Here is a 70,499-nt window from a genome sequence, read left to right as displayed (position 1 = left end):
TGAAGCAGGTCTGCAGGTGTCTATCTTTCTCTCCTCCTCTCTGTTTTCCCCTCCTCTCTCCATTTCTCTCTGTCCTATCCAACAACGATGACATCAACAACAACAGCAATGATAACTACAACAAAAATAAAAAAACAACAAGGGTAACAAAAGGGAAAATAAATATAAAAAAAGGGGGGAATTGAGAAGGAAGGGGGTATGGAGAGGGAAAGAGGAGTGACACCTACAGCATTGTTGCACTGACTGTGAAGTTTCACTCCTCCAGGTAGGGACTGAGGGATTGAATCCAGGCTCTTTGTGTATGATAGTAAGTACGGTATAGCAGGTACACCACTGTCCAGCCCCCTGAGTCACCTTTGACAGGTGTTACTATTTTAGCCATTGTCCATTATAGAGTCCTTACCACCTAATTACTTGAAGAACCTTTGTTGTTGCTGCTTATTTGTTTTTCTTCAAGCTGGATAAATAAGTTACCTGTAAAGATAGTCAATATAGAGCAGGGTAGATAGTATAAAGGTTATGCAAAGTGACTCTCATGCCTGATGCTTGGAAGTTCCAGGTTCAACCCCTCATACTACCATAAACCAGAGCTGAGCAATGCTGGGGGCAGGTGAGAAAAAGAAAAAAAGATAGTCAATATAAATTTTCATTGACCTAATAATTTGGAAAGGATATATTTATAACCACTTGGAAGGTCCTCTAGAGTGGTTTTTCCAGGAGTATATACCAGGTGTAACCTAGTCCAACACCATCTGAATTGGCAGATGTATAATACACTGGACCCGTGTGCCCCTTACTTACAGTAACATTACACTGAGACTTATCATAATACACATACCACAGGGAAAAGAATGTCAGTGTAGTTTCCTCTTGGTGGAGACAGATTCTGGTGATGAGACTAACTCGAATACAAAGAACAGCTGTGTTGTGGTTAAAAAGGTGGTGTAGCGGATGAGGTATTGGACTCTCAAGTATGAGGTTCTGAATTTGATGCCCAGCATCACATGAGTCAGAGTGATAATTTGGTTCTCAATCTCTCTCTTTTTAAAAAATATCTTTTACTTTACTTTTTTTTTTTTTCCTCCTCCAAGGTTATTGCTGGGCTTGGTGCCTGCACCATGAATCCACCACTCCTGGAGGCCATTTTTTCCCCCTTTTGTTGCCATTGTTGTAGCTTCGTTGTGGTTATTATTATTGCCCTTGTTGACGCAATTCGTTGTTGGATAGGACAGAGAGAAATGGAGAGAGGAGGGGAAGACAGAGAAGGGGAAAGACAGACACCTGCAGACCTGCTTCACCGCCTGTGAAGCGACTTCCTTGCAGGCGGGAAGTGGGGGGTGGGGGGTGGGGCTCTAACCGGGATTGGGGGGGGGCTCTAACCGGGATGCTTCCTCCAGTCGGTGCACCATGTGCGCTTAACCCTCTGCGCTACCCCCCTGACTCCCTATATACTTTATTAAAACGCTTAACCCTATGCGCTACCGCCCGACTCCCTATATACTTTATTAAACACAGTCTCTTTGGTTTGAGTCATTTTCTCTCTTTTTACTTTTTGTTTATTATTTATTTATTACCAGAGCACTGTTCAGTTCTGGCTTACGCGTTCTGGCTTACTATTTTGCAGAAACATTATGCTGTCTCCCCAGCCCAAAGTCTGTACTTTAAAAACAAGAATCTTGGGGGTTGGGTGGTAGCGCAGCTGGTTAAGCGCACGTGGCAAAAAGCGCAAGGACCTGCTAAAGATCCGGGTTTGAACCCCCGGCTCCTCACCTGCAGGGAAGTCACTACATAGGCGGTGAAGCAGGTCTGCAGGTGTCTTTCTCTCCCCCCCGGCATCCCCATTTTCCCCTCCTCTCTCCATTTCTCTCTGTTCTATCCAACAACAATGACATCATCAACAATAATAATAACCACAACAAGGCTACAACAACAAGGATAACAAAAGGGGAAAAAAATGGCCTCCAGGAGCAGTGGATTCAGACTGCAGGCACTGAGCCTCAGCAATAACCCTGAAGAAAAAAATAAAATAAAATAAAAAAGAAAAGAAAAACAAGAATCTCAAATCAGGGAGTCAGCAAAAAACTTTCATGCCTGAGGCTCTAAGGTCCTCTGTTCAATCTCTAGAACTATCATAAACTAGAAATGAGCAGTGCTCTGGAAAAACCAAACCAAGGGTGGGGGTATAGCATAATGGTTATGCAAAGAGACTTTCATGCCTGAGGCAGTGCTCTGGAAAAAAAACTCTTGGGGTGTTGGAAAAAATGGGCTGAAACATGCAGAAGAATGAAACTGAGGGAGCTGGTGGTAGTGCAGCGGGTTAAGCGCAAGTGGCGCAAAGCGTTAATGGACCAGCACAACGATACCGATACCGGTTCAAGCCCCCTGGCTCCCCACCTGCAGGGGAGTTGCTTCACAGGTGGTGAAGCAGGTCTGCAGGTGTCTGTCTTCCTCTACCCCTCTCTGTCTTCCTCTCCTCTCTCTATTTCTCTCTGTCCTATCCAACAACAATGACATCAAGAACAACAACAGTAACTACAACAATAAAATGAGGGCAACAAAAGGGAATAAATAAATAAAAATAATATACTAAAAAGAATGAAACTGAACCACTATATTTCACCAAATACAAAAGTAAATTCCAAGTGGATCAAGGACTTGGATGTTAGACCACAAACTAGCAGATACTTAGAGGGAAAATATTGGCAGAACTCTTTTCTGCATAAATTTTAAAGACATCTTCAATGAAAAGAATCCAATTGCAAAAAAGACTAAGGCAAGCATAAACCTATGGGACTACATCAAATTAAAAAGCTTCTGCACAGCTAAATAAACCACTACCCAAAGAGACCCCCTCACAGAATGGGAGAAGATCTTTACATGCCATACATCAGACAAGAGGCTAATAACCAGAATATATAAAGAACTTGCCAAATTCAACAAGAAAACAAATAACCCCATCCAAAAATGGGGAGATGACATGGACAGAATATTCACCACAGAAGAGATCAAAAAGGCTAAGAAACACATGAAAAAATGCTCCAAGTCTTTGTCAGAGAAATGCAAATAAAGATAACAATAAGATACCACTTCACACCTGTGAGAGTGTCATACATCAGAAAAGGTAACAGCTGCAAATGCTGGAGAGGGTGTGGGGTCAAAGGAACCCTCCTGCACTGCTGGTGAGAATGTCAATTGGTCCAACCTCTGTGGAGAACAGTCTGGAGAACTCTCAGAAGGCTAGAAATGGACCTACCCTATGATCCTGCAATTCCTCTCCTGGGAATATTCCTAAGGAACCCAACACACCCATCCAAAAAGATCAGTATACATATAGCACAATTTGTAACAGCCAATACCTGGAAGCAATCCAGGTGTCCAGATGAGTGGCTGAGCAAGTTGTGGTCTATATATGGAATACTGCTCAGCTATAAAAAATGGTGACTTCACCATTTTCAGCTGATCTTGAATGGACCTTGAAAAATTCATGTTAAGTGAAATAAGTCAGAAACAGAAGGCTGAATATAGGATAATCTCACTCTCAGGCAGAAGTTGAAATACAAGATCAGAAGATAAAACACAAGTAGAACCTGAACTGGAATTGGCATATTGCACCAAAGTAAAAGACTCCGGGGTGGGTGGGTGGGGAGAATACAGGTCCAAGAAGGATGGCAGAGGACCTAGTGGAAGTTGTATTGTTATATGGAAAACTAAGAAATGGTATCCATGTACAAACTATTGTATTTACTGTCGAATGTAAAACATTAACTTCCCAATAAAGAAATTAAAATAAATAAATAAATAAGTGAAGGGGTGTCAGGCGGTAGCGCAGTGGGTTAAGCAGATGAAGCACACATGGTGTGAAGCACAAGGACTGGCATAAGGCTCCCAGTTTGAGCCGTGTCGCTTCACAGGCGGCGAAGTAGGTCTGCAGGTATCTATCTTTCTCTCCCCCTCTCTGTCTTCCCCTCCTCTCTCCATTTCTCTCTGTCCTATCCAACAATGACGGCATTAACAACAACAACAACAACCTCTTGGGGAGTGGAAATCCTCAGACATATTTGGAAAAAACAGACACAGATGTTATGCCAGGTTTTGTACTGACATGGTGGGGCTAGAAGAATGACCTGGAACTGGTCAGTTCTGCTTAGGATGCTCTGGAGTTTGCAAAGTCCCCATTTACATGGACTGGGGAGCAAAGGAATTCCACATGCATAGGAGAGCTGAAGCTCCAGTTACTGAGATGCAGGACCGTTGTGGAGAAAGTGTGAGAGCTGTTGGTTCTTTCATCTTTCTGCCATCAGCTGTGGCACCTGGCAGATACTGGACACCAGGACTTGTAGACAAAGACATGGTAACCCTAGGAGCTGCTTGGCCTCTCTGTCCAGTCTCGTCTCCTCAGACTTGGAGGCCTCTGTTTTCTTTAGGGGGCCCTGTGTGGAAGTGTCTTTTGTCTCCCTGGCATCAGGAATACCATCACATGCCTGCTGGTTAGGTGATCCAGGCGCCTTAGTCTCTGAGGGAGTGGTGCTAATGTTCCACAGGCTGTGGACAAAGAGGCGGGCGGGGGGGGGGGGTTATTACTCAGATTTCTCTTTTGCTTTAGATTTAAGTTCAACTTAAGGACCCCATCACAGCCTTCCAGGACCGTCTCTCACAATAGTTCTGAGAAGGCTACAGGCATGGTGGTGGTGCACCCACTAGAGTGCACACACTACTTACTAGGCTAGACCAAAGCTCCCAGGTTCATTGCCCCCCCCCCCCGCCCCACTTCCTTTCAATGTGTGTTTACTGATTTAGTGGATACTCACTGCCAGACTAATTTGGAGGTTACCCCTGAAACAATGGTTATTTTTGTCTGGGAGGCCTCTTCAAGTAACTCATAGTGGTTAGGTGGAATAGTTCACTTGGATAGTGTGTTGCTTTGCCATTTGAGCCACTTGGGTTTGAGCCCAGCTCCCACCATATTGAAGGAAGCTTCAGTGTTGAGGTCTTCCTTACTCTTTCTCTCTCTGCAGAAAGATATAGAGACATATGAAAGAAATTTAAGAGCAACAAGAACATAAAAGGGGGGAGACAAACTTGGACTGTGCTTGGTGTATTGCACCAAAGTAAAGGACTCAGGGGAAGGTGGGGGCGTCTGGGGTCTTGGGGGTCTTGGTACATGATTATGGAAAAAAACCTAAGTGGGGGGGGCAGGGTAACATTTTGTAGATACCTAAATGGGGAAATGAGAAATTTTTTAAAATTATTTTTTAATTAAAAAAATATTATTATTTTTTATTTATTGGATAGACACAGCCAGAAGTCAAGAGAGAAGTGGGTGACAGAGAGGGAGAGAGACAGAGAAACACTTGTATCCCTGCTTCACCACTTGCAAAGCTTTCCTCCTGCAGGTGAGGACTAAGGGCTCAAACCCGGGTCCTTGCGCATTGTAAGGTTCACTCAACCAGGCACACCACCACCCGCCCCCAGAAATTTTACCCCACGTGTCAATAACCTCACTGTAAGCCACTAACCCCTCAGTAAAATTATTTTTATTTTAATTTTAAAAATATTTTTATATTTATTTCCTTTTGTTGCACTTGTTTTTTTGTATTTATTTATTTTCCCTTTTGTTGCCCTTGTTTTTCATTGCTGTAGTTATTATTGTTGTCGTTAGATAGGACAGAGAAATGGAGAGAGGAGGGGAAGACAGAGGGAGAGAGAAAGACAGACACCTGCAGACCTGCTTCACCGCCTGTGAAGCGACTCCCTTGCAGGTGGGGAGCCGGGGGCTCGAACCGGCATCCTCATGCCGATCCTTGCGCTTTGCGCCACCTGCGCTTAACCCGCTGCGCTACTCCCAGTAAAATTATTTTAAAAATAGGAAGAAAGAAACCTCTGGTAGCAGATAAGGGTTATGAGTACCAGATTATGTTATAAAAAGGTTCAGGACGGGAGTTCTGCAAAGAGACTCTCGTGCCTGAGGCTCCTGAGTCCCACGTTCAATGCCCCCCCCCCCAACACCACCATCATAAGTCAGAGCTGAGCAGTGCTCTAGTGAAAAATAAAGTCAAATAAAAAAAAAAAAAAGGTTCAAATCCTTGCTCTGAAATTGAGCCCTTCTGAACTTAGTTCCCTCACATACAGAGGAGGAAATGGCAAACAGACACTCGGGCAATCGCGTTAGGTTCACAGGACACCAATGCTCGCAAGGTGATCTCAGCAGGGCGTGACTGCTAGGCTCACCACCGTGCGTCCTCCCAGCCGAGCCCCTCTTCGGCTCAGAAAAGTGAGTTTCAGCCCCTCCCAGTCACCCCGCCCCTCGCTGCTAGTTTCTGGGCATGTCGGGCCCGGAGTCTTTTAACTTGGCTTAGGACAGCTTCTGCCTGAAGGACCCTTGCAGGCCTCAAGTCCCAGGGTCCCGCTTTGTCGACAGCCCGCTTTCCAAGGTAAAGGAAAGAAGAGCCGCCCCACCGCACCCGCCTCCTCTAAGTCTTGCAAAGCCCCACCAACGCTTTGTGCATCCCCTCCCGTTTCTCCCCTCCCCACGCTCCCTCCATCTCCCGTCAGGCGATCTCGGCGGCCAGCCCCGCTGGCTCTGTGACGCCATGGGGCCCGGGGTCCTCAGTGCCGGCGCCTGCTCCTATAAAGGCCACCAGCCGCTGCGCGCCACTGTAGTAGCCTTGTTCTTCGTCTTTCTCTTCAAGTTCTCTTGACGCCGCTCCGTTTTTGTCCTCCTCCGGCCGGCAGGCTCCTGGAGACCCAACACCGTGAGTAGAGCTACGGGTCGAGCTGAAAGGGCGTTGGCCCGTGGGCTGGGTGATGGGAGGCCGCCCCGTTGCGGCTCAGGCCTGCCCGAAAAGTAGGAGGCACTCGGGCCTGGCCTTCCCTCAGGCCCGGCGGGACCCGTTGCCGACCAGTTCTGTGGGAGTCGCGGCCGGACTCGCGTTTCCCCCGCTGCTCCGGGTTAGGTCGCTGCGGGCCGCGCGTCCTCTCGACGCCCCATGGAGGCCGGGACAGGGGGAGGAGCGAGCCGAGCCTCGGAGCTGGGCCGCGGGTGCGCGGGGTGAGCGTCCTCTCCCGCAGGGCTGGGAGACCAGGCCCAGGCTGGGCCCGGGGCGTTCCTGGGTGTTGGGCCTGGGCGTCCGGGGACCCGCGGCGTCCGTGACGGGGTCGTCGGGGAGGTCTGGGGGGTCCGGGGCTCCCGTGGCCGGGGGCGTCCGGGGGTTGGTGTGGAGGTGGGCGGGGGCCGTGTTTGTTGTGGCGGCGGCGGCGACGACGCTGAGGGGAAGTTGGCTTCTGGGCTCTCGCCCTCGCCCGCACCTGGCGGCGGCCCCCGGGCTCCGTGAACCCTCAGGGCCTGAGTCTTTGCCGCCGGCCCCTCGTGCAGTAATACGTCTCTCGTCATGTCGTCTTCACTTGTGGTGGCTGTGACACAGATGCCCTGACTCCATGCAGGCTTGAGGCATCTGATTTTTTTTTTAAAGAGATAAGATGGTCGCTTGCTTGGATTCACTCCAAGGGGACACTTGGCGGGGGAGGGTCGTGAGGTGTCATCAGAGCTTAACAATAGGTTTTATCGGTGTCACAGAGCAGCGCAGACGCCTCCACCTCTGCAAAAAGGGATCGGGATGTCTGGTCCCTTTTAATTCACACGCTTGTGACCTTTTGTGACCGATAGAACCCCGGTCTGTGACAGCCAGGGAGGGAAGTTTTAAGTACGTTCAGGACCCCTAAGCAATTTATAGGCGCAGAAGCCGAATGAAATTTGGCTTAATATCCAAAGAGCAGGAGCCTAAGGAATGTCTTGAAAGTACGTCCAGTCAAAACTTTGGATCCATTAAAAAAATCATTATCTGAAGCTTGTAGTTAATTGCAGTCGTATAACGCTAAAAAACGGTTCTTTTGACTATTCAGTCTAGGATTACAGTCATCGAATTACAGATTAACCGATTGCCTTCCTGCTATTTAATAAGAACTCAACTCACAGAAGAGTAACCTAATACAGGAATTTGGCTATGACTAAGCAGAGATCTTGTTTTTTTTTTTTTTTTTTTTTTTACCAGAGCACTGCTCAGCTCTGGTTTATGGTGGTGTGGGGAATTGAATCTGGGACTTTGGAGCCTCAGGCATGAGAAACTCTTTGCATAACCATTATGCTATCTCCAAACCCCTCCCCGTTTTTTTTTTTAAATCTTTTTCCCTTTTTTCCTTGTTTATTGGTGTTATTGTTATTATTACTGTCATTGTTGTTGGATAGGACAGAGAAAAATCGAGAGAAGGGGAAGACAGAGAGGGGGAGAGAGAGAGACAATCAGCTTCTCCAGACTTGTACTGTTATTCCACAGTAGGATGGAATAAAAAAGCACATAGCCCACCTGCAGGGGGAAGCTTCACAAGTAGTGAAGCAGGGCTGCAGGTACCTCTCTTTTCCCCACTCTGTTTTCCCCTTCCCTGTCAATTTCTGTCTGTATCCAATAATAAATAAAATAACAGAAAAAGCACAGTTAAAAATTGGGCTTACATGAAAATATCTTTTGGAGATGCCTTTTGTTGCCTTGTCACAGGGAGGGGCCTTCCCCCTGGGCGCTTCTTCATTGAGCAGGGCAACCGCATCATTGGCACAAACCCTAAGCCTTAGGGAGAAGTAGACATATTTGTGAACTGAAAAGTGAAATCTAGTTCTCCCCAACCATTGTGAGTGAAAGCTGGGTATTTCAGTGGCTGCTTTAGATACATTGTGTGTGTGTGTGTGGGGGGGGGGGGGGGGGTAGATAACATAATGGTTATGCAAAGAGACTCTTGCCTGAGGCTTAAAAGTCCCAGGTTCAATCCCATGCACCATCTTCAGCCAGAGCTGAGCAGTGCTTTGGTAAAAAAATAAGAGAAACATAGTTTTTTTTTTTTTTTTCTTTTCCTAATTTGTCACTCCAGGGGATGAAGATAATTGGGAAAAGCTGAACAAATATTTTTAATTGACTTAATGTGTCTTGAGACAAATATAGGTGCAACTAATGTTTTAAATGTCAAGTCCTTTTTTTTTTTTTTTAAAGGTGTATTTCATACATGAGTACAGGAGGTGGGCAGAGCATACACTGATATATGTGGTGCTGGTGCTCAAACTCAGGACCTCACACTTGTAAGTCCAGTACTCTACTACTGTTCTGCCACCTCCTGGGCCACACAAGTTTTACACTTGCAAGTTAATAGTCACATCATGATAATTAGATAATTATGAATACCTCAGAAATATAGGCCTTAAAATATGAAGAGCTCTTAAATTGGCCTTTAGCGCCCACAGCTCAACCAAGAATGGAAGGTGGCAAGAATTTGCTGGCTTAGAACTTGTAATTTGGTGGTGGTTTTTTCTACCAGAACCCAAGTCATTTGAAGGTAATTGCTTAATGTTATGTAAGAGGTAATTTCCCTCATGGCTCACAGTTAATCTTAGTTAATAAATACATTTTTGGCCAAAGTAGTAGGTTTTGGCAGAAGATCTCAAACTGGGACACCTGGACAGTTATAGTTCCTTATTGGTTGAGGGTGTTAAGTTAATGACTGCTCATCCTTAAATCTTTTATTTTTTATTATTTTTATTTATTTTCCCTTTTGTTGTCCTTGTTTTACTGTTGTTGTAGTTATTGTTGTTATTGATGTTGTTGGGCTCAAACCAGGATCCTTACGTGGGTCCTTGCGCTTAACCTGCTGCGCTACTGCTGGGGACCCTACTATATATATATATATATATATGTATTTATATATATATGTATATTTATTTATTTATATATATATAATTTTTTTTTCTTAGTTCAGTAGGCATTGAAATCTCCTGTTTGACTTACACTCTGAATTTATTTTTTTTAATCAGAGTACTTCTCAATTCTGGCTTATGGTGGTACAAAGGACCGATCCTCAGGCATGAAAGCCTTCTGCATAACTACTATGCTATCTCTCCTGCCCCTGAAAAAATATTTTTAGAGTAGCACCTGTGGTAGCCTGTGACTGACCACTTAGGCATGTGTGTTTTCTTCAGGGATGTATGCTACAATTCCTTGGGATTTTATACTTAAGGCTATACCTTAGGGGGTCGGGCTATAGCGCAGCAAGTTAAGTGCACATGGTGCAAAGTGCAAGGTCAGGCTTAAGGATCCCGGTTTGAGCCCTGGCTCCCCACCTGCAGGGGAGTCTTCATAGGTGGTGAAGCAGGTCTGCAGGTGTCTGTCTTTCTCTCCCCCCTGTCTTCCTCTCCTCTCCATTTCGCTCTCCTATACAACAACAATGACATCAACAACAGTAATAACTACAACAATAAAACAAAAAGGGCAACAAAAGGGAAAATAAATTGAAAAAAAAAAGGCTATACCTACAGACTAGTGTGACATCTCTTATGAACTTCATGTCTTACAAATACAAATTTATGCTTTTTTTTAGATGCCTTCAATTAAGTTGCAGAGTTCTGATGGAGAAATATTTGAAGTTGATGTGGAAATTGCCAAACAGTCTGTGACTATCAAGACCATGTTGGAAGGTAAATTAAAAAAAAAAAAATTCATTGAGAGGGGAGAGGGAAGGACGGAGGGAGAAAGAGAGAACACATCATATGCTCCGGTATATGTGATGCTGGGGATTGAATTTAGGACCTCATGCTTGAGAATCCAACATTTCATCCTCTGTATCACCTGTGCTATATAAAGGTGGATTTGTTTGTTTTTAAAGCTTGAATCAAGGGTACAGGGAAGAAATAATCCAATTTGAGGTAATCTGGAAAAATCAAATTTATACAAGTAACAGTCTTCTCATAAAGTGTTCCAATTACTAGGAAAGTGGCTCAGCAGAGTATACTGTGCTTATATGTGTGAAGTTCCTGGTTCAGTGCTCTGGCACCCCCTACCCCAATAAATGAATGAATAAATAATTAATTAAACCAGTGCGGGGTAGATAGCATAGTGGCTATGCAAAGAGACTCTCATGCCTAAGGCGTCAAGACCTAGGTTCAGTCCCTTGCACCACCATAAGCTAGAGCTAAAGTGTTACTTAGAATGAAGGGATAAAGTTTACTTTCCACTCTAGGCAAGTATTGTGTTCTGATATAGGTAATTTTTTCTACATTTCTGGAATTAATGGGGTGGTTTGCTTATTAACTGAGAAGGGGGCCAGTGGTAGCACACTGGGTTAAGCACACGTGGTGCAAAGTGCAAAGACCAATGAATGCAACGATCCTAGTTTGAGCCCCTGGCTCCCCACCTGCAGGGTGGGGGAGTCATTTCACAAGTAGTGAAGCAGGTCTGCAGGTGTCTTATCTTTCTCTCCACCTGTCTGTCTTTCCCTCCTCTCTCGATTTCTCTCTGTCCTATCCAATAACAATAACAACAACAAGGGCAATGAATGGGAAAAATGACCTTCAGGAGCTGTGCATTTCTAATGCAGACACCTAGCCCCTGCCGTAACCCTGAAGGCGAAAAAAAAAAAGATAATGAAATGATTTTCTTTTTTTAATATTTTATTTATTAATGAGAAAGATAGGAGACAGAGAAACATCACTCTGGTACATGTGGGGTTGCCAGGGGTTGAACTCAGGACCTCATCTTGAGAGCCCGATGCCTTATCCACTGCGCCACTTCCTGAATGACATTATTGAAATGATTTTCTGAGCTTCAGTTAATAACTGGTTATTGTTTCTAAATAATAAGTTTGTCTCACAAATTATAATGATTAAAGCCTTTGGAAAGGAAATAACTTCTTAAATAGTAACAAGATGAGACACCTTGTTTAACAGAAAGTAAGCTGAGTAGATTGTAAACTAAGTAGGTTCCCTTTTTAAAATTGTTTTCCCTTTGTCATTTGCCTTTGAAACTGCTGTAGAGCATATGTGCAGCACAAAAAAGGAGACCAAAAAAAAGGCTCTTAAATATGTTGAAACTTTTATGTGTTAATTAACATAGATGTCTTTTAAAATTTATTTATTGGGGAATTAATGTTTTACATTCAACAGTAAATAACAATAGTTTGTACATGCATAACATTCCCCAGTTTCCCATATAACAATACAGCCCCCACTAGGTCCTCTCATCCTTCTTGGAGCATAGATGTCTTTTTAGTAATACCAGTGGGTTAGTGGATATTGACAGTGTATGGTGTCGTGCAAATCATTGTCTAGCACAAATCAGTGTCTAGTATTGATGGAGAAGTCTACTTAGTAATAATAATTTTCAGAACTCATGTATCAAAGGTATGTGTATTGTGTGTTTTTATGGTGCCTGATCAAACGCAGGGGCTCATACATGGGAGCCATGTACTGTCTCACTGAGCTATATCCCCTGTCCCTCAGTAGTTTTTATGTAGGGAAGATCTGAGATATATATATAGTAAAGAGTTATGTGTAAAGTAGTAGCTATAAACTGCTGGGAAGGCTAGTTAGCTCACTTGAATAGTTGCTGATTTACCATGTGCGTGACCCTGTTTGGAGACCAGCCCTCACCCCACTGAACGAAGCTTTGGTGCTGTGTTCTTTCTGTCTCTAATCTTGTACATGAAGAATTTATAAATTGGGAAGGGAAGATATTTAAGAAGGCAAACTGTTATGTGGAATAATCAGAGCATTAATAGAGTTGTGTGCTAAGTGATACTGTAGTACCATCACAGTTTTTTTTTTTCCCAGGTTTTATGGAGAGGTTGCATATTAGGTAATGTTTCACATCTATTAAGATTAGGATGTTTTTGGAATATTCTTAGAGAAAGTAAACTTGAGAATTTTGCAGTTAGGTGTTATTAGAGGGGGATAAGATTGTTGGTGGAGCTGAAGAACAGGTTTGAGTGTAATGGAGAAGAAAACTTCCAGCTTGAACATGTTATGTTTGAGATTCCTTTAAAAGATCTTTGTACAAATCTAGTAGATATTTGGCTATGTATGTCCTCATATGTGAATTGTATGTAGACTGCAGGAGATAGACTTTGTATGATAGGTTGTGGGTGTATGAATCTATAAAAGAGGTTGGCAGGAACCACCTTGAGGTCTGGGCAGGGGGGTGGCAGTAAGAGAATAGAATTCAAAAGTTGTCAAGAATCTGTACTAAGATTTGTGGAGTCTAAGAGAAGACTATTTTGAGGTGACCATAATGATTACTAGATGGCATGTACTGCAGACTGGTCACATAGGATTTCACAGTTGGGAGAGCTTAGAGGATTTCTTTTTTCCTTTTTTTAAAAAAATTTTTTATTAATTTTATTTTTGGGAGAGATGAAGACACACACACACACACCCCCACACACACCCACCAGAACACTGCTCAGCTCTGGTTTATGGTGGGGCGGGGGATTGAACCTGGGACTTAGGAGCCTCAGGCATGAGAGTCTGTTTGCATAACCATTATGCTGTCTCCCCCGCCCTAGAGGATTTCTTTCAATTATTTTTATTTCTCTTTTGTTGCCCTTGTTTATTGTTGTAGTTATTGTTATTGATGTCATTAGATGGGACAGGGAGAAATGAAATGGAGAGAGGAGGGGAAGACAAGGGGAGAGAAAGACACCTGCAGACCTGCTTAACTGCCTGTGAAGTGACTCCCCTGCAGGTGGGGAGCCAGGGGCTCAAACCGGAATCCTTACGCCGGTCCTTGTGCTTTGCACCACATGCGCTTAACCCACTGCGCTACTGCCCGACTCTCAGAGGATTTCCTTCCTTCCTTCCTTCGTTCCTTCCTTCCTTCCTTCCTGAGAAAGAATAGGAGAGAGAAAGAACCAGACATCACTCTGGCACATGTGCTGCCGGGGATAGAACTCAGGACCTCATGCTTGAGAGTCCAAAGCTTTACCACTGCGCCACCTCCTGGACCACACTCCCAGAGGATTTCTAATAGTAGATAGCAAGTGTGGTAAAGACAAACTGAATTGCAGAAGGTATGTCTTCTGTTCTCTGATCAGGTGCTTGTGTTTGCTGTAAAAGCTAAACATGTATTTCCTTTTTTGGTGATGGACAACTAATCATGTAGCACTTAAAGTCCGGTGTCCTGGTAACACACACACAGATAGTTGTAAACCCCTTGGTACGTCCCATAGTCACTTTTCATCAAATTTACTGTGATCACTATTAAAGAGTGAAAGAAATTCAAGTATCCCCAAAGGCAAGTAAGGTTTTATCTAGAAGATAATAGAAACTGATAACACGTTGATTCCTGAGTATGAGCTTTGGTAATGAAAGTGTTCTTTCATTTCATCTTAGTTGGTGCCTGGCACACTAATCTGTCCTTTGCTGCTTCAAAGAGGCATTTGTAAATACAAGAATTGGACAGTTGATAGTTTCCACTCCAGGTCACCAAAACAAGCGAGCTGATAGCAACAATTAAATGATTCTTTCCCTCTCTAGTATTAGGGCATCAAAAATGAAATGCTTTAAGTGCCACTGGTTTATATAGAATTCTGATTTCTTGAGAACTGTAAACTATTGAATTTGGCAACTTACGGTTTCCTTGTTTTGCATCTGTAGCAGGTTTTGGTGTTTGTGCGTGTGATTTAGAAAAACAAAAATTGGGGAGTTGGGCAGTGAGTTAAGCACACGTGACGCAAAGTGCAAGGACCAGCGTGAAAGATCCCTGTTCGAGCCCCTGGCTCCCCACCTGCAGGGGATTCGCTTCAAAGGCAGTGAAGCAGGTCTGCAGGTGTCTTTCCCCCTTTGCCTTCCCCTTCTCCTTCCATTTCTCTCTGTCCTATCCAACAACGATGATAATCAGTAACAACGATAAAGCAAGGGCAACGAAAGGGAATAAATAAATAAATATTTAGAAAAGAAAAACAAAAATTGGAGCCAGGAGGTGGCGTACCTGGTTAAGCACACATATTATAGTGCACAAGGTCCCAGGTTCAAGCACCTGCAGGGGGAAAGCATGAGTGGTGAAGCAGGTCTGCAGTTGTCTCTCTGTCTCTTCCCCCTCTGCCTCCCCCTCCCCTCTCAATTTCCCTCTAATAAATAAAACAATTTTAAAAAAAGAAAAACAAAAATTGTAACAGGACAATCAGGAAATTGTCACAGGACAATCAGAAATAAAAATCTTGGCTTGTATACATGTAGATTAATTGATTTGTTAAGGTCCAGGGTGTAGTACTAGGATACTTTTTTGTTTGTTTCTAGAAGTCCTTGAGGGGGTCGGGTGGTAGTGTACCTGGTAAAATGCTCAAGGACCCAGGTTCAGGTCCCTTGTACCACTTGTGGAGATAAGCAAGATACTTTCCTGCTGGAGACTACAAGGTCTCAAGTTCAATCTCCTATACCACCATAAGCCAGAGCTGAGCAGTGCTCTGATAGAAATAATAATAAAAAAATAATCCTTTATATCAGAGAGAGAGAATGAGAGAGAGAGAGTGTGTGTGTGTGTGTGTGTGTGTGTGTGTGTGTGTGTGTGTGTGTGTGTGTGTGTGAAGGAATGAGGAGAGGTACTGCATCAAGAGAAACTTTCTTTTTTTTACTTAAAAAAAGTATTTATTTTAATGAGATACAGAGAGAAAGACATCAGGGAGAGAGAATGAGAGGGACCAGAGCACTACTCAGATCTGGTTTATGGATGATATCGATTGAACCTGGGACCTTGGACCCTCAGACCTGAAAATTTCTTTGCATAGCCATTATGCTATTTTCCCAGCCCCTCCTTTTAAAATTGTTTTTATTATCATTATTTATTTATTGGATAGAGACAGCCAGAAATTGAGAAGGGAGTGATAGCGAGAGAGACAGATATCTGTAGCCCTGCTTCACCACTTGTGAAGCTTTCCCCCTGCAGGTGGGGAACGAGGGCTTGAATCTGGGTCCTTGTGCACTGTAACATGCACCCAACCAGTTGTGCCACTACCCCATATATGTGTGTGTGTGTATATATATATTGTTCAATTCTGACTTAGGATGGTGCTGCAGATTGAATCTGAAGCCTTTGATGCTTCAGGCATGAAAGTCTATTTGCATAACCTAGCATTTTTTACTTAATTTTCTTTTGTATAACCGAAATGCTGTCTCCCCAATTCCCTCACTATTTTTTTTAATATTTATTAATTCCCTTTTGTTGCCCTTGTTGGTTTATTGTTGTAATTATTTTTGTTGTCGTTGTTGGATAGGACAGCAATGGAGAGAGGAGGGGAAGACAGGGGAAGAGTAAGATTGACATCTGCAGACCTGCTTCACCGAAGTGATGCGCCTACAGGTGGGGAGCCAGGGGCTCGAACCAAGATGCTTCCACTGGTCCTTGCGCTTTGTGCCGCCTGCACTTAACTACCAACTGACTCCCCCTCACACTATTTTTAATGTGACTTAAGCCTTATTTCCCATAATATTTGAGTCAAAATGTTGGTTTTTGTATATTGTTTCTTCTGATTTTAATTTTTCCAAATACAGAATATAACTTTCCTCTGACATATGTGTCAGGGGCTGGGAGATAGCTCACCTAGTAGAACATGCACCTATTGATCCAGAATTCGAGCCCCCTCCAGCACCATATGGAGAGCACCAGCAATCTCAGTGGATGGTAGAGTGGTTTTGTGACCTTCCCCCTTAATAAAATATGAAGTGGGTTAAGCGCACATGGTGTAAAGCACAGACAAGGACGTGCGTACAGACAGATCCCTGTTCAAAACCTCGGCTCCCTACCTGCAGGGGGTTCGCTTCATAGCAGTGAAGCAGATCTGCAGATGTCTTATCTTTCTCTCCCCTCTCTGTCTTCCCCATCTCTCTCAATTTCTCTGTCCTATCCAACAACAACAATGATAAACAACAAAGGCAACAAAAGTGAAAAAATAGCCTCCAAGAGCAGTGGATTTGTAGTGCATTGATAACCCTGGAGGCAAAAAAAAAAAAATGAGGGTAAAAAAAATAAAATAAAAATAAATTATGAAGCGGTTTTACCCAGGAGGTACATGTGTGAGACCCTGAGTTCATTCCCTGACACTGAAAAGGAAAAAAATAATCATACTAGCTTAGGGAAAGTATAAGTAACTTTATCCGAATTAAAATTGCCATTTTATGGTTTAACTCTAGGCTGACATGAGATTGTGAGAAGATACAGTGGTGGGAATGTGGAAAGTTGGGGAAATGAGTAACTCATTTAATAAAAGAATTAAGATACCAGGAGTCAGGTGGTAGCGCAGCGGGTTAAGCTCATGTGACACAAAGCGCAAGGACCCACGTAAGGATCCCAGTTCGAGCCCCCGGCTCCCCACCTGCAGGGGAGTCGCTTCACAGGCGGTGAAGCAGGTCTGCGGGTGTCTCTCTTTCTCTCCCCCTCTCTGTCTTCCCCTCCTCTCTCTATTTCTCTCTGTCCTATGTTGTTAAAAATTTTCGGAGGCTCTAGCTGGCCGGGCTAGCTTCACGGGCGGGCAACAGAGACGCGGAGACAACGGCTGGGCAGGGAAGCTGTATTTCTTTATTCAGGAACAACGATTCATAAACTAAACCAAACTAATGACCAAACAGAACTCTGCTGTCTCTTTGCGGTGGCGCAAGCACTCTCTCTTACTCTGGAACTCAGGAACTCTGTCACTCTGGAACTCTGGCGGGTTTTCTAGGGGCGGGGCCAAGCGGGCCCGCGAAATTAACAGGACTGATCTAATTCTCTTGGCGGGGGAGGGCTAGAACAAACCAATGTAAAACATATGACAGTCCTATCCAACAACAACAAAACAAGAATTAAGATACCATTCTTTCCCACTCCACTGAACTGCTTGCTAAGCTCAGTAACCTTCATGTTGTCATGTGAGGGAATATCCAAATTTTAGCCTTAGAATATGCTTATTGTGGTGTGTTTGTAAGAATGCCCCAACACAAAGCTGAAAAACTGAAATAATAATAAAGGGTTCATAATGTCTAGAACTGAGTATGTGCCAAGGTTTGAATACTAAGGTGAGTTATTTCCTCATCTGGTGTATTGGGACTTTTTAATATAATTTTTTTATATTTATTTATTTTCCCTTTTGTTGTCCTTGTTTTTTTATTCTTGTTGCAGTTATTATTGATATTGTTAAGACAGAGGGAAATAGAGGAGGGGAAGACAGAGAGGAGAGAAAGATAGACACCTGCAGACCTGCTTCACCGCCTGTGAAGTGACTCCCCTGCAGGTGAGGATCAGGAGGCTTGAACTGGGATCCTTACTCGGTCCTTGAGCTTTGCGCCAAATGTGCTTAACTCGCTGTGCTACCGCCTGACCCCCAGCATAACCATTATTCTATCTACTCATGCCCCATTTTATTACTTTGTTTTTTATTTTAAAATATTTTATTTATTGATTCAGAGACGAGATTAAAAAAAGAAACAGAGCATCACTCTGGCACTTAGCAAGCTAGACTTACTGAGTTCCTTCCTCTGAGTTTCTCTTGTCTTCATCTCTATTTCAGTTAGTGGCAACTCCAATGGCAATTTCATCTATTCAGTTCCTCATATCATAAACATTCTGTTTCCCATCTGTTGGCACTCCATCTTTAAAATGCATACAGAATTGTACTATTTCTTCGATAACTATAAGTCTTGCTGAAGTTACCATCTTGTGATTAGTTACCATCTTGTGCCAACTCCATAGTTTGTTTCCCTCATTTCCCTATGTTCTTTACTTTTTTTTCCCATTATAGTAGTTAAAATATAGCCCGAGTACTACTAGTAGCTGGTAACCTGTTAACTGATTTCATCTGTTCTTTTTCCCTTGCTGAATCTGCTCTAAAAACTAGATTTCACAGTGTTTTTTTTTTCACTGTATTATTTTATCTGGTTAACTTCATAGTGTTTTCAAAACATCAGATATTTTGATCAAGTGGCCATTTTACTTGCCTTTACTTTCGCTTAGATTTCCCTGAATTTTTTTTTTTTCTGTCAGAGCACTACTCAGCTCTGATTTATGGTGGTACAGGGAAATTGAACCTAGGACTTCAGAGCCTCAGGTATGAGAGTCTCTTTGCATGACTATCATGTTATCAGCCCACACCAGAGAAATATTAATTTAATTATTCCATCTACCATAGTACATTGCTGAATTTGCAAAGGATAAGACCTGGTATATATGAGAGACTCAAATCTTTTACTTAAGAGAGATAAGAGACACCAGAGCATTGCTCAGCTCTGACTTAACGGTGGCTGCAGGGGATTGAACCTGAGACCTCACAGCCTCAGACATGAGTATTTGCATAACCATATGCTGTCTACCCCTTCCCTTCACCTCTAATCTTCATAATTGCTAATAACTGTTAAAAGGATTTTTTTTCCCTCCTTACCAGAGCATTGCTCAGCTCTGGTTAATGGTGGTATGGGGGATTAAAGCTGGGACTTTAGAGCATCGTGAGTCTGCATAACCATTATGCTATCTACCACCACCTAAAAGAATTTTTTTTGGCACCTTTCTTAGTCTTACTAAAACTGAAGGATGACCCCATTTGGTTTGAAAACTAACCTTTTTTGTTTTCTTAGATTTAGGAATGGATGATGAAGGAGATGATGATCCAGTTCCCCTACCAAATGTTAATGCAGCAATATTAAAAAAGGTAAAGTAGCTAGCTATATACTTTTATATGTATTTTTTGTCATTTAACAGTATTCTTTTGCCCTTTCTATATTGATAATCAGCTATTTAAAAAATTCTAAACAGTGTATTAGGAGGTGGCACAGTGGATAAAGCACTGAACTTACAAGCATGAGGTACAGTATCAATCCTCTGTGCCAGTGATGTTCTGGTTCTCTTCCCTCCAACCTCATTAATTAATAAATTTAGGAAAATTCTACATAGTATGACTATGATTCTAAATATTTGTTCTAGTGTTCTTTACCCAGACTTGATGAATATTTAAGTTGTTAAATCTTTTGTATTAGCACATTATTATTACTGAAATGTTAATCATAAGCTTTTTGGGGGAAAAGAACTTTTTTTTGTATTGTTCAGTAAGTGGGTATTACATGAACCTTGAGGACAAGAATGGGGCCTTTGTTTTTATCAGATGATCACCGTACCTTGTTTCTAAGCATACAAAGTCTTCACATTGAGTAGGATTTTAGGTTACATGGCTCCTAAACAGAGCCAGCCATTGAATCGATAATCATCTAAAGAAACAGACATTTCCACATTGAGGAGATGGATTTGACTTAAAGATGATGATTGACTCCACTTGGCTTCCTGTACAATCAAAGATTGTTTCGTTGAGCACAAGCAGTTTCATTTTGTTTTTTCTTGACCTTGGCATGAGGTAGTAACTATATTGCATATTTTTAAAAGTATATTTATGAGAAAGGGAGGAGAGAGAACTAGAGCATCACTCTGGAACACACAGTGCCAGAGATTAAACTTTGGATGTCATGCTTGAGTGTAATGCTTTATCCACTGAAACATCTCTTGGGTCACATATACCGCATATTTTTAATACTCACCCCCAAACTGGCTATTAGAAAATTATCTAATGACATTTCTGAGAACAAAATCATAGCTCCATCATTAATGTAAGCATACATAAATACAGCAAATACCTATTTACCACCTGCGTTCTATATTCTTATCCACTGTGCCACCTCCTGGACCACATACATCCTAATACCATGTTATATTCTGTAAGGCCACTCATTGTTGATTCTACATGTTAACAGTTATTTTTCCATTTACTGTCCTGGAGACTATATCTCTTTTGTACAGATGTTTTTTACATTTGGTCTTAGTGAAAAGGTCAAGAAATTATCAGGAGCTTTTTGAATCTTCAAATACAATAATCTGTCTGATTTGCTTTACTTAGGATTGTCCACAGTCTAGGGTTGTGAACATTTTTAATCATTAAGCTTCATTACCAACTTGATTATTTTTGTTTTGTTTTATCAGAGCTCTGCTGAAGCTCTGGTTTATAGTAGTGGTGGTCTGGGGGACCTTAGAGCCTCAGGTGTGTGTCTTATTTACATAACCATTATGCTATCTTTCCCACCCCCAACTTGATTATTCAACCGACCTCTAATTAGTTCTTAGCCCAATTAAAGAATAACTTTTCCCCAGCAATGTTATAAGTATTGTGTGACAAAATGCCACAGAGGAAAGAACTTTTGTTATTATAGGTTATTCAGTGGTGCACCCACCACAAGGATGACCCTCCTCCTCCTGAGGATGATGAGAATAAAGAGAAGCGAACAGATGATATCCCTGTTTGGGACCAAGAATTCCTGAAAGTTGACCAAGGAACACTTTTTGAACTTATTCTGGTATGTTTATGTGCTTTAGATTTCTGTTTCATATGAAATAGTTTTGTGTATTTGAGAAAAGCCAGAACACCACTCTAGTACTAGATGTACATACTGCAGTCCCTGAACTCAGACATTAAGTGGTATGGATTGTCTAGTTTATTTAGGCAAGACTTAGTTGTGCTATCTACAGAAAACTCACTTTAAGTGTATGCACCCTCACATCTATAGGGTGGAAAAAAATTCAATTCAACATTAATGGAAAAACAAATAAGTCTTTGTTAAAATAGGTTTGTTTTAATGCAGTGTGATGGGGCCTGACACATGTTTGATACTACCTTTGAGTAATCTCTCCACGGGTCAACTTTTTCATCTCTGCAGTAGAGACTATCAACATAAAATTGTCTGGGAAATCTGTAATATATATATATATAATTTTTTAATTTTTTTGTTTTTTTACCAGAGCACTGAGCAGCTCTGGCTTATGGTGGTGCAGGGAATTGAACCTGGAACTTTGGAGCCTTAGGCATGAGAGTCTCTTTGCATAACCATTATGCTATCTACCCCTGTCCTCCCCTGTCTGTAATCTGCAATTTTTATAAAACTAAACATCACACTTCCCTCAGTAAACCATGAATCTGAAGAAACAAGAAACCACGTAATGTTACTACTGACACATAGTTAAGTGTTAAATAATTTGAAAGTATTTCACACTGAACAAAAATGAGACAATCTGAGATGCAGGTAAAATATTTTGAATAAAATTAGTGACACGTGAGAGCTACTGGCAACAAGAGAAGTCTCAAGTCAGTGATCCTAAAGTTTACCTTATGAAACCAGTAAAATATCAAAGAATTTAAAAAGGGCAAGGAAATTAAGCCTGTAGGAATGAAATTAAAAGAGCAGTGGCCCATGGGGCATTGTTAAACTCTCCATGAGAGCATAAATTCAATCTCCTACATTTTATATATCAGAGTGGTACTCTGGTTCTTTTTCTCAATATTTGAGAGAATCAGAGTATTGTGACATTTCATGTTGGGGGTTGAATTCAGGGCCTCATGTTTAGAGTTCAGTGCTTTTATCTACTGCCTGACCTCCTGGGCCACTGCTCTTACCTTTAATTCCATTCTTTTAGGCACTACTTCCTCGGCTATAATAAATCTGAAAAAAAGGGAGAAAAGCAGAATTCAGACTGAAACAGGAGTTTAGAGGTGATAAAAGAACCTATAGCTGGTTCTTTCAGAAAAGTCTTTTTTTCTTCTCCTGCCACCAGACTTATTGTTAGGACTTGGAGCCTGCATGGCTATAATATTCCTGGTGTCCCCCCCCCCCAAGATTTGACATGTGCTTGGGCATACACAATAATACATGCACGCATATGCGTGCCCCTACCTGCCAGTACTGCTAACCCTTTAACAACTGAGGTAATGTAGTTTTTTAAAAATATTTATTTCCTTTTGTCTTATTGTTGTTATTGATGTCGTCGTTGGATAGGACAGAGAGAAAAGGGGAAGACGGGGAGAGAAAGATAGACACCTGCAGACCTGCTTCACCGCCCGTGAAGTGACTCCCCTGCAGATGGGGAGCTGGGGGCTGGAACCGGGATCCTCATGCCGGTCGTTGTGCTTTGCGCCACGTGTACTTAACCTGCTGCGCTACTGCCTGACTCCCGTAATGTACTTTTTAAAAACAACCACAAATACTTGTTAGAGACGTATAACAATGAAGTGGACGTATGGATTGTCAGTTGCTAGCTTTGGGTTTAGTTTAAAACATATATTTTAATGAAACATCAATCATTTCACAGGCTGCAAACTACTTAGACATTAAAGGTCTGCTTGATGTCACTTGCAAGACTGTTGCCAATATGATCAAGGGGAAAACTCCTGAGGAGATTCGTAAGACCTTCAATATAAAAAATGATTTTACTGAAGAAGAAGAAGCCCAGGTACGTGACTCACAGAATACTGATTCTGACAACTAAAATCCTCAACATGCCAGCTAGATAGAGTGGGAAAAATACCAGGGGTCAGGCTGTAGTGCAGTGGGTTAAGCGCATATGACGTGAAACCCAAGGACTGACACAAAAGTCCCGGTTCAAGCCCCTGGCTCCCCACCTGCAGGGGAGTCGCTTCACAAGCAGTGAGGCAGGTCTGCAGGTGTCGATCTTTCTCTCCCACTTGCTTCCTTTCCTCTCCATTTCTCTGTCCTTTCTGGCAACAACATCAATAACAATAATAACCACAACAATGATAAAAACAAGGGCAACAAAGAAGGAAAATAAATAAAATATTTAAAAAGAAAAAAATAGATACCAGAGCACCTCCCATGTGGGACCAAGGCTCAAATAAGGGCACATGCATGGTAGAGCACTCACCTTGTGAGCCATCTCTCTGGCCCAGGAATGGTACTCTTAATCTGGAACTTAACAGCTTTTTAGTTTATTCCTATCTGACTACCTAACAAGCTACTGATGAATCATTTAGGTAGACTGAATCATTAGGGAAGACTTAAGGGAGTTCCTTACAGATATATTATTTCTTTTAGGTACGCAAAGAGAACCAGTGGTGTGAAGAGAAGTGAAATGCTGTGCCTGACACTGTAACACTGTAAGGATTGTTCCAAATACTAGTTGCACTGCTCTGTTTATAATTGTTAATATTAGACAAACAGTAGACAAATGCAGCAGCAAATCAATTGTATTAGCAGAGTATTGTCGTCTTTGCATGTGTAGTTTTGAGTACAGATTCCAGACTTACGGCTGAGTTTTTCATAGTATGATCAAAAGTTTTCTTTTTTTTTTTTCTTTGTTCTGAATAAAACTTAACTGTGGGTTCTCTAGAGAAAGTGGCATTTTGGGCTTCCCCTCTTTTTGTAAAGCAATTTCTGCCTGGTTTATTGTCCAGTTAACTTTAGTGACCTGATCTTTTAAAAAGTTGACATTGTAAATAAAAGCAACTTGCAAAAAAAAAAATTCTGAATTAGAATTAACTGCATAGGATTTTTATTCATTAACTGAAAAGTGGGAAAAGACTATTTGTTAAATATTCTAAGTGGGCTTAGTAGGATGGCTTCTAACTTCCTGAAGTCAAGAAGCTCCCTTGGTCTTGATTAGCTTATGTAGAAGGGATCCCTTAATTGGATATGAGAACTTGTTTTTGCATTTTCTTAGTTACTACTAAGAATTTTTTTTTTTTTGAGAAGTACAGTGAGATAGTTTGTGTTAACTTTTCAATTAAAAAAGACATTTACCCCACATGTATGTCCATCTTTTTATAATCAGCAATCTGATATGAAGAAAACTACACCTCCTGCATGTAAAAAAAAAAAAAAAAACTCAGCCATTAACATGAAAACATGTGGCATAAGGGTGCCGAAAACAATCTATCATGAATGAGAAACACTTCAAATAAAAAGAAAGTTAGGTGATAGGTAATAAATGGTTTGCTTTTGTGTACTTAATGTATCTCTTCACTTAATAAAAGAGGTTAATTTATGTACCTTTATTTAGCTGGAAAAAACTTGCAGGCAGTTTCCTAGTTCACTGGAGACTGCTGACATAACAATAAGGTATTGATAGACTACTGTCTCTCTACTTGTCACTGATACTGTTCAGTGGAGCCAGTGCTTCAGTTTTTCACTGCTGTAGCCAGGCACACAAAAGTACTGCTATTGTTGCAGCTCTCCCTTACAGTATTGTTGAATTTTTCTTGATGACTTGCGATGGCTCATAATTTTTGTCTTGTGCTCCCATTATTTTCTTTTTTCTTTTTCTTTTTTTTTAATAAAAGGGGTTTTTGTTTGTTTTATAGGGGTTGGGTGGTGGCATACCTGGTTGAGCACATGTTACAATGGGCAAGGACCAAGGTTCAAATCCCCAGCCCCACCTGCCAGGAGGAAAGCTCTGCAAGTGGTGTAGTAGTGCAGCAGATGTGTGTCTCTCTACTTCCTCCTTCCTCAATTTCTGGCTTTCTCTAGCCAATAAAGATAGAATAATGGTTATGTATAGAAACTTTCAGGCCTGAAGCTCCAAAGTCCCAAGTTCAATCCCCCATACCACCATAAGCCTTTTTGCTCTGGTAAAAATAAAGGATTTATTTGTGGTAGAAAGGAGAAAGGGGCCAGGTGATGGCAGTGCACCTAGTTGAATGCACTTGTTATAGTGCTTAAGGATCCAAGTTCAAAGTCCCAATCCCCACCTAGGGGAAAGCTTCAGGAGTGATGCAGCAGGACTGTGGTGTCTCTCCCTCCCCTGTCAATTTCTGTCTCTATCCAATAATAATAATAATAATATATATACACACACACACATATATATAAAAGAAAAGAATCACAACATTATTCTGGCACATTTAATGAGAGAGACTGAACCCAGAATTCTAGCCACTGCTCCTTCCCAAGCTATTTGCTTCCTTTTTCCCTCCTTTCCTAGTTAGCATCATTTGTATTCATGTGTAGTCTTGTATATTATCTTTATTTTACTGTGTGTTCTTCTAGCTTATATTATAGCTTGACAGTTTGCCTTTTCGTCCCATATTTGCCTTATTTTTTTAACTTGTTTCCCATTCTTTCTCACATTCATTCCCATTTGTAGATTGTACCAAAGATTGCAAATACAACCTGTGCATGTGTAAAATTGAGGCTATGGTCTTATTTTTGCAGTCTTGAATTTAAAATGGTTTTACTTTTTTTTTTAATATTTAAAAAAATATTTATTAATTATTTTCCCTTTTGTTGCCCTTGTGTGTTTTTATTGTTGTTGTTGTTATTATTGCTATTGTTGATGTCGTTGTTGGATAGGACAGAAATGGAGAGAGGAGGGGAAGACGGGAGAGAAAGACACCTGCAGACCTGCTTCACTGCTTGTGAAGCGACTCCCCTGCAGGTGGGGAGCCTAGGGCTCGAACTGGGATCCTTGCACTTCGTTCCATGTGTGCTTAACCCACTGCACTACCACCCTGGTTTTAAATTTTTAAAGAATTATTTGGGGCCGGGTGGTGGTGTACCTGGTTGTGCACATGTTATGGTGCACAAGGACCCAGGTTTCACTCACACACACACACACACACACACCATACCTGATTGTGCACATGTTGTAGTGCACAAGGACCCAGGTTACTTACACACACACACACACACACACCCATCCCCACCTACAGGGGGAAAGCTCTGCGAGTGGTGAAGCAGTGCTGCAAGTGTCTCTGTCTCCCTCTCTATCTCCCCCATTCTTTCGGTTTCTGAATGTCTCTATTCAATAAAGATAATTTAAATTAAAAAAGAATTATTTAAAGTGCGGGGGTAGATAGCCTAATGGTTATGCAAGGAGACTCATGCTTGAATCTCCAAAGTCTCAGGATCAATCTCCCACCAACAAAAAAAAAAGTACACATTAGACCAAAAAGCCTAAAACACATACTCTGAACAAAGTTTGCCACTCCCTGTGATTATTTCTATTTCTGGATCCCTGGCTCCCTTAAGTTAGGAAATAAGCTAATTATTATTATAATTATATTTGTCCTGGTTTTAGTGTTTGATTATAGCTGGGTTGTCTCATCTGTTTTTTTGTTTTGTTTTAAACTTACCTGAGCGTGGCTCAGCTTTATATCATGGTGCTTGGGATTGAGCCTGGGGCCTCTGGGGTTTCGCACAGACTGGTATGGTACCATCCTTGTGCCTCATCTGCTAATTTATGATCTAGTTAACTCTTGAAAAAATAATCACTCTGCTAGTTATCATTGAGAGGTTGGGAACATAAAACTTTGGTGATAGGTGTGGTGTGGAATTAGACCCTGCAATCTTACAATCTTTTAACCACTATTAATCACAAAAAAACAGTTTGGAGAAAAAGTCTACATAGTAGCTAGAGAGAGCTCAGCATCTAGAGACAGGTTAGTGGTAGAGCACAGGACTTGCATTCTTGAGGCCCTAGATCCAGTTTCTAGTAATGCCAGTGCTAAGCAGTGCTTAATCTCTCATAAAAAGGGAAGTAATTGGGAGTCAGTCGGTAGCACAGCGAGTTAAGCACAGGTGGCGCCAAGCACAAGGACCGGCTTGAGGATCCCAGTTTGTCCCCCCAGCTCCCTACCTGTAGGGGAGTCGCGTCCCTGTCTTCCCCTTCTCTCTCCATTTCTCTGTCCTATCCAATGATGACGATATCAATAGAAACAATAATTACAACAATAAAAAAAGGCAACAAAAGGAAATAAAATATAAAAAAACTAAGAAAACATTGTTCACTTAAAGGCTGGTGAAAGTGTTTATAGATTTCCATTGTGGGACTTGATTTCAGAAGTAGTTCTTAAACTCCTGGGTGACATACTTGGCTACCTCCCAGTATTTTTCATTTTTGGTTTTGTCTTGTATGAAGATGTATTTTGTGGGAGGAATATAGTATTAAAACATTCCAACACTGCTCAACTTGTAGTTTTCAGGAAGTATTTACTGTGTACTTAATTTGCTTTATGCCAACCTCTTCATAAGTATTCTCACATATAACTTTAGGAGGAATTTCAGAAGCAGTGAAGCAGGTCTGCAGGTGTCTTTCTCTCCTGTCTCCCTCTCCTCCATTTCTCTCTGTCCTATCCAACAACGACATCAACAACAGCAATAAAAACATTTCTTTTTTTTTTAATGTGTGAACCCTCATTCCTCCATTAATTCTCCCTCCTTCCCATTGCCTGAATATTCCTGAATGAACAAGATAAAGGATTGAAAAGACATCTGGATGCAAAAGGAAGGACTGTCCAGAACCTCTGGTGAACTTGAATTACCAGTTTGAACTAATAACTATTGCTCATATACGTCGTGTCTTTCAGAACTGAGATCTTACTACTTGTCACTTTAGAACTACTAGGGGGGCCCTGGATGGAATTTTTTCCTTCACCAGTTAACTTTACCCAATCTCATGCTAACCCTACTGATTTTAAAATCCCTTCTGATCGAAACTGAATTTGTATTCTAGGGAATTGACTATGGGAACATTCCCCTCTGTTCTTGTCTATGACCCTTTCAGATTTCCTCTGCCCATCATGGACAGTTGGAGATCTGTTAAGTGTTCCACCATTAGAGAGCCTAAGGATTTGCAACCTGAAATGAAATTTTACAACTTGGTATCAGGGGAGTTGTCGTAACTGAGGAACTAGGGTGTGTTTGGATGAACTTTTGTTATTGACCAGAGACGGCCAGAAAACAAGACACTTGTAACACTGCTTTACCACTTGAAGCTTATTATGGGGGCTTAAACTAGATCCTTGAACATTGTAATGTGCGCTCAACCAGGTGAACCACCACCTGGACCCTGGATGAAGTCTTAAAAGCTCTAAGGAAACTTGAGACATAGATATAATAGCCTTTCCAAAACAATTTTCAGTGATTTGTTTTTAGCCTTTGCTTTGATAGTCCTGACAAGTTCTTGCTACCCTTAATCCTTCTGTGCTGTTTTTGTAGAAGTATATATTGGCACAGTGTAAAGAAGTTTCTGAGTGCTCTGGTTAAAAAATTAAAAAATAAAACAAACAAAAAAGGGCGGAGGGTAGATAGCATAATGGTTATGCAAACAGACTCTCATGTCTGAGGCTCCAAAATCCCAGGTTCAATCCCCCCACACCACCATAAGCCAGAGCTGAACAGTGCTCTGGTTTAAAAAAAAAAAAAAATTCTGCTTCCCTATACTTGTGGCCTCCCTCATTGGACTATACAGACTAGACCAGGGCATTCAAAAAAGTCATCAGTCGGAGGAACCTAGCCACGAGGCTGCCTATAAAGGGCCAAAACACCCTTCAAATTGGAAAATTTAAAGCCCTATCTTGCTGGGCCGAGCCTTTGCCTTATCTACAGAGGACTGTAGGGCAGGGAGTAGTTCCAGGGTCAGGATCTGTTGTCTGGGAATGAGAGTAGGAGCCTGGGATGGACATTTATAGTTTTATGTCTTAGGAACCAGAGTTCTTGGGTTGTGGTGAAAGTTGAAGTTAGGACCACTATCTCACATCACCTTGTGGCCTCACAGGAATATGTTGGTGTAATTTGGGGGGGTTGAAGTTTTTTTTTTTTAAAGTCTGGTCTGGTTTTAACAAAGTTGCTGAACTCTCCCCTCTACCCTTAGAATACACAAAGGGTGCATTATTCATGTTCTCTGTGTACTCAAAAATGAGACACCAAATCAGATGCAGCAACCAGGTCTTTTTTTAAAAAAACTAGGCCGGTATCCAGAGTGGAATTCTTTAAATGGGGCAGATGTCAAGAGAATGGCTGGTCTCTCACACCCATCAAGATAGGAGCAAGGCTGGGATTACAGTCTCCAATGGCCTACTTTAAAGAGACACTAGTCTGAAAGAGGACTTTATAAATATTTTAAAACAATCCCAAAATATAACTAGACTAAGTGAAAATTATAGTATATGGTTTCTCAGTAGCATCACTATTTGCTTAGTATTTGTACCTAATGGTTGAGATGCTTTGACACCTTTTTTTACATTCACAAGGGGGCTCAAGAATAGTGCATAACAGAAGCTGCTGTGTATAAAGCTGATTACTGTAGGGTTCTCACACTGTAGCAGTCTTGCATAAAAACATGAATCCTGGTGGTCTGGGAGGTGGCACAGTGGCTAAGGTACTAGATTCTCAAGCATGAGGTCCCAAGTTCGATCCCTGGCAGCACATGTACCAGAGTGATGGCTGGTCTCTTTCTCATTAATAAATAACTTAAAAAAAAAAATCCTGGGCCAGGCACACCTGATTAAGTGCTTACATTACAGTGCACAAGGACCCAGATTCCCCCTCCCCTACCTCCACCCCCGCAGGGGGAAAGTTTTGCAAGTGCTGGTGTCTCTCACTCCCTCGATCTATCTCCCCCTCCTCTCAATTTCTGTCTCTATCCAATAAAAAATTTTAAAGAAAAAATATGAATTCTTCAAGTATCTTAATCTTCTGAAGGGTGATAATTTTAAAATACCAAGTTACAGAAGATTCCTGTTTTTTTTTTTTTTTTGGGGGGGGGGCTTAAAATATACACATTTGTGTTGTTCCCTTCTCTGTCCCTACCCTCCAGGAGAAAATGGAATCTAGTGATCACATACCTTGGTTGATTTGTCATAGGATCTGCATGGCCGTTTCAGACCCATTTATTCTGAGTACTGGGACAGACTGATCTGCATCAGTTGTGAGGGGTTTAAGAGAGGAGGGTTTGAAAGTTTTGAGAACATGTGTATCTTAATAAACTGTTTTCGTGGCTACAGAGAAGTGTCAGGTTATTCCTCATATCCAAACGTTGAAGAAACCCAGTAAAAAGTATCTTTATTCTCACATTAGAAAATTTGTTCTATGGCAATGCATTAACAATACAAAAATATCTTGAATGCTACAATGGTCCTTTTTCTCTTTCAAGGCTTCTTGCAACAATATGCTAGAATATATCTTTGGATTCTGAGGAACCAGTAGCTAAAGTAGGAACTTTAGTAGAACTTTTGATGAGGGAGTGGTGTACACAGACAGCCCTATTCCTTTGGACTCAGGCTATGTACATTGAGGAGGCAAAAACAAGTTAAATTAAAACTGTTTAAGGCTCAGGGTTAAAGCTTGGCTCAGAAATGGGTTAAATAGGCTGTGGTGAAAACCCATTGTCCATTGCTGGAGGCTTTCTGGGCTCCTTGCTTTGGTTGGAATAGTCCTTTTTATTTTCTAGCCCCCTAGTGAAACTGATGGTGGCCTGATTTCATTCTGGGAGGTGAGTATTGGCTGTCATGAGGTTGGGGTTTGTCCTTCACAAATAAATACACAAGAAGCAAGCTAGACTGACATGGGTAAGCTGGAGACAGCTTTGAGAAAGATTCTAGAATAGGGAAGGATACATACTGGTTTTTGGACAATGACTTGTTTTCACTAGTGACATACCTGGGACTTCGTAGGCAGGTTAAGTTCTCTGGAAATATTTCCAAGTAAATTGAGCCTGATACTCCATCACCATCCTCCACGCTTTCTTGATAAGGAAGTGAGTGTCAGGTTATTCTTACTGCCTATGGTGCTAGGCCTAAACTTATTCCATTCCCTCCTCTCCTTGCAAGCTCCTGAGAATAGCAAGAAGCCCCTTCTGGTCCAGCTTACAAACAGCTGGTTTTCTGTAAACAGAGCTTCTCCAGGACCTTAAGAGAGAAGCATTGTTATAAGAGCTTTGTGGTTATAGCCATGCTTATGTGGCTTTTGATAAACGCTCGTTGTTGGTCTGTGGAGTGTTTTGTGAGGAGGGCAAATCTGGAAGCAAAGGCAGCTGGGCTCGGTCCAGCCCTTCTATGATCTATAGCAGAAAAGCAAGGGATATAGGGGCATATGACTGGCAAGACAGATGGTAAAAAGAGATGGAGGCTGTCTTGGGTATGAGGGGCTCTTGATTAGATGACAGAATAGAGCTGATTCCCATTGCAGTTTGAACTGATGGCCTCAGGTTCAGGCAGAAGTTGTGCAGCCTCTGAAATCTCCGGGACTTGTACTCAGAGAAGTTAACAAGGTCCCTGGCCGGTTTCCACGTGGTCTGGGGCTCTGTCTTCTCTCAGAGGGTGTGCCCTCAGAGGAGGCCACATGTCTCATGCCTGCTAGGCTGCCTGTCTCTGAGATCCCTGTAGGTGTGCCTGTGTACTCTGCAGGGTGCTGCTGGGTCCCTATGGGGGGCCAGGGGGCTGGGAGGCTGAGAGCTGCTGAGAGAACTGGTGATGTCGGTGCTGGCTCCGCAGGGCTAGCAAGCAGTTCTGTAGGAAAGCGGGGCAGCAGGAGATATGAGGGTGAGTCCTGGGGGGCTGGGGACCCAGGGCAGCCTAGAGCACTGTCATCGGAAGGAACGGGGCTGGGGCAGCGGCCTTCTCCTGGTAAGTACCGAATGCATTTCTTTTTCCTCCTAGGAATAGTGAAGAGAGTTATCTGTAAACAGAGGGTGAATTCATAGTCATACACCACAACCAAAAAAAAAAAAAATGCTGTCTTTGCACAGGCCTAGTTGACCTCTTGTCCCCATTCTCCATGACACTTGCCTGTCTTCAGACCTGAATCAGCACAAGTCTAGTTTAGGTGCAGACCTGAATCAGCACAAGCCTAGTTTAGTGCAGTTCCCAGCACAGCCACAAGGTGGTACATGGACCCTTTATCATTAGGCCTGCGCTCCACACATCAGGGGAGCCCTCTCTCCTATCTGCCTTTAAGCCCGTTTTATCTGCTTGTGGGGCCCAGCTTTGCTTTAAGGCAAGGGGCTACAATGCCCGTGGCTTCTTGGGCTCAGCAACTAACTCCAGTGCTCTAAGCTAGGTTAGGGACATAAGAGGGGACTTAGATATAGACAGTGTCTCTTATCAATTGCTACCATCTTTTTGTGCTATACTTTTATCTGAGTACTGGATGCATTGGATCGACCTCGTGGTGCATCCCGTGAGTACCCATTCATTGGGGAAACTGACGAACCTTCCTAGCCGACTGAATCCACATGGATCCCAGTCACTTTCAAAGCCAGCAACAAGCAGCTCCTGACAGCTTTCAACCTGACGCTGTTGACTGGCTACGGAAGAAGGGCAAACGCTAGAAGAAGAATCTGATAGTTGGAATAGGACTTCCTCTCAGGACAGGATTGCCTCCCATCCTGGATGTCAACATACACTATCCTGTTCCCTCTCTCCTTGTCCCCCCAACTTGCTTTGCTTTTGAATATAGTGGATACTCTGAAAAGCTATAGTCTGTGAAATTACTGCCTGGAGTACCCTCAGTGTCACCAGCCTGGCCTATACCCAGATCTGGCAATTTGAGCCACTTGAAATTACCCTTCTTTTCACATTTGCATCTCTCTGGTTTACAGTGAAACAGGCTCTGTGCAAGAGGGCTGATTATGGCCCTTTGACTAGTATAGCTCAGAAATGCCCCCCATGCTTTCTCTGTATCCTTCAAGCCTTTTCTCAAGAACAAGGTATGAATCAGATGGCTACTTAACAATCAAGTTATACAGGTTCTCCCACATGAAGGTTTGCTGCTGCTAGTCCTGGTTAGCACCAGACCAACATTTCAGGGGGAACCCAGACACCAGAGCTAATTAAGTTCTGCCTTTTCTTCCCTTGAATATCATTTCCATCATTTCTGCCCCTATACTACTACATCAACCTAGCCCCAAATGATCTTTCCCACAAACTATGTTTAGTGTTTTTCCCTCAGACTTGCCAACCTGGATGTGTAGTTGGGGGAGGGGCAGAGGAGGGATGCAGATCTAACAGAACATGTGCAGAGTCAGGGGAAGCAGCTTAAAGCAAAGGGAGAACGGTGGTGGGGACAAACCCACCTGCACGGACCACACCAATCCGTCTGCTGGTTGAGGCCAAAGCGAGCACGACATTTCTTAGGCGAGCCAGGGTCTGCTCACAGCCATGCCATAGGGGCATTGCAGAGCAGAGGGCGAGCAGGCAGGCAGCAGGGCAGAGCAGGGCCCAGAAAGAGAGGTAATATCAGTGTTAGCAGTCACAGACACCCCACAGCCCCCACAGCAGAGCAGGCCTCTCCATGGCACAGCCAGCCCCAGGGGGAACCCAAGAGCCCCCAAGCCAAAGTATCAGGAAAGGTGGGGCACCCAGCTGGGCAGTGGAGGCAGCCTGAAGAATATGGAGTGGGTAGGGAGGGAACCTATGAGGCTGTCTTCTCTGTGACTTAGCACACTTGCAGCATGGGAGCTACATGAGATGAGCCCAGGGAGATCTGTGGGGATCTAGCCTCTCCTGCCATAGGGCTGCTCACCTCCTCCCCCAAATATCTGGTCAGTTATCCTATTCTTCATTTTACTTGTGCCCAAGTCACTTGACCCATATAAGCACAAGCTTTCCTACATCTTTTTCCCAGTGGAAAGGCTCATTTTCCAACCTTTGAGCTACGAATTCTGCCTTGCCCCAGCTCTAACCTCCTGCTTCCTTGTCTGTGGGCAACACAGCTAAGAAAGTAATTGAGGATATGGAATCTGAATTAGTAAGAATTGAGACAAGAATTCACCCACAGCAAGGAAACTTGCAGGAGAGTATGAACTCCCTGGGTCCCCCACACAGAGCCCTTTGCACTACCACAAATGCAGGTCAAAGAGAAATTAGCAGGAATTAGCTAGCAGGCTGAGACTGCGAACCTGGCTCAGCCTCTGCCCATACAACCTGTTCCTACCTCAGCAGAACTAGGCAAGACAATGTTCGGGCTTAGCACACAGCTGTTTCTTAGTAGCTTCTCTGGCAGAGGCTGGACAGTAGCAAAGGTGGTAGAGACATAACAGGGTAACACATCACTACTACATGAATTGGCTTTGGCTGTCTTCCTTGGGACTCAGCAATTGTACACTACACACAGATTTTACTTGTGAGATGTAGGCATTGTTTCCACAGGAGCCAGGGGCCAGCCAGACCTTGAAGGTTTCTAGCTAAGCACTCTTGTCCCTCACTCCAGGCCGGAGCAGGGCTGCTCATGCAGTGGACATCTGAAGAGAAGCCTTCACTATTGCTGAAGGAATGCCTCACCTGTATTGGATTCCTGGTGCTTTTCCCTTGACCGCCTCTTCTTTTTGCCCTGCAGGGAACAAAGAGATGCTTGTATCTGACAGGCAGATACTGTAACCCCGGTGAGCTGAGCGGTCTGACTGCTGCAGGATTCTGGGCATGCAGGATCCTCCTGTATTCATGTCAGTTCCATTTTGAATAGAGATGACTTCCAGACTGCTGCTGCTTATACACTCCCTCAAATACTGGGCAGCAGACCTGTATGGGAGTGCACTCTCACCGGAAAACAGGGTATGGCCTGTCTTTAGGGGTAGCTCTTAATGTCTCTAATGAGCTGAGCATGGGGTGAGTTCTTGAATTCTCCATTTTCATATGTGTTTTCAAGGTGGCAGTCCTGCCTTCCATCCCTGCTGGTACTGTGATTCAATACAAGGGTCACTCAGACTAGTTTCCATCCCAGCCCGTTATATGTCACTGGCTACTCACATAGTTGTCCCGTGCTGACCAGCCTGGGTACAGCTGCATATGTAGCTGCCTCTCCTTCCGTGCTAGTTCATAGTACTTGGCCTGTTCTTCTCGAGACAGTGCGTGCCACTGCAGTTGGGGGGGAGGGGGGTAGGGTGCTGTATTAGTCACCAGGCTGTTTCTGGGTGTAGGTAGTTAGGCGCCACCCCTGCCAACCCACCTGCCCATAGCCTCACCCTGCGGCCCAGGATCTGGTTGATGGCAGCACTCTCTTTGAGCGTGCACTCGGCAATCACTTTGGCTCTCATTTCTTTCATGTACAGCATGAAGGCATTGAGGGGTTTCTTGATGGTTGGTTTCTTGGCCTCCTTTTCTGCTTTGGCCTCTGCCTGAGTCTTCCTGAAGGGCACATTTCCAGATCATTCAGGAACTTTCACTGTGTCCACCTAAGGTGTGTGTGTGTGTGTGCGTGCGCGCGCACACGCGCGCGCAGACACTAGGATTTTCTATACAGATTTTTTTTTTTTACCTACCCCTAAATAGGCAGTCAGTTTAATTGCTCCTATGAAAGCTAAATAAGAAAAATGTGTACGTGTAAAGAATTTTTTTAAGATTTATTTTTTGGGCTAGGGAAACAGCATAATGGTGATACAAAAAGCTTTCATGTCTGAGGCTCTGAGGTCTCAGATTCAATCTCTGGCACCACCATAAGCTGAGTGGTGCTCTGGTCATTCTATCTCTCCTGTCTCTATTTCATATATGTATAGTATGGGTATTTTTTTTTTTACACACTTTTATTTTTTTTACCAGAGTATTGCTGTTTATAGTGGTGTGAGGCACTGAACCTGGGATTTTGAAGACTCAGGCACTAGAGTCTCTTTACATAACCATTATGTTATCTACTCCTACCCTTAAATTTTTTTTTTAAATATGTATGTATTGGATAGTGACAGAAATTGAGAGGGAAGAGGGTGAGAAGGAAAAAGGGTGACGCAGCATTGCTTCACTCAACAAAGCTTCCCCCCCAAAGATGGGGGCTGGGGGGCTTGAATTGGGTCCATGAACATGTCCACTCAACTGGGTATATCAGCCTACTCACTTTAAATTTATTTTTAAGCAGGTCATAGGTAAAATATTTTCATAACCACAGTGTCATCTCCATGGCTTACATTAAACCCTTATTGCTTCTGAGGGCAAAAACAAAAAAACTGGCCAGTAGCAACAGTTACAAGATAGCCTGGCTAGAGGTTTTTTTTTTTTTTTTTGGGGGGGGGGAGACTTGGTGTCTGCACCACGAATCCACTGCTGCATTTTTTTTTTTTTTGATAAGACAAATTGAGGAGAGGGGAAGAGAAAGATAAGACACCTGCAGACCTGCTTCACCATTTGTGAAGCAACCCCCTGCAGGTGGGGAGCTAGGGGCTCGAACCAGGATTCTTTCGTGGGTCCTGGAACTTTGTACTATGTGCGCTTAACCCTTTGTACAGCCTGGTCCCCCAACTGGCTAGAGGTCTTCTTGGCTATTCTTTAGCTTCTATGCAATAGACCTTGGGCCTGGCAGGAAGAACTTGTATCCTTGACTTAACAGGTGGAAGCTTGAGGATTGCCACCTACACTTCTCTAACGCCCCATTGTGTCTTTTTTTTTTTTCACTTACAGGCTACGATCATAGGGTTGCAGCTCCTGCTTCCCTGATGGAGGCACAATGGCTGGGTGGGGGATGGCTGCAGGATGGCCAGGTACTCCGGAGCCTAGCATCAGGGATGGGTGGGTGAACCTAGGAGCAGGAGAGTCAACACTGAGCCAGACCTTTAGACAGAGGGAGGCCCCTATACAATACACAAGAGGTGTAGCAGATACTCCAGCGCCATTGATCTGCACAGACAGAGATGCATACAAATACCTGCTCCCAACAATTAGGCACATTGAGGAAAAAAAAAAAAAAAAAGCCTACCACTACATATATGCTCCTCTTGTGGCTCCTCCTCCCCCCCCCATCAGAATACTGCTCAGTTGTGGGACTGAACCTGGGCCCTCTAGTATCTCAGACATTGAAGTCTTTTTGTAAGGCCATTATGCTGTTTCCTTAGCCCCTGAACAGTCTTTTAATCTGTCCCCTTTCCATCTCCTATGTAGATTTTACTGCTTGACTCCAGGCAGGTCTTTCTATACTTTTTTCTATACTTTCTACCTTTTAAAAACTCCTGAGTGCTCAAATTCCCCCACTGCCCACAAAATAGAACAAGCATTCCTGCTGGCCATTCTTACCCTCTTCCATCACTTTCCATTTAACCAACTATTGTTCTCTCTACCACCCTTGCTTAGGAGAATACTATGCTTCTCATGAAGCTCTTCCTAAACCATCAAGGGTCTTCTTGTCATTTCCTTGTTACCCTCTCACTCTGGGCTGTGAGTCTAACAAGGCTGAAAATGTCTGTTGAACCTTTTTATCCATACCTGGCATTGCTCCTTTGCTCTCAGCCCCCCCCCCTCCCGCCACATACACACCTTGCTCTTCATTTTCTTGCTATTATGTGGATGCTACATTCATTGCCCCTGGCTGCATAAACAGGCATGGAATCTAGTGTACTTGAGCAGAGGCTGGAGATACTTAGGTAACTCGCTTGGGCATAGCCCAGCTTACCTTACCTGCCCTTCCCTCATGGATGCATAACAGGCGAGGGCAAGCATCTGCATGGCAGCTGACTGGAGCTACACAGAGGCAGGAGCACAAATGTGTGTTTGTACACTGTCCCACCTCTCTGTGATGCTTTCCTGAACACTATAGCCTGGACCTGGGTTTCTTGTACTCTCACTGGTTTTACTACCAAGTACAGGGCAGCAGGGGGCTGCAGAATGACAGACGGACAACTGGACGAAAGACTAGCACAGGACAGACACTGGGCTGGGCATGGCCTCCTGTGGGCACTGAAGCCTGGGCAACAAGAAGCAGGAGCCTGGCTGCAGGGGAGGGGACTCACCTGGGATAGGGGGCGCCAGGGGCTGTGGTGGGGGCAGGGAAGTGCTGTCTATATCCACATGAAGGGGACAGGGGGTAGAGAGGAGGACTGGGCCTGTGGTTGGGAGAGACATCTGTTAGCAGACTGGCTGTTGGCCAGATGCGGAGGACTCCCCACCACCACCCCACCTCGTCATGGGTCTGATGCAGATCAGCCTAGAAGACCAAAGGACTCCACTGTGTTTCATGCATCTGCCACCAGGGGGCAACCTTTGGCCCACAGCCTTCCTGGAAAGCCAGTCTTCTGTTACTGAGTGATTCCAGTTTAGAGACAATCATTCCTAGCCGACTGAATCCACATGGATCCCAGTCACTTTCAAAGCCAGCAACAAGCAGCTCAACCTGACGCTGTTGACTGGCTACCGAAGAAGGGCAAACGCTAGAAGAAGAGAAGCTAGGGACCTGCCCAGATAATATCCTAGCTGACTGCAAAGAGCCAAGTAGCCTCCTGAGGCCCAACTTCCAAGTGAAGACAGGTTATTTTGGTCCATAACTGAGGGTGGGACTGTCCCTAGCTGACCTTTCCTCAGCCTTAATTTACCCCCAAGTTAGTCAGAGTATGGACATTTTTAAAATATTTATTTATTCTCTTTTGCCCTTGTTTTATTATTGTAGTTATTGTTGGATAGGACAGAGAAAAGTGGAAAAAGGAGGGGAAGACGGGGAGAGAAAGACACCTGCAGACCTGCTTCACCACTTGTGAAGCGACTCCCCTGCAGGTGGGGATCAGGGGGCTTGAACCAGGATCCTTCTGCTGGTCCTTGCGCTTAGTGCCATGTGCGCTTAACCCACTGCGCTAATGCCCAATTCTCCAGAGTATGGACTTTTAAGTAGGCCTTAAAAGGGGCCCTGTCCCTCCAGCAGCTCAACCGAGGAAGGGCTATGGGTATATACTGAGGTGTGAAAAGCAAGTCTCTCTTGGGGCCATTCATGGTGTCACCTCCTTGCTCAGGCCCACCCTTTCTTCCTCATCTACTGAAGATCCTAAACAGTCCCAGGTTATCCTAATCAGTGCTGAAGTTCAAAAGGTCTGGGATCAGGTGCTACTGGCCGGTACTTTCCCCTTGTACAGAGCTGGCACTAGGGTGTGCTGCACTGGGTGGATGGGTAGAAGGGGGAAATAGAAGAGCAGGTCTAGGTCCAACCAGCACACAGTACACAGTGCCCCTTCCCCACTGGGCCCACACTCACCAGCTCACAGTGTGGGGAAGCTGTCCCATGCTGCCTGAGGTCAGAGAGTAGAAGCCAGAGAGATCAGGGGTCTGTAGAGGTCTGTGAACTGCAATGAAGAGAGGTCAAGTAAGCAAGCCAGCCTGACCTGAAGGCTTCTGCAGCAGTTATTGTACCCTGCTGTCTCCCATGGGAGCCTTTAGGATACCACCCCCTTTCCTAGAGAACCAGACATACCAGCTTATTCAGGTCTAGACCACTGTGGTGATTTACAGGCTAGGAAATCAAAGGCAGAGGGGCCAAGTGACTTGTTTTGGGAAACTGGCCGGCTACTGGTAGTGTTTGAGTCACTCAGAACTGGGAGCTCAGGCCTTGTCAGACCTGGGTGCACTGTTTCTCTGCTAGAGACTCTGGGACTGCTTTTCTTGATAGGAGGTCAGGCCCCTGGCTTGAGGGAACTTGGCCTGGGGAGCCAGGTTCCACTGCAAAACCCCCCATCCTCCCAAGTCAGCAGGTTTCCCACAGCTGACAGTGGCTGATTTCAGAATGACTGCCTGAGGCTGAGGTGAATCAGCCATCACAACCACCACTTTCCATTTTCTCACTGGGGGGAGGGATCCACTATGAAATTTATAGTTATTGTCTGATGTCCGACTGACCCTAGAGGTCGCTCTGGATTTAGGCTGAACTTGAAACCTTCAGATTTTGACCACCTATCACTCTCCCCAGCCCCCACCTGCCCCCAGTGCTTCAATCCAGCTTTCTGGCACTTTATTTTTTATTTTTTTATATTTATTTTCCCTTTTGTTGCCTTTGTTGTTTTTCATTGTTGTTGTAGTTATTATTGTTGTTATTGATGTTGTTGTTAGATAGGACAGAGAGAAATGAAGAGAGGAAGGGAAGACAGAAAGGGAGAGAGAAAGAGAGACACCTGCAGACCTGCTTCACTGCTTGTGAAGTGACTCCCCTGCAGGTGGGGAGCCAGGGGGCTCGAACTGGGATCCTTATGCCGCTTTCTGGCATTTTCTTGTCCCCCAGTCCCTATCCTCGGCTCTTACCTTGCTTCTGGCTGATGTCAGCTGGTGCAGCTGTGGGGTGTGGGCTGCTGAAATGTTCATAGAGGGGAGATAGTTGGGGGACACCATGGGCAGGCTGACTGGCCTTGTTGTGCTGAAAAATGAGGAAGAGGGGTGAACATGGGTAGACTGAGGGGGAAGGTACAGTGGGGGCTTTCTATAGGCAGAGCCCCAATGAGTTGTGTACAGGCAACAATAGTCAAATAAAAGTGGGATTACTCAAAACCACAGGCCTTGAGAGGGAACACCATCTAAGTCACACTGTCAACCCAGATTTTGCCAAGCAGTCCCACCTCTTAGGCCTCTTTCTGTGCACTAGACACCAGGAGACACATTTCATCTACCCAGGAAATTCTTCCTTCTTGGCCTCCTGATCTGAGTGGTAGGCCATTTCCTCTGAGTCCCTATGGCCTCTGTCCTACCTCATGCTTAACAGGATTTATTAATTCAGAGAAAGCCCCCCCCAAAAAAAAAAAAAAAAAAAAACTAAGGGGAGGTGGGTCCAACCCACCCAGCTTCCTGTTTCCTTAGCACCACAGCACTCTTACTTTTTACACTAGTCACATGCGTCTGTCGAGATGACTCAATCAGGCTGGGAAGGGGGCTCCCCATGCAACCTGACCACAGGAGTTGCTGCTCAGGGCCAAGGCCCAGCCCTGCATATGCTCCGTGCAAACTAGGGCCCTGGAGAATACTGTACTCTATAACTGGGGGTCAGCTTCCCACTCAGGCAGGTCTTTGTTTGAGGAGACAGCTGACTGTGGCCACAGATGAGTGACTTCTGGCCTATTTTATAGAAGAAATGGGATTAGTTGGCTCCTTCCCACCCTGTGGGCAAAAGTCCTCACAGTATATTTAGCGAGTCTCTTTCATATTTCTGAACTTCAGTTTCTTCTTTTGTCAATGGATGAGACTCATAGGCTTAAGGAAGGCTAGGGTAACCCATGGGAATGAGCTTGGCACTGGCTTTTTTTTTTTTTGGGGGGGGGGTCTTGGGTTAGAGAAAAGGCTGGTTATGCAGAGCAGTATAGTGAAAGTATGAGGCCCCCAGGTGGGCATAGACTCCCAGACCTTCACCACTTTGTTGCCTCCGGGGGAGGCCTGCTGCACCCTTCCCCTCAGTCATTGGAGGAGGTACTAACCCTGCCAGCTTTCAGCCCCTTGCTCATCTGTCTGCCCACTAGGTGCCTTACATACCAGGCTTGCTCCTGACCTCAGGCATTTGGGTTGATGCCCTGATAGTGGTGGCTCCTTCAAGGTTGCTAGGATTTAGCACCACAGCCACTTCAGGAGCCCGATGACCCATCCTTGGATAAGAGGCTTTTAACTCCATGGGTATAGCAGGAAAACTCTTGTCAGCCCAAGGGAAGGCTCTCCACTCTAAGCTGGAGTAAGAGCTGGGTCTACCAGCTCCTCTGGTGTGTGTGTGGCCTTTAAGAAGAACTTACATTACCCAGTACCTGTTTCTTGTCAAATGGAGATGATTATAGAGTTATGAGGATAGACACCACCCAAGAGCACAGGTGTCAGGTAACAAGGAAAAAACATGTGTGAAACCCTTTGTTCACCTTGAAGACCCTTCACAAGCAAGAAGTAAATGCTCAGAGTGCTACCCCAGTGCCCCTGGTGCCAGACCTCACACTTCTTTGCTTATGCCAATAGGCAATTATCAGCCATGTCTGGAGCCAGCCATGTCTGGAGCTCCAGCTGGTGACATCACTTGGAGGAGGGCAGTGATGGAGCCAGGCTGCCCCTAAGCCATGGGTATTATGACTTTCCTATTGCTGTTATAAGGAGGAGCTTCCAAAGCAAGCACCTCACACTCTCAGCCTTTCTTTTATCCCCAGCAATGACCCCAGAGACAGTCCTACAAGGTTGGGGTATGTATGCAGATGGAATATAAACAGCTTTTTTCCCCTCTCCCCTGCCCAGTCTAAACCATGGTGACTTCTCATCCTCCAGCCAGCTATCACATAAAATCTGTTCACATTTTCCCTCTACTTAAAGCTTCCAATGGCCTTTCCCAGCCTCTGAAGCTCAGGAGATCAATCCCACTCCCATTTCAGCCCTCCTCCTTGCCTACTATGCCCAGGACTTCCCAGGGGTGTCTCTTGCCTCCTCCATTTACTCCAGTGATACTGTTCTTTTTAACTAGTCATGATAAGATGTAGGTTAGGAAATCCAACTCTAGGCTTGCTGACCTCACTCTAGGACCCTGGTCTGGTGTATCCCTAATAAAACAAGGTTAAGAATATCATCTCTGGGGAGTCGGGCGGTATCGCAGTGGGTTAAGCGCACGTGGTGCAAAGCACACGGACCGGAGTAAGGATCCTGGTTCCAGCCCCTGGCTCCCCACCTGTAGGGGAGTCGCTTCACAGGCGGTGAAGCAGGTCTGCAGGTATCTCTTTCTCTCCTCCTCTCTGTCTTCCCCTCCTCTCTCCATTTCTCTCTGTCCTATCTTACAACAACGACATCAATAACAATAAAAAACAAGGGCAACAAAAGGGAAAATAAATAAATATTAAAAAAAGAATGTCATCTCTGGGAGTTGGGTGGTAGTAGCCCAGCGGGTTAAGCGCATATGGCGCAAAGCACAAGAACTGCATAAGGATCCCGGTTCGAGCCTCCAGCTCCCCACTTGCAGGGGAGTCACTTCACAGGTGGTGAAGCAAGTCTGCAGGTGTCTTTCTCTCCCCCTCTCTGTCTTCCCCTCCTCTCTCCATTTCTCTGTCCTATCCAACAACGACATTAATAACAACAATAAAACAACAAGGGCAACAAAATGGAATAAACAAATATTAAAAAAAAAAAAGAGTATCAGTTCTACCCACTTCAATAGTCACTGATGTTGGGGGGGACATGCCTACTTAAGCACACACATTACAGTGCTCAAGGACCCTGCAGTGAAGCCCCTGGTCCCCAACTGGAACCAGGAAGCTTCACAAGTGATGAAGCAGTGGTGCAGGTGTCTCTCTGTCTCTATCCCTCTCTATATCCTCCTTCCCTCTCAAGTTCTGTCTCTATCCAAAATAAATATATTTAAAAAATAGTCACAGATACAAACAGCTGTTTTATCCTTGTTTGGAGGAATAACCACTGAGGATCCACAAAAGTAGAAAGCTTCATAGGAACTTTTGGGGCCTTTTCATCCTGATAGATTCCCACGACCTGGGGTGTACAAGGGTCCCACCTTTCTCGGGAACCTTGGCAAAAAAAAATAAAAAGCACTTTAGCCATTCATGGCCTAAGGACACAAATGCCTAGAGCCTTGGCCCAATGGGTAGAATGAACCCTTTCCACTGCTCTTCAGACCAGGGGACTTTTGAGTGTAACCACCTGCTTCAGAGAAGGCTCTGGCTCTGGCTCTCAAGACTGTAAAGCTGGCTGGCAGAAAGGGCAAGTCTAGCCCTGGGAATTCTTAAGAACACAGCCTGGGGTTCAAGTACTAGCTCTAAGAAAACAGTCCCAAAGTCTCCACTCTGTCCGTAGAGGTAGGAAGAACATGACTCCACAGCCAGCTACTCTGTCAACCATTTGGCCAGGAAGCCACGGAGAAACCTCTCACCTGAGTGAGGGCTTGATCTGACCCTCTGTGGTTGCTAATTAAACCCCAGGTCGCAGCATAGCTCAAAGTTGGCCTGGGAAACCTCAGAATCCAGCCTCGTGCCAGGTGGGCCTTTCCCTTGTCTAATAGCCTCCCCTGGGAAGAGAAAAACCTCATTAAATAGGAGCCTGTGGCCAGACCGTAGAAGAGGTCCTGAGTGGGGGAATAGCTGGGGCTTTGAGCCTGGGCTTCTTGCTACCTGGAAACCTTGGGGTGATCAGCGCTCTAGGGTATTGCATGTAGGTCTGGCTAGTCCTTTCCATGTACATGCAGCTGCCTCACAGACTCACTCCCCAGCCCCCTCCATACCTTGATGGTGGTAACCAGGGGGAACCGCCTGGCACTGGACCAGGTGCCCCATGCACCCCTCTGCCAGCAGAACGTCCCGCTCCACAGCCTCAGCACAAGGCTCTCCCCGCAGCCAGGCAGCCCAGACATCAGGGTGTGGTCGCCTGGGGCCTAGTGTGTGTGTAGGGAGCCCAGTGACTCCATTCCCCACCTCCCCGATGGTGACTGTGCCCAGGTTTCAAGGTAATGGGGACCAGCCTGAAGTGACTGTCTCTACCAGGCCCTGAGCATCCTGACATACAACCTCATTTCTCACCTCTGAGGGCACAGAGTACTAAGCACAGAGCTGGGTGGTCAAGTCAACACGCTGAACATGGAGAAATGTGTAACTGAAAGATTCAGTAGCAGTGGTCCGGGAGGTGGCGCAGTGATAAAGCTTTGGACTCTCAAGCATGAGGTCCTGAGTTCGCTCCCTGGCAGCACATGTGCCAAAGTGATGTCTGGTTCTTTCTCTCTCCTCCTATCTTTCTCATTAATAAATAAAATCTTAAAAAAGGAAGATTCAGTAGCAGTCCATAGCCCCTGGGCAGGGCACCTCAGCCACCTCCCCCTCCTCCCCAGTGAATCCAGGCTTCAGACCCTTGGCTAGGAGGCCATGTCTGCTCCTAGACTGCTCTTCTTGTCCCCCCACCAACACAAAATGGATTGTACAAAAGGTGGTCCTTATCCTTCTGGGACAGTTTCCTTAGTGCAGGGCTGGAAGATCCTCACTCTGGTGCCCTAGCATGTTCTCATGGTGACAGATTGGGGCCAGACGGCTCTACGACCAGGGCCAAGCAGGAGGAGATAAAGGGGGGAGGAAGATGACCCCTGAGGTGTAGGTCTCCTCTGCTCATAAGTCAAGCTTGGTTCTGGCTGGGCTGCGCCCCCCCACCCCCACTTCCTGCAGGCTCAGGTGAAAAATAAACACAGTCGGCATTTTCCCTGCAGACCGCAGCGGTCTGCTCACAGGCTGTGTGCATACTGAGAGCCTCTCCCACCACCAGCAGAGAAACTCCCTCACCTCTGACGGTTGACTCCAAAAACCCCCAAACGCTTGAACCCCACAACACTTTCCCAGCAAAGAAAGTTACTGCTTCCTCTGGCCTCAAGCCCGGGGGTATGGGGAGTGTGTGTTGGTCTGATCAGGCAAGGGACAACGCCTGGAGAAGTACCCTCCTGCACATCACACACACACCACACATACACACACCCCTACCTCCTACACACACACATACACACACCACACACACCCCTACCTCCTACACATCACACACACACCACACACACACACCCCTACCTCCTACACACACACATACACACACCACACACACCCCTACCTCCTACACATCACACACACACCACACACACACACACCCCTACCTCCTACACACACACATACACACACCACACACACCCCTACCTCCTGCACATCACACACACACACACACCTACCTACCTCTGAGTGGTACAGTTCTGTGCTCTTTACAGAGTTCAACTCATCCAGTCCTAAAACAAACCTATGATAACAGGTCCGATTATCATCTATTACCATTGGCTAGTTGAGGAAATGGAGGCACAGAGGTTTGCCCACACACAGGTCACACAGCCAGTAAGTGGCGGGGCTGGGAGTCTGGCTGCTCTACGGCAAAGGTACTGTAGTTATTTTGAAGAACTAGGGTGGGCTGGGGAGGAGGTCTCAGTTCTAAGCCATTTCTCCCTACTGTGGCCTGGCTGGACAGTTACTGGAGCCAGTATTTCCCTGGTCCTAAAAATGCTCTCAGCAGGTTCTAGGACTGGGGGCCTGGGGTTCTGGTCACAACCACTGCCAAACCTGCCAGCTGGATACAGCCCCCAGAGTGCTTGCTGGCTTACCAGCCACACTTAGTCACGAGGGCCTGCTGCTCCTCTCCTACCCAGATGCCCACTCTTCTTTGCCTCAGTGCCATATTCCCACAACTTTCTTCTTCCTTCCTTCCTTCCTTCCTTTTTCCCCACCAGGGTTATCTCTGGGGCTCAGTGCCTGGATGACAAGTCCACTGGTCCTGGCAGCCATTTGTTTGTTTGATAGAGATTGAGAGGGATGGGGAGATAAAGGGAGATAAAAGTAGAAACATCTACAGACTTGCTTTACTGCTCATGAAGCTTCCCCCTGCAGGTGGGGATCGGGGGCTCGAACCAAAGTCCTTGCAGTGGTTACTTGTGCACTTAGCCAGCTGTGACACTGCCCAGTCCCCTAACTTTCTGTGCTTCCCCCCCCCCCCCGACCCCCCGTCCCTGGGGCTTCACTGACCTGAGTAGACTTTTTCAGATTGAGATAGAGGGGGAAGACACCGCAGCACTGACTCCTCTGATATGGTGGGGGCCGGGCTTGAACCTGGGCCCCAAGCATGGCAAATCAAGGCACTGTCCAAGTGAGCTCTCTTGCTGGTCTTCCATCCCTCTTGCAGCTCTTTACCAGATTTTTCTCATCCTGGCCTCTCTCTGTCTAAAGGTCACTTTGGGAAGGACATGGAGCTTGGAGCGCCTAACAGGAGGAGAGCCCAATATGCTGCAGAGGTCAGCTGGGGGTTGGGGGTCCCGAAAGCTGGCTGTGGTCCCCTCTGCATCTCCAGGTCTGTACTCAGCAGCTTCACTAAGATTTGCTGAGTGAAGGCCTCAGGAAGCCCCAAATCCTCTGTGGATCATAGTCTGCTATAATTTTTTTTTTTTTTTTTTTTTTTTTTTTTTTGCCTCCAGGGTTACTGCTAGGGCTTGGTGTCAGCACCATGAATCCACAGCTTCTGGTGGGCATTTTTCATATAGGATAGAGAAATTGAGGAGGAGGGGAGATAAAGAGACACCTGCAGCCTTGCTTCACTGCTTGTGAAGTGACTCCCCCCCACCCCCGTAAGTGGGGAGTTGGGGACTTGAACTGGGATCCTTTGCACAGGTCCTTGCGCTTCATGCTATGTACACTTAACTTGGTATGCCACTGCCCAACCCCCTGTGCTATGGAACTGACTTTAAAAGTACCTGTAGTCACAGTCATCCACTTGTATGGGCAGCACTGGATGTCTTCAGTGGTACCAAAGACCCACACTGTCCTATGTCAGGTGTCACAGGTGAGGCTTCCCCAGCCTTTACTGCCTACACAGATGTCCCGAGATGGCTCACAACCGCGGCACTGACCTCGTGCACTGTGTCTGTTCACGTGCTGTCTCCAGTACCTCTCTAGAGTCTGAGACAGTGTCCTGTACTGTATGCACGAAACAAAGCTGGGTCTCTAGCCCTGTGGTTGGGGGGGGGCCCAGGATCAGCCAGTGTTTAGGGACAGTGTGATAGCACTGGTCAGGCTGGACACAGGTTCACAGTAGCACACAGGTAGGGTCACCACTTGGCATCAAGGACATTCTGCCTAGCACCTCAGTCCACATGTCTTGGGGAATCAGAATGACTACAGAGACAAAACCAGAGCCACTGTTAACTAGTTCATATGAAGCCTTTGTGCTGGTTAAACAAGTGCCCCTTCCATCAGGCAGAACCCATGTCAGGGCCCACACTTTGGATACCATAGTGCAGGCTGGGTTTCAACCCTTTGGTTCACCTCCCTGTATCACCCCACACTGTAGCCCTGTTCAGAAAGTCTTCTGCAGGGCCTGGGGAGACAGCACAACAGACTTGGATGCTTGAGGCCTCAGCAGTCACAAATTCATCACTATAAGCTAAAGCTGAGTAGTACTCTGGTATCTCTCATTAGAATGACTAGGGGGCTGTGCAGTGGGTTAAGTGCACATGGCACAAGGCACAAGGCCTGGCACAAGGATCCCAGTTCGAGCCCCTGGCTCCCCACCTGCAAGGGCGGGGAGGGTCACTTCACAAATGGTGAAGCAGATCTGCAGGTGTCTATTTTTCTCTCCCCGTCTTCCCCTCCTCTCTCCATTTCTCTCTGCCCTATCCAACAACAATAATGACGACATTAGCAATGACAATAACAACAACGATAAACAACACGGGCAACAAAAGGAAAAAAATAGCCTCCAGGAGCAGTGGATTTGTAGTGCAGGCACCGAGCCCCAGCAATACTCTGGAGACATACAAAAAGAAAAAAAAAAATGACTATACCTTGCAACCAGGAAGGTGGTACAATGGCTAGAGCACTGGACTAGCAAGTATGAGGTCCCAAGTTCAACCCCTGGCATCACACAGACCATAGTGATGCTGATTCTCTCCTCTATCATAACTATTTTTAAAAAATACACCCCTCCCCCACCGCTTATTTATTTTTTCCCCTCCAGGGTTATTGCTGGGGGCTCAGTGCCTGCTCTACTCAAATCCTCTGCTCTCAGCAGCCTTTTTTTTTTTTTTAATAGGACAGAGAAATTCAGAGAGGATGGGGAGATAGGGAGAAATACACCTTTAGACCTGTTTCACCACTTGTGAAGTGTCCTCCTGCAGGTAGAGAGCTGGGAGGGGGGAGCCTCGAACCCAGGTCCTTTAACCAGGAGTGCCATTGCCCTCCCCCCTTTATTTTTTTAAATATTCCTTTTTGTTCCCCTTGTTTTGTTGTTGTAGTTATTATTGTTGTTGATGATGTCATCGTTGTTGGATAGGACAGAGAGAAATGGGGAGAGGAAGAGGAGACAAGGAGGGGAGAGAAAGACACCTGCCTGTGAAGCGACTCCCCTGCAAGTGGGGAGCCGGGGCTCAAACCAGGATCCTTGCACGGGTCGCTGTGCTTTGTGCCATGTGCACTTAACCCGCTGTGCTACTGCCCGACTCCCCTCCATTTATTTTTAATGAAACACACAGGCTAGAGCACTGCTCAGCTCTGGCTTATGGCGGTGCTGGGAATTGAACCTGGGACCTCAAAGCCCCAGGCATGAGAGTGTTTTGCAGAACTATTATACTGTCTCTCCAGCCCTCTCCCCCTAGTTCTTCTCATTTCTCTTCCTTGCACTGCCAGGAGCCAGGCTCATCAGTCCCAGACAGACTGAGCTTATCCTGGGTCTGGGGCTAAACATCTACTCTAGTCCTGGTAGCTCTTCCAGCCCCAGGCAACCCCAAAGAAATCTTGATTGGTGTCCACCAATGCCTAGATTACACTTCGGTGGACCTACCCCAATAGGGCTAATTCCTTTTTATCCCTGCCACCTCCCCACCCTGGGCCCCACAGTCCAGGCAGGACACCGTACTCTGCAGAGGACAGTCTGCAAGCTCCCTGCCCACATCATACCCTGTGCCAGATGCCCACTGCAGAGCCTGGAGCTGTGGCTTGTGACCAGCTGAGCTAGAGGGCTGGGGAGCCACACCTTCGTGGACCAAGAGGCCTCAGTAGTGCCAGCTCTAGGTTGTTGCCATGGTTACAGGGCCCTGCCAGGTGTATGTGGCCAGTCTACCAGCCGCCTGGCCTCTACATCAGATAACAGCACCCTGCCACAGCAGAGGTTAGGGCCCGAGTCCCTGCACGCAGCCTTGGCAAACCACAGGCCCAGCCCGGCCGTGAGGCAGCCTCAGTGCTAGCTGAGCCTCATGGCGCATGGCTCCCAGTGGTTTCTGTGCATTCATGCACTTGCATTTTCCTTCCTCCTCTTTGAGGTGAACGCCCCTCAGGACAGGATGTTTTCAGAGGAAAATAGAAGCTTCCGGGAGCTATGGCTGCAAATGAGCTGCTAGCTGATGCTACCAACACACTGGGGACTCAGCAGCCACCCAGAAGCTGGGCTTTCCCGGCCCCACCTCATCGTTGCACCATCTGGGGCCACCAGGGATGGAGGCGGGCCAGGACATACCCTCCGTGCTCAGCCTGTCTCTGGCGGTAGTGGGAAAGCAAGATCCCAGGGTGGGGCCATTGGAAGAGTTGGGAGATTTTGTCTCCCCAGCAGAGGCACAGATACAATGGTGATAATCCCCAATGCAAAGAGCCTACGGTGCACCTTGTATCCTGCAAGACCCCATGCCCACCAGTCTCCCTGACCACTCTGTGCAGTGTCTCTGGACACTGCAGAGTTAGAAGGAGGGGCCTGAAAAGGTGACAGGGACTGGCCCAAGGCCACACAGCAAGTACCACAGACCTGGACCTCACAGATTTGAATCTAGTCCCTTGTGGTTTCTGGCCAGAGCATGTCAGCTTGAAGACCACACCTGTGAGGTCCAGGAGCCCAACGGTCCCCAGGTACCCCACTCCCTCTTCTTACTATGATATACACTCCATCAGGAACCTAGGTCACCCAATCTGCAAGCAGCACCTCGCCAAGACCATTTCTTGATGCAAAGTGGAAAGGAGCGTGCCGGCCATCTGGCCCTGTGTGGAGGGCATCCTCCCAGTCCTTGCAAACAATTTTGGCCATCAGTCATCAACAACTGGAGGAGGAGATCCAAGGTCATGTCATCTCTCCACAGGGTCTGCCTGTTTCTCCCTCCTCCACACGGTAGAAGGAAGAGTGGGACAGTCACTGGCAGCTGGGGGTGGAGGAGATGCTCTTACTAGTGCTTGTCTAGAAGGCTGCACATGGTGCTGGCGGGTGCAGGCTCTGAGAGAACATACACTTGCATGAGGACTTGGGTTTCAGCCCCCACCCACCACATGGGAGCACTCTGTAAAGGGGGAGCTTCATCAGAGTGGAGCTGTGCTGTGGTGTCTCTCATGCAGGCATAAAGCCCCAGTGAGAAAACACAGAGGTGGGGGGGGGGGGTCATGCTTCCTGTGAGTGAGCGAGCAAGTGAACACTGAGAGTCCAAGTAGGGCCCAGAAAGGTGGAGGATATGGTCAGCAGCAGCTGCAGGGTGAGACTGCAAGGAGACAGAGATCTCATCCACGCCCAGCCTCAGCACTGCGTTTCTGCCTTGCTTAATTCTTGCCAGGGGTTCAAAGGCAAAATAGGGCTCTCCAAGTCACCTGGCCTGCCCACTGTCTCGAGCGCCAGGAGTACGGTTCTGCCCTGCCGCTGCAGTCAGGAAGCCCACCCAGATCCAGCCCTTGCCAAGTTGCCACTCACCAGTAACTCCTACCCAAACTCAGTCCAGCAGTTTACCAGAGAGAAAGATGCCCACACATGCCCCTCAGGTCCAGGATAAGCAGGGGTGGAGGGCTGCTCCAGCTACCATAGGACCTTCCCAAGGCACAGTCCCCAACAAGTATGGCAGTCCACAAAAACCCCAGCAAACAGCTCCCACAGACCCACACCTGGCTGTAACAATCTAAGAACACACCCAACTTCTAGGGAGAGGAAGATGGGGAGGGATGAGAGTGGGGAATGCAACAGGGTTCCAGCTGCAGCTATAAAACTCACTTGAAAATGGATCATGCTGGGGCCAAGTGGTGGCACACCCAGTTGAATACATGGACCCAGGTTCAAGCCCCCAGCTGCCCCCCACTTACAGGAAGGAAGCTTCAAGAGTGCTTAAGTAGGTCTACAGGTATCTGTGTCTCTCTTTCTCTCTAACTACCCCCATCCTCAATTTTTATCTATTAAATAAAGAATAATAAGAAAGGGGAGGAATGACCGTAGGGAGCAGTGGACTCATTGTGCGGGTAGTACTGAGACTCAGTGATAACTGTGGTGGCAAAAAAAAAAAAAAAAAAAAAAAACGGCTAGTGCTGCCCAGAGTCAAAGTGATGAGGGCAGGGAACACAGAGGCAGGCAGATACCCAGGTAGAGACTCTCCTCCTGCCTTTTCAAGATGCAAGTCTCTCTGGCTGCTGGCTTCCCCATTGGTGTAATGTCCAAAGCTCATGGGGTTCATGTCAAGATTACATGAGTCAATATTTAGTTTGCAACTTTTTTTTATTATCTTTATTTATTGGATAGAAACAGTCAGAAATCAAGAGAAAGGGAAAGACAGAGAGGGAAAGAGACAGAAAATCACCTGCAACCCTGCTTTACCACTTGCAAAGCTTTCTCCCTGCAGGTGGGGACCGGGGGCTCGAACCTGGGTCCTTGAGCATTGTAACATGTGCACTCAACCAGGTGCGCCACGACCCAGCCCCTACAACTTTTTTTTTTTAAGACAAAAGAAAAAATGAAAGCAAGCCATGTCTCTAGACCAAAGCTTTTCAGGAATGCTGGTCTTTGTGCCAGGCCTCACTTCCCTTTGGACGGCTGCCTGCTTGCTATCAAGCCAGACTACTGCACTACTGACTGGCTCTGGATGATGAGAGCCCAGGGTCAGGTTGGGGGGACAGTGGGCGGCATCAAGAAGAAACTGCTCTCAAAATGCCCCAGTGGGGCTGGCAGGTGACTGAACCTCCAGCAACTTCACTGCGGCGGCAGCACTCACACACAGGTACACTCTCAGCTCCCTCAGTCCAGCCCTGCCTCATGCATGACCCAGGGCCCGACTCGGGACCAGACAGAAGAGTCAACCTGGCCCCATGAGCTCTGCCAGTAAGCTCTGAGCTGAGCCAAGACTGGAAACGGAGAAAAGGGAAGGACTGCGTGGGGAAGACAGCATAATGGGTATGCCTGAGGCTCTGAGGACCCAGGTTCAATCCTCAGCACCACCATAAGCCAGAGCTGAAAAGTGCTTTGGTGCCTCTCTCTCTCTCTGTATCTTTCTCTCCACACCTCTCTCATTAAAAAAAAAAAAAAGTATATATATGGCCAGGTGGTAGCACAGCAGTTTAAGCGTACATGACATAAGGCACAAGGACTGGCAAAGAGATCCCAGTTCGAACCCCCAGCTCCCCACCTGCAGGTGTCTTATCTTTCTCTCCAACTCTCTGTCTTCCCTTCCTCTCTCGATTTCTCTGTCCTATCCAACAATGACAGCAGTAACAACAATAATAATAATAACAATAGCGATAACAATGGCAACAAAAGGGGAAAAAATGGCCTCCAGGAACAGTGGATTCATAGTGCAGGGACCAAGCCCCAGCAATAACCCTGGAGGCAAAAAAAGATATATATATATATATATATATATATATATATATATATATATATATATATATATATCAATGAGAAGTATGGAAAGATACAAATATATACATGTATATATACATTTGCCTCCAGGGTTATTGTGGAGTTCAGTGCCAGAACTATGAATCCATTGTTCCTGGAGGTCATTTTTTCCATTATTGGATAGGACTGAGAAATTGGGAGGGGAAGATAGTCAAGGAGAGACAGAGAGAGAGAGAAAAAGGGAGTCCAGCTCATGCTTATTATCCCAGCAGAAATGGGGGATACACCAAGATTCACAGCCTGTAATGTTCCCATCACCACACAGCCTAGAGCAAAGGGGCAGAGCAGCAAGAAGCATGACCTGTGGGGTAAAATACACCTCAGTCTAAGTCCTGACTCTGCCAGGCCCTCGTGTGTCCTGAGCCTCTCTCAGCCTCAGTTTACCCTTTTACATCCAAACCACCATCACTGAAGCCTCTACCTCAGCATGACCATTGACCCTTGCGGCCTTGTGAATCCCACCTCCCATCTGTCCCCACGCCCTATGGGACTCTGGTCAGCGGCCTTAGCAGGGCGGCTCCCCAGTTGCACACTGCTGCAGAGCCTGCCTGCCAGCTCTGGGGTGCCTGCCGTAGCCTGGAACACTCAGTGCCACCCTGCCCGGACCCTGCTGTGCCCGCAGAGCCCTCCTCTCCGCGGGCTGCCTCACAGCATCCGGAGGGCCCACCCACCCTCTCTCTGCCTGCTTGGCCACCAGGCCAGCCACAGAGCCATCTGATTTGAATGAAACTTCAAACTTAATGACTTTCATGCTGGTTATTTAAAATGCAATGTAATTTTCTTAAACACCCTATTATTTCCTTTGATAGCTACAAAGCTTCCCCCAATCCCATAAGTGTGTTTATTTTTAGGGAAAAGAGTGGTTAGACCATGGGGGGAGGGAACCCACAGAAAGCAGGGCAAAGAGTCAACCCTGGCCGCCCAGGGCCCAGGGCAGCCCTGCCTGCCTTCCTGCCAGGGTGCCTCTCCACTGGGGACATGCAGTCTTGGGTAGGAAGGCCCTTGCCCTTTTCACCAACATTTCATAGCACCCCCCACCCCATTCTCCAAGTAAGAAAGGCACGTTCCCATTCCCATGCCTGTCGCTCCACAGGTCCGGTGTCCTCATCCGTAAGATGGCTTCCCACGTACATTCCAGACATGGACAGGGCTTTGGAAGGGGTCCGGGCCACACACCCTCTGCCCCGCCTCTTCCAGACATCCAACCCCGGGGAGTGCCTGGGGGCTGGAGGCTCTGACTGGCTGGTGAGATCTGTGCCTAGATAAAGTGGCCCCAGGCAGAGGCTGCCCACACCAAGAGGGAGGGTGGGTGGGTGTGGCCCTGTTGGTCAGGCCAGGGCTCCCAGGCTAGGGAGGTGGACTGCGGTGGGCGTGCGTGCAGAGGTCAGCTGAGCCCTGCCAGTGCGGGGAGTCCTTTGGGAAGGGTTATTTTTAGATTCCCAGCCTTTCATGTGGCCAAATGATGTGGAGTTTACAAAGCATCAGTAATGCGTTTCAGATGGCGGCCTGATGGGCCAGGAGGCTGGGCCTGCTGCCGTCAGAGTCAGGCAGAATCACCTCAGCCTGGGCTGCCTTCACCTGTCCCTCCCTCCCCACAGACCCCCTTCCCTGGTGGGGATGCTGCAGCAGTCCTTACAGTATATCCAGAAAGGCCTAGGAAGACCCGCCTGAGGTCTGCCTGAACGACAGTATGTTGAACAGGTCAGCATACACTAGAACCTCAGAGCTGGGGCTGGGTGGTGGCGCACCTGGTTGAGTAAACATGTTGTAATGCACAAAAACCTGGGTTCTAGCCCCAGTCCCCACCTGTAGGGGGGAAACTTGACAAGTGCTGAAGCTTGGCTGCAGGTTCTTGTTTCTCTTCTCCCCTTTCTGTCTCGATTTCTGACTATCTCTATCCAATAAATACAAAATATAAGAAGAAAAAAAAAAAAAAAAAAAAAAGAACCTCAGAGCTTCCTCATGGCTAGGGACCCTGCCTGGTGCCCTGGTTTTCGTCTCATCACAGCCGCCTGCCCATGACAGCAAACTAGGCATCCTGACAGGGAGCCCCCTTGCCTAGGCCAGCTTAGGTGTGTTGTGTGGCTGTATGCACTCCCTCCCCAGCTCCTGCTCCCTGGGGTCATGCATGCCCTGTCCACCCATGTCTGCAGTCTCAGCTACATACTCCTTGCTTGGAGCACTATGGAGGCCAGAAAGCTCTCTTGTAGTTGGAGAGGAAGAGAGAAAAGAAAGATCACGTTGGCTGCTATAATGGGAGAATGACGTGGTGATGTCTGCAAAGTGTCGGCTTCCAGGAACCAGTCAGTGAGGCACCTGGTTAAGCAAACTCATTACAATGCACAAGGGCACAGGTTCAAGCCCCTGATGCCCCACCTGCAAGGGGAAGGCTTCATGAGTGGTGAAGCTGTGCCCAAGGTATCTCTTTCCCTCTTTCCTTCTCTCTCTCTCTCTCTCCTCTCTCAATTTCTACCTATCTATCCATTAATAAATAGATAAAAACGTTTGGTTTTTTTTTTTTTTTGCCTCCAAGGTTATCACTGGGGCTCGGTGCCTGCACTAGGAATCCACTGCTCCTGGAGGCCATTTTTCCCATTTTATTGGCCTTGTTGTGCTTGTTGTAGTTGTTATTGTCATAGTTGTTGTTGCTGTTGGATAGGACAGAAAGAAATCAAGAGAGAAGGGGAAGACAGAGAGGAGAGATAGACACCTGCAGACCTGCTTCACCGCTTGTGAAGCGACCCCCTGCAGGTGGGGAGCTGGGGACTCGAACCGGGATCCTTACACTGGCCTTTGTTCTTTGCGCCATGTGCATTTAACTCGCTGTGCTAACGCCCAGCTCCCCAGATAAAAAGATTTTTTAAAAAATCTTAGAAAAAATAAAAGTGTCAGTTTCCTCTGATCTTCAGGGGACTCTGACAGTAGAATCTGCACTGCAGCCAAGCCTGGAAAGAAGCCAGGAATGTTATAAGACTACTGAAAAAGGAAACAATAACTACTACCATTTCTTCTATCATCTTCTTCTTCTTTTTAAAAAATACATTATGAGGGAGTCGGACTGTGGCACAGTGGGTTAAGCGCACGTGGCACAAAGCACAGGACCAGCAGAAGGATCCCGGTTCGAGCCCCCGGCTCCCCACCTGCAGGGGAGTCGCTTCACAGGCGGTGAAGCAGGTCTGCAGGTGTCTGTCTTCCCCTCCTCTCTCCATTTCTCTCTGTTCTATCTAACAACAATGACATCAATAACCACAACAATGTTAAACAACAAGGGCAACAAAGGGGTAAATAAATAAATAAATATAAAAAAATTTAAAAAGACTTTACTGATTTAATTTTAAAAAATTTTTTAAGTTATATTTACTTATTTTCCCTTTTGTTGCCCTTGTTTTTTATTGTTGTTGTAGTTAGTATTGTTGTTGTCATTGTCGGACAGGACTGAGAGAAATAGAGAGAGGAGGGGAAGACAGAGAGAAGGGGAGAGAAAGATAGACACCTGCAGACCTGCTTCACCGCCTGTGAAACAACTCCCCTGCAGGTGGGGAGCCAGGGGCTTGAACCGGGATCCTTACACCCGTTCTTGTGCTTTGTGCCACATGCGCTTAGTCTGCTGAGCTACTGACGTACTCCCTGATTTAAATATTATTTACTTATTTATTATTGGATAGAGACAGAGACATTGAGAGAAGAGGGGGAGGGAGAGAGGGAGAGAGACACTCGCAGACCTGCTTCACCACTTGTGAACCTTTTCTTCCTGTAGGTGGGGACCAGGGGCTTGAATCATTATTTTCTTCTTTTTATTTTATTTATTTGATAAAGACAGAGAGAAAGGAGAGGAAAAGGGGAGGTAGGGAGAAAGCAAGAGACTCACAGTGAAGCGCCCACTCTGTGTCCTCCCTGGGGAAGAGGAGGCTTGAACACAGGTCCTCTCGCATGATACCATGTGCGCTCAACCCACTGTGACACCACCACATGGCCCAGGAAGAGAAAACTACCTCTGAGACCCTCTGTCTTGTATGTGCCAGCACAAGTGGGCTCCCCTGCCCAGAGCCCACCCACTGGGCTGTGCCAGCCCTCCTCCAGGCACCCTGCCCCTTCTAGCATGGGCCATGCTCTCACCACCAGCTCTGTTTGCCTCATCCTCCATGCGCAACTCAAACCATCTGTTGGTGGGCTCCACCCTGCCCTCTCCATTGCCAACAGGCTCCATGTGCCCACCAGCTACTCCCAGTCTCAGGAGCCAGTACTGTCTGCATACTGAGGCCACTATGGAGCCCTCATGCCGACCCAACTCATGCACCTCCCAGACTCAGGCTCAGGCCACCTTCCTGTCACCAAGAACAGACTCACCTCTCTTCCCCGCTCACACTGTGCCCACCAGCAGCCCTAAGCCCTAGCAGCCACTCCCCCTCCACCACCCTTACTTGCATGGGTCTTGTCCAGTTGGATCCTGCTCTGTTGGGAAACCTTGGCTGTCCCCACTGGGCTCTTATTCCTCAGTGAACTTTTCCTACCTCAGGTCACATCACAAAAGGACTTGTTGCTGAGCCTCCCAAGGACTCTATGCATCTCCAGGATTGAGCTCTGGGAGGGTCCTAATGCCCCCTCCCCCCAGTATGTAAACGTCAGACTCGGTAAACGTGGGCAGGAGTGTGGGCCTGGGATTCTAGAAACAACAGGCGTGATGGTGTCCACCAGCTGAGGATCTGGGTGAGCCCAGCAGCTGTCTGCTCCTCACTGCGCGGGCAGCTGGCCCTGCAGCTGAGAGCAGAGGGAGTCTGAGTCCCAGTCCAGACTCAGTTTTTAGGGATCTTCCCTGCTAAAGGTGACTTGGCCCAGCATCTGCCAATTTCATGCAGTGCTAAATGTCACTCTCATAGTGACTTCCTACTGTGTGCCAGGCATTTCACAGTAACTCAGAGGGGGATGAATCCTCACTTCAGGTGAGGAAGCTTAGGCCCAGAGGAACTCAGTCATTTACCCAGGGCTTCTCAGCCAAGGAGCAGAGACACAGTATCTGAGGGTGGATCCCTCAGACTCACTACCTTCCCCTTCCAGTTCTCTAAAGGCCTTGGACAGTCCCCTCCCTGACCTGGTTTCTCTGCTCCACCTGCAAAGGGGGAGCTGTTACTCGAGGATCTGGGTACTGTACTACTGGGGGCGTTAGCCCCCAGTGACCTGATAAAACACCTGTTTCCTCCAACGGAGTCTTGTTTGTACACAGCGGCAGGAAGCAGCTAGTCACAAGGTATGAGGGAGTGTGACTATGACTTGGGGACCGCAGCTGCAGGGGAGGTGCAGAGGGAGGGAGGCTCCCCTTTGTCTCTGCCCTCCCCGCACACTGCTCTAAGCCCAGTGCTCCAGCCTGACCTCAGAGGGTCTCTGACTAGAAGCCAAAGCCACTGAAACCTTTTCTTACAGCCCCACCCAGCATCAAGCTGGTAGCAACACCAAACTCTGCCCACTGTAGCCCCACTTACACTGACTGTAGCCCCACTTACACTGGAGTCCTAGGGTAACTGGGCAGAGATGTATGATAGTCCCACTAACTGGTGGTGGAAGGAAACAAACTTAGTGACTTCACCATGGGAGACCCGAGGAGAACACGTAGGTGCTAACAGCCACACCAGAACTATCAGCCCCTCCAACCAGCGGACCAAAGGGCAGCTCGGGGGTGGAGGAGGCCTCTGTCCTAGTGCTTCCCTGGCTGGGAAAAGCATCCGGGGGAGCCAGCCTGAAAGCAGCTGAGAAGAGCTGCAGATTTTCCATATTCCACAGTCTTCCAAGTCAGGAAAGAATGCAAATCAGAACAGTCAAGTGTCCTTTGCCACTCACCTAGTTGCAGGGACCAGAGACCAGGAAACCCCATGGCAAATAGCCCATCTGTCAGAGGTGTCACTGAAGCTGCCACCACTCCTCATGGACCCTGGAAGAGGGCTCACCATTCCTATTGTTCAGATGAACAAACTGCGGTACTTCTGGGCTGGTTTGGTCTCGTGTAACCAGTGTATTGTAAGACTGCCAAATACCTTGCTTCTGAAGAGCTGCCAAGGCAGGCGAGGCCTGGATGCATGACAAGGGGTCCCCCCACTTGGATGGTTGAGAGGTCTTCCCTGAGAAGGTAGCCTCTGAATCAGACCCTAAGGACCAAGAAGGTGGCAACTATGTGAAGAGCTCGGGAAGAGAGTTCTAGGCAGAGAGAACAAGTGCAAAGGTCCTGAGGTACGAAGGAACTCACTGGTTGTAAGACAGACACGTCAGGGCAGCACTGAGATGGCTGCTAGTCAGGGAGAGAAGGAAGAGGAGAGTGCAGACTAGCAGGGGCTGGCCACCCAAACACTCAGGCTGCAGTGAGTGATTTAGACTGAAGAGCAATGGAAAGCCATTGGGCTTCATCAGACAAGAAGCATGATCTGATTTATTTTAAAGGGCCCCTTTGGCTGCTCCATAGAGCCTGGCTTGAGGCAAGAGTGTGGAAAGAGGAACCCTAGAGGAGGCCGTCCCTGCTTTCTGGCTGAGGGGTGTCAACTGCAGTGGAAGATATCAAGTGCCTGTTGCAGAGTCCGGGAATCTGCCAGACCCGCATCTTCATCTGTCAGCCAACTAACTGCACACGCACAGCAGGACCCTTCTACACAGCCGTGTCTGGCCAGAGCCCCTTCCCCTGAACTCCCCAGCCAGGCCTGCTGTGCCCAGCACTCCTGTGTCTAGCCCTGGTCCCCTGCACAGCTCAGAGAGGCTGGCTCTCTCCTAACAGCAAACACCCAGTGGGGCTGGGGAGCAACCAGAGCTAGCCCTCCTGAGCCAGGCCCTGCCAAGGCGTGTGCAGTGCTGGGAGTGCATCTCTGCAGGGCTCCCCAGCCAGGACAGCCAACAGCACTTCCTTCCTCGCTAAGTCTGTCCTATCCTCACCTCCTGCTTCCCCAGCCTTGTTTCTGTCCTCACCTGGACTTCAAACACTGACTGTCAGGGATGCAAGCCTGAAGGCTGACAGGGAGCCCAAGCACCAGTGTATGTCCTCATCTGGGCTCCTGCACACGGGAGCCTGGCCACTGGCGTGGGGTCCACCCAGGGCCCAGCAGAACTGCAGAGGGAGACTAAGTACTAGCAAAGAACCCCAAGCCCCAGTAGGAGCCAAAAGGCTCAGCTGGTTGAAAACTGAGATGTACTTCACATAGCATCTTTTTTTAAGAAATATTTTTAAATGTTTATTTTCCCTTTTGCTGCCCTTGTCTTTTATTATTGTAGTTATTATTGTTGTTGTTATTGATGTCGTTGTTGTTGGATAGGACAGAGAGAAATGGAGAGAGGAGGAGAGACAGAGAAAGAGAGACACCTGCAGACCTGCTTCACCACCTGTGAAGCGACTCCCCTGCAGGTAGGGAGCCAGGAGCTCGAACCAGGATCCTTCTGCCAGTCCTTGCACTTTGCGCCGCGTGTGCTTAACCCGCTGCGCTACCGCCCGACTCCCACATAGCATCTTAAACGTATACTAGTCCGGGAGGTAGCACAGTAGACTAAAGCACGACTCAGGACTCTCAAGCATGAGGTCCTGAGTTCAGTCCCTGGCAACACATGTACCAGAATGATGTCTGGTTCTTTCTCTCTTCCCTTTTTAATACATTTTTAAAAATCTTTTAGAAAAAAAAGTATATAAGGGCTAGGAAAACAGCATAATGGTTCTGCAAAAGACTTTCATGACTGAGGCTCTGAAGTCCAGGGTTCAATCTCCAGCACCACCATAAGCCAGAGTTGAACAGTCCTCTTGTCTATCATTCTTCATCTTTCTCTCTGTATCTTTCATTGAAAAATAAAAGGCAAAATACTTTTTAAATAATAATAATAAAGTACATTATCCAATGGCTTTTAGTATTTTCACAAAGTTGTGCAACTGTTACCACTATCTGATTCCAGATAATTTTTAAAAAATATTTATTTACTTATTCCCTTTTGTTGCCCTTGTTGTTCTATTGTTGTAGTTATTATTATTGTCATTGTTGGATAGGACAGAGAACTGGAGAGAGGAGGGGAAGACAGAGGGGGAGAGAAAGATAGACACCTGCAGACCTGCTTCACTGCTTGTGAAGCGACTCCCCTGCAGGTGGGGAGTGGGGGGCTTGAACTGGGATCCTTACTCTGGCCCTTGTGCTTTACACCACCTGCACTTAACCCACTGAACTACCGCCCGACTCCCTCCAGATCTATTTTTTAATCACCCCCCCCAAAAGAAAGCTCAAATCCACTAAGGGTAGCACCCACTCCCCTCTTCCCTCAGTCCTTAGCAACTACTCGTCTACTTTCTGTCCATATGGATTTGTCTGTTCTGGACATTTCATCTAAATGGCAAAAGGCTCACCAGCTCTAAGTGATGCCCGTAGAAGGGGCCACAAGAAATGTGGTCTCCCAGCCTTTCTGAGCTGAGGATTTGCACCAGACCTTCAGTCCCACACTTCCCTAAGTCTGCCTTTCCCTAAGGAATGAAGCCGCACTCATCCCAGAGTCACCTCAAAGTCTGGCACTTTACCAGTTCACTGTCTCTGCAGCCTGCCCTTTCCCCGGGTCTCAGGGCCAAGAAGAGAAAACAAAACAAAAATAAGCAGTCACGGCCCAGGCCAGTCATGGTCTACAAGCCTACATGAGATGCCTAGTGCACATCTGACATGAAACAGACCTCTTAACCAACCCACATTTCCCAACAGAGTCTATCAGAAGTCAAGTACCAGAAAAAAAAAAGATGAAATCTTTATAGAAGAAAAAAAAGAAAGAAAGAAAGAAAGAAAGAAAATTAAAAACCTCTTTGTCATGTGGTGGCTGGCTGGGAGGTGATCACCTGATTGCTTGCTTCTGGAAAGGTGTACATCTGCCCATCCTGAGGTACCCCACCCTGCGGCACTATGTGCACTCAGCCCACATCTGGGCAGAGGAGGCTCCTCGCAGGGAAGTCAAGCAATGGGTCACTAGACTCTCAGCACAGCTCTTGGCCACTTGGATTCCCTGGAGGGCAGAGGCAAATGGCACCTAAGACCTAATCTCAGACCCACAAATGGGGGATCAGGGAGTATCAGACAGAATGCTCTGTCCCCAGAAAGTGGGCTCAGGAAGGCACTGCTTTGGAGAAACCCAAAGGCTGCTTTTCCTCAGGCCCCTGAGCCTGAGTATCTTTTCCTGGTATCAGAGACACAAACTGGGCACACACGTGATAAATGTGCCCCTGAACGTGGGGTCAATCAAGCTTTCTACAATTTTGTAAAGTATTTTTTTTTTTTTTTAAATTTTTATTTAAGCGAGAAGGACAGAAGAGAAAGACACTAGAGTACTGTTCAGCTCTGGCTTAAGGTGGTGCCAGGATTGAAACTGGTCTCGTGGACCTCAGGTATGTAAGTTCTGTGTTCTAACAGGCTGAGTTATTTTTCCAGCCCCAATTTTTTTTCCTTCTTGCTTATTTATTTTAGATAGAGATGGAGAGGCAAAGAGTGACTGGAAGAAAGCATAACACTGAAGCTTCCTCCAGTGCAGTGGGGGCTGGGCTCAAACCAGCAGCGCACTATCCAAGTGAGCTATTTTTGCCCTATTTTCCTTTTTAAAAATCCAACTATAGTTTATGTGCTCACACAACTCTTTAGGTAACTTACATGGTGATTTACTAACTGTCTTTTAACTGTTTAGTCTGCTTTAAAGAAGCTCTGCTAGATTCACACGTCTCCCACATCCAGTGTCACCCCAGTTGAGGTCCTTGTCCTGAGACCCATGGAGCAACTGACACCAGAATACAATAGGCCAGAACCTTCACTCTTCTGTTTCCAGAAGTGAAACCCTGGGTGGCTGCACCAGGTGGGAAGGACAAGGAGACTGTCCCTGCAGGAGAGAGTGTGACACAGAAATGCATCTGTGGCAACTTGGGAAAGATACTGCAGCTGAGAAAGTGATCTGCATCAGGGAAGTAGTATTGTCCCTGCCCACCCCCACCCCCACCCCCTATCCTGGCTGCTAGAGTCGGTCAGCTGCCTGGTCCGACCAGTAGAGTTAAAGGACACCAAATGGTCTCCTCAACACAGCCTTGGAGGGCCAGGCCCTCCCACCCCAGGACTCTCTCACCACTCAGAAATGCTGCTGCCTTTTTCTGTACCTGCAGCACTCGAGCATCAGAGACTGGAGGGGGAGCCTGAATTGCTGGGACCACTCTTGTCTGTCTAGTGGTGGTTAGTACACATCCAAACAGCATGCCTGCCAGTGGTTTGGTAGTGGCATATTATGTCAGTGTGGCCCAAATCTAAGGAGTTTACACCCCAAAACACCTTAGCTCAGCACCTGCTCCTGCAGGGCAAAACGCTCTAAGTAGAGCAGCTACATCAGGTGGCAGGGCCAGTCCCTTCTGCCACAGCTTTGGAAGCAAACACTTCCTAGACAGAGCTACCCCAGAGCAGAGAGTCAGGCACACAGACACTTAGCCAGTGTGCATTTCACAGGGAAGCAACCAAGCCCAAAGGTAAGGCACTCAGCTGCAGCTGGCCATCCAGCAGGGGTCCCATCCTGAGATTTGAGCTGGATGCTTCATCTCGTCTTCTCACCTCCCACCAGCTCCATCTGGCATGAACCATCTCGGAACCCAACCTCACTCCTGACCTGACACAGCTTGGCAGTCACCCTCCCTGCCCCCGGTTCTAGGTGACCCTGACCACTAGCCATGTAAGCTTCCCACCTGCTAGCCCCCCTGCACTGGGCCTCAAGTGCACCCAGTACCCACCCACCAAAGTTCTCCAAACCTTGCATGTATTCTCAGAAGTTCTAACCTCATCCACAACCTGGGATAACGGCAGACGGTGGAAACACTACTGTTTTTCTGAAAATGCAGCTTCACTGCACCAAAGCACTCAGTATGGGGCCCTCACATTTTAGGGCATCTGCACGGATGGGCAGAAATGCCTGCCAACAATCATAGTCTCTTCAAAGTACTGGCACTTGAATGTCTAAATTGAAATTTTATTCAACAAGCGTCTTACCAACACAACTAATGGGAAATGCTACAAACCCAGGTGTGGAGTGCTGAAGATTGAGTCAGCTTTTTTTATATATATATACTTAAAAAAAACTATCTTTGTTAGTTGGACAGAGACAGTCAGAAATCAAGAGGGGAGGAGGAAATACAGAGGGAAACAGAGAGGCACCTACAGCACTACTTCACCACTCACAAAGCCTTTCCCCCTGAAGGTGGGGACCATGGGCTCAAACCTGGGTCCTTTTGCATTGTAACATGTGCGCTCACCCAGGTGCATCACCAACCGGCCTTCCAGGGTCTTTCTCATGCTAACCAGGACACCATGGCTAGAGCATATTTTTCCAGCACAATCATTGGTTCTGAAGCACATCAGCATTTTGGTTTAACAATGAGAGGGGGTTGAATGGGGAAAGGGTAAGTGCAAAGCCCACAGCTCAGCCCACACTGTTCCAGCGCACCCTGGGAGAAAGGGACTGGTTCAGCACGAAAATTCTGACCTCAATCCAGTGTCACAGAGCATCAGGCCAAGACCTGCACCAACACCAAGCAGGAAGGGGTCTGTCTGTCCAGGACCATCCCTCCTCTAGCAAAGTTCTCTTCCCGGTTCAGACCCCACTGCCGAGTGGAAGGGAAAGGAAACCAGAGCAGAATTTTCAGGCCTGTTTTGTTCTGGGCAGAAGTCACCTCTTGCCTCTGCCTCACATCCTTAGCAGGCAGCAGGTGGGCTGCGCTACTGTGGCCACTTACCATGGGAGGCTGCGACGACGGGGGGTGCTGCCCTGCTCCCGAGGTGGGTGGGTAGTGCATGAGCAGGTTGAAGGCAGAGTAGACGGTGTCTTTGTACATGCCGCTGGCGCACTCCGGGGCCTTCAGGCCTGGAAAAACCACAGCTGGGTCAGACCCATCAGCCCGCCCGGGGAAGCCGTGGGGGCTGAAGGCTGTCTGCACTCCAGAAAAAAAAGTTAACAATTGCCGAAAGCTTTCCCTCAAGTTCTCCACTGAAGGAAGGGCTGGGAAGGTGGTTGTGGGGTGGGTGGTGATCCCTTTGCAGCCCTGGGTTGACCGCCCTTCCCCGCCTTCTGGCCTGGGAACCTCGGCCAAAGAGGTCTCCCGCCCATTAGGAGACCAGTCAGTGTACCTGGGCTGGAGGGGAGGCAGACGTGTGGGGGTCTGTTTACTCCTATAAAGGTCAGGGCACCGGAAGTGACTGGAGCCTGCAGCGCCCCGGAAAACCCGCCCCCAGCCCCCCACCCCACCCCCTCCAGGTTTTGCCGCCTCCAGGAGCCGGGGGAGGAGGGGGGGGCAAGAAGGGAGGGTTTGCTCCTCTGGGCTCCCCCCTCCCCCCGCCCCACAGCCCCTCTCCCTCCCGGGCGCAGGAGGAGGAGGGGGAAGCCGGGCCGTGCAGAGACTCACCATCCTCCAGAGACTCCCCAAGTTTGTCCTGGAAAAGTCTCTGCGAAGTGTGTTCCCGCCCGAGAGCCTGCAGGGAGAGCCGGGGTGGGGTGGGGGGGCGTGAGGGACTGCAGGGCTGGGGGGGGACCCCGAGGCCCCGGGAAGGGAGGGGGAGGGTTGCGCTCACCTCGGCCCCGACCTCGACCTCGCCGCGGGCGCCGGCCCCCGGGACCCCCGGGACCCCCGCGCCGCCGGCCGCGCCCTCGGACTCATTGACCAGCGAGGACTTGAGCTCGGCCAGATCGCGCTCGGGGCCCGCGGCGCTGTCGCGGCTCTTGTCCTGCTCCTCGCCCTCGTCCTGGAAGGCCAGCAGCTCGTCGGGCGCCCCGAGGTCGTCGCCGCCGCCCGCTCCCGCGTCCAGCTGCGGCATGGTGCGCTCTGCCCGGGTAGGGCTGGGGGGGCGCGGGACGCAGAGCCGGCCCGGGAGGCGGCGAGCCCGGATCCCGACCTCCGAGCCCGGGGTGCGGCGGGCGGAGCGCGGGCCGACTCCGCCTGGGCGGGCTGCGGGCGCGGGGCGCAGGGCGCTGGGCGCGGGCGCCGGCAGAGCCGCTCCGGGAGCTGGCGGGTCAGCACATCAAAGGCGCCGCCGGCCGAGCCCGGGGCGGGGCGGGCGCTGGGGGCGGGGCCGGGGCGGGGCCAGCTCCCATCGCCCCTCCTCCCGGGAGGCCGCGGCGCGCCCAGCCGCAGAGTCTTAAAGGGCTCGCGGTGCTGGGCGTCCACCCCATGAGGCTGAAAGGCATCAGTCACGCTCCGGTGATGCGGGGACTGTGGAGGCTGCTGACCCTGCTTTCGCACCTTCAGCCAGGAGTTCCCGTCCCGCAGCTGCAGAGGGAGCGGGCTCCGTGGCCTCTGGGACTCCCTTGGGAACGAGGGACCAGGTGTGAACCTGCCCAGCAGCGGCCAGCGTTTGCGGCGGGGGGGGGGGGGGGGGGGGGGCCGGCGTCTTTTAGAGTTGGAGCGGGCTGCCCTCGGCTGTGGCCCACAGGGTTAGCAATCCCCCAAATACCTCATTCCCTGCCCCGTGCTCCAGCCCTGGGCCCATCTGGGACCTCCTTCCAGGGCCATCCGTACAAGCACATGCCTTCACATTCACGGAGCCCCTGTTGCATGAGCGGGCTCACACAGTTTTTCTCCCTTCCTTCCTTCCTTCCTTCCTTCCTTTCTTTCTTTCTTTCTCCTTTTTTTTCCCAACTAGAACTTTTTGATGGTGCTGTGGATTGAACCAGGGACCTTGGAGTCTCAGGCATTAAAGTTTGTTGCATAACCATTATATTATCTTCCTGGCTCCACACTTTTTATTATTATATATTAGATATCATGGGGGGGTGAGGCACAGAGAAAGAGAAGTTAGAGTATCTCTGTGTTGCATGCTGCCCTGGGGATTAAGCTGGGCACTTCAGGCATGAAAGTCTCTACTGGCTGAGCCACTTCCTTGCCTGCACACCACACTGGGACAGGTCCCTCAGCCTTGTGGAGACAGCCCAGAGGGTGAGGAGGAAGCAGCTTTTCCCGGACCTATCCTTCACTTACATCCCCAGCCCCCTTCTGCCACTCTCCAGACTCAGTTCCATGCCTGGACGCAGTCCAGAGATGGGGATGGGAATGGGGGTGGGGAGGCAGTGAGGCTTTGGGCAGCTTAATAGGCAGTGAGATTCCAACAGGGAAGGGGAGTGTGGGTGAGGATTCATTACAGTTAAGTCAACCCGCAGAGGAGTTCCTGCAGAGCCCACAGCTAGCCTATATGCAGGGTCTATACAAGTGAAGTGGGGCTGAGGAGGCAGCATAATGCTTATGCAAAAGATTTTCATGCCTAAGGTATTGCAGGTTCAATCCCCAGCACCACCATAAACGCCAGAGTTGCTCTGGTCTCCCTCTTTATCTTTCTATATCTTTCTTTAATTAAAACAAATAACTAAAGTATACTTAAAAATAAGGCGAAGTTTAAGGCGCCAACTTCCGTAGCACCCACAAGGCACGAGGTCATGTCCACACGGGCCCCACAGCGTGTTTGACTCAGCTTGGGCTTCTAGGAAAGACCCCGCCCCTTTGGGATCGTGGCTGGGTAACTCCAATTTCTGTGCTGCATTTAGTATAGACGCTCCCACCTCTGCCCAAACCAGTTAGAGCCGAGGGCACTTGGGAAAGGGGTGTGTCTTGGACGCCTCTTCGGCTCAGAGCCCCCACAGGACCCTTGGCAGCGGCACCAAAGCCAGGCCGGAAGAGGGCTGCGCCGCCCCACCGGGTCCAGGCCCAGCCTGGCTGGCTGCGGATCAAAGAGCCTGGGCGGTCCTTCTCCACAGTCAGATCCTATCTGCTCCCGCCCAGCGGGGAGCCCCGGCCCCCCACCGCAGCGTTGTAGTGCCCACGTTTGCTCGCTTCAGAGACCTGGGGAAGGTTGCGCACAAGTGCTCAGCTTGGCTCTGAATGTATGGGGAGGCCCTGCCCATTGGGTTCCTCCAAGACTCCTTTTCTGGGCGGATTTTCGCTCAGTCTGGTCGCTTTTCCTCCAGGACTGGGGGGAGGGGCTCCGTCCGGTCACTGCCCAGTAGGGAAGGATGAGAAAGAGAGGGGCCCACTGCCTCCTCTGCCTCAGCCCCTCAGGATCTGGCTTGGGATGGGGTGGAGGTGAACCTCCACTAAGAAAACTGAACAGGACTATTGGGTCTGCCTAATCCAAAGGCTTGGGAGAAGGGTCCTCCTGCATTTGAAGGTGACCCCAGCTTAGCACTGAACCAGCACAGAGGGCTCCACACCATGAGTTCCTGGTGGATACAGGTCAGTGAGTGCTGAAGGTTTCTCCAGTCTATGAAGAAAGGAAAAAAGTCCCAACAGTGATGTGGTTTGTTTTTCTTGTTAAAGCTAAAATTTTCGGCTTAGAGTCATCAATCAGCCTTTAATCAGAGAGTATGAACATGCTGTTTTTGATGTGAGTAAAACTTTTTTAAAAAGTAAAATGATGTAGGAAGAACACACACATAGTTCTCATTTTAGGGACCTGGAACCTCGTGGATAAACAAATTTGTCAATAGATGAAGAACCTCTCCTTATACCAGGCATCATGTATTAATGACACTGGTACAGGGTTTGCCAACCAACTGTGGATAGTTTAATGTCGTCTTTGTATCATTTATAACATTTTGAATGTTTATTCAATAGTATAATATATTGTACTGGGAAAGAATAAAAGGACTTAGGGCTTGGAGAGAGTGTGCGATGGATAAAACATTGTACTCTCAAGCATAAGGTCTTGAACATTCCATGTGCCAGAGTGATGCTCTGGTCCTCTCTCTCTCCTTAGTAAGTCAATCTTTAGGCCTGGGGAGACAGCATAATGCTTATGCAAAAAGACTTTCAGGCCTGAGGCACCAAAGCTCTCAGATTCAGTGCCCAGCACCACCATAAGCCAGAGCTGAGCAGTGCTGTAGTGAAGAAGAAAGAGAGAGAGAGGAGATAAACTGTACTCTAATGTCTACAATAAAGTACAGATATCTAGACTAAGAAAAAAAAACGAGTATGGTATACATCAACTGACTGTGGAAAAGAGACTGGAACTGACAGAGGTGATTGAGATGAAATGCTTGAAGTTGAGCCAGTCTGCTGTCGTTTTGCAGGAGCAGAATTCTCATCCATGACTACAGTACTAACTCTCCAGAGAGCTGGTCACAACTCTGATCAGTTGATAAACAAGTAGGTCATTAAATAGGGAATATATATGTGTGTGTGTGTGTGTGAGAATATATTCACACATAAATGCATGTATGAGTATGTGTGTAATATATATAAATAAAGCTGGCCACTGTCTATTCTTTCTATTACCTCTATATTTCTTTTTTTAATATTTATTCCCTTTTGTTGCCCTTGTTATTACTGTTGTTATTGATGTCATTGTTATTGTATAGGACAGAGAGAAATGGAGAGAAGAGGGGAAGACAGACAGGGGGAGAAAAAGATAGACACCTGCAGACCTGCTTCACCGCTTGTGAAGCGACTCCCCTGCAGGTGAGGAGCCAGGGGCTTGAACGGGGATCCTTATACCAGTCCTTGTGCTTTGCGCCACCTGCGCTTAACCCGCTGCGCCACCTCCCGACTCCTTTGTTTCTATATTTCTTTGGACATTTCATGGGACTTTGAAATCCCAAAGTTTGGGATTTTCATGGCTCAGTGGGGTTCTGACTCAATTTCTTGCTCTGATGGGGAAGTTGGCCAGGAATCAGGGAGAATAATTGTGTGGAGCAGACGAGGAGGGTAGAGGAGGGCTTAATCCCAGCTTTCATAGCCATAGTGGAATCAGGCTAAAGGCTGTGAGAGCGCAGCTAGATGGTAGATCTAGCTAACCCTGGGCTTGGGTTGTGGGCAGAGCTCACCAGAGGAGAAGCCCTTTCCTCCAGGAAGCCTTGGCTGTTTGAGAAGCTGAGAAATTACTATTAGAGCTGAGTTGGTTGCTAGATTAGTACATGAACAGAGGGTGCCCAGAAATGGCGGGAGTCAAGTGTCTGGAATGATCGGTTTAGCTTCCTGGAGAAGGCAGAATTCATCTCAGCCTGGAAAACCCTGTAGGGTTTAGGAAGGTTCCAACAAACAAACAAACAAATGAAAAAGCTACTTAGACCAAATGCAGCTCTTCCGTAGCCACTGGTCTGGTCAGCACTGATCCCATCGGCGTCATTCTCACCATGACTTCCTATCAATGGGTGATTGCTGTATGTAGTCACTAAGTCATCATTGACCAGAGCTTCATATATGTTATCTCATTTAAGCATCACACCAATCCTAGAGCCTAAGGACTAGTATCCCTATTTACAAATGAGGAAACTAAAGT

The 70,499-nt window shown here is 47.1% G+C and overlaps 2 protein-coding genes across 9 annotated transcripts; one reads left to right on the top strand and one right to left on the bottom strand.

Moving 5' to 3' along the window:
* The first annotated feature begins 6,594 nt into the window (after positions 1 to 6,594).
* On the top strand, positions 6,595 to 24,651 carry SKP1 (S-phase kinase associated protein 1). Of its 2 annotated transcripts, none has more exons than XM_007519909.3 (6): positions 6,595 to 6,752; positions 10,414 to 10,510; positions 19,406 to 19,479; positions 21,023 to 21,166; positions 22,953 to 23,093; positions 23,693 to 24,651. In XM_007519909.3, exons 2-6 carry the CDS (start codon positions 10,414 to 10,416, stop codon positions 23,726 to 23,728), a joined length of 492 nt encoding a protein of 163 aa, XP_007519971.1. In that variant the 5' UTR covers positions 6,595 to 6,752; the 3' UTR covers positions 23,729 to 24,651. The 2 variants fall into 2 exon arrangements, with proteins under 2 accessions (XP_007519971.1, XP_060034257.1); XM_060178274.1 differs by lacking the exon at positions 6,595 to 6,752 and adding an exon at positions 7,031 to 7,048.
* Positions 24,652 to 30,419: 5,768 nt separating this feature from the next.
* TCF7 (transcription factor 7) lies at positions 30,420 to 66,263 on the bottom strand. Of its 7 annotated transcripts, none has more exons than XM_060178254.1 (12): positions 65,808 to 66,263; positions 65,642 to 65,708; positions 64,976 to 65,103; positions 40,345 to 40,456; positions 39,308 to 39,395; positions 38,079 to 38,171; positions 36,755 to 36,874; positions 35,334 to 35,496; positions 35,119 to 35,226; positions 34,654 to 34,702; positions 33,447 to 33,519; positions 30,420 to 32,027 (listed from the first exon to the last, which is right to left on the bottom strand). In XM_060178254.1, exons 1-12 carry the CDS (start codon positions 66,048 to 66,050, stop codon positions 31,583 to 31,585), a joined length of 1,689 nt encoding a protein of 562 aa, XP_060034237.1. In that variant the 5' UTR covers positions 66,051 to 66,263; the 3' UTR covers positions 30,420 to 31,582. The 7 variants fall into 7 exon arrangements, with proteins under 7 accessions (XP_060034237.1, XP_060034240.1, XP_060034241.1 ...); XM_060178260.1 differs by having other exon boundaries at positions 31,938 to 32,050; positions 65,808 to 66,260; XM_060178257.1 differs by lacking the exon at positions 38,079 to 38,171 and having other exon boundaries at positions 65,808 to 66,262.
* Between the last annotated feature and the right edge of the window lie 4,236 nt (positions 66,264 to 70,499).

Source organism: Erinaceus europaeus, chromosome 2 (assembly GCF_950295315.1).
Source record: "Erinaceus europaeus chromosome 2, mEriEur2.1, whole genome shotgun sequence".
Taxonomy (NCBI): Eukaryota; Metazoa; Chordata; class Mammalia; order Eulipotyphla; family Erinaceidae; genus Erinaceus; species Erinaceus europaeus.
This window is presented reverse-complemented; position numbering and strand designations above follow the sequence as displayed.

Excerpts from the sequence above, each read along its gene's own strand:
- SKP1 (XM_007519909.3), top strand. The coding sequence starts at position 10,414 with ATGCCTTCAATTAAGTTGCAGAGTTCTGATGGAGAAATATTTGAAGTT. Across the intron at positions 21,167-22,952 it reads CACTTTTTGAACTTATTCTG|GCTGCAAACTACTTAGACAT; the intron begins GTATGTTTATGT and ends ATCATTTCACAG. Across the intron at positions 23,094-23,692 it reads CTGAAGAAGAAGAAGCCCAG|GTACGCAAAGAGAACCAGTG; the intron begins GTACGTGACTCA and ends TATTTCTTTTAG.
- TCF7 (XM_060178254.1), bottom strand. The coding sequence starts at position 66,050 with ATGCCGCAGCTGGACGCGGGAGCGGGCGGCGGCGACGACCTCGGGGCG. Across the intron at positions 40,457-64,975 it reads CGTCGTCGCAGCCTCCCATG|CACAACAAGGCCAGTCAGCC; the intron begins GTAAGTGGCCAC and ends CTCATTTTTCAG. Across the intron at positions 36,875-38,078 it reads CCTGGCGCCCCCTATCCCAG|GTTCACCCACCCATCCCTGA; the intron begins GTGAGTCCCCTC and ends TCCTGCTCCTAG.